The sequence below is a fragment of the Dermochelys coriacea genome, chromosome 11 (assembly GCF_009764565.3).
Source record: "Dermochelys coriacea isolate rDerCor1 chromosome 11, rDerCor1.pri.v4, whole genome shotgun sequence".
Lineage (NCBI taxonomy): Eukaryota > Metazoa > Chordata > Testudines > Dermochelyidae > Dermochelys > Dermochelys coriacea.
The window spans coordinates 48,458,086-48,511,773 of record NC_050078.2 but is presented as its reverse complement, the minus strand read 5'-3'; the positions used below and the strand labels follow the sequence as shown (position 1 = coordinate 48,511,773).

General features: G+C 45.4%; 1 protein-coding gene across 2 annotated transcripts; it reads left to right on the top strand.

Annotated features, from left to right (window-relative positions):
* Positions 1-16,513: 16,513 nt before the first annotated feature.
* On the top strand, positions 16,514-52,631 carry FRZB (frizzled related protein). 2 transcript variants are annotated; one of them, XM_038421762.2, is made up of 6 exons: positions 16,514-17,381; positions 37,537-37,584; positions 45,687-45,752; positions 49,116-49,320; positions 49,610-49,673; positions 52,172-52,631. In XM_038421762.2, the coding sequence occupies exons 1-6, from the start codon at positions 16,922-16,924 to the stop codon at positions 52,280-52,282; spliced, it is 954 nt and encodes a 317-aa protein (XP_038277690.1). In that variant the 5' UTR covers positions 16,514-16,921; the 3' UTR covers positions 52,283-52,631. The 2 variants fall into 2 exon arrangements, with proteins under 2 accessions (XP_038277690.1, XP_038277691.1); XM_038421763.2 differs by lacking the exon at positions 37,537-37,584.
* Positions 52,632-53,688: the final 1,057 nt, after the last annotated feature.

Below are 53,688 nucleotides of genomic sequence, written 5' to 3'. Positions count from 1 at the left end.
CATCCTCCCTGAGTTCTTAAGTACGAGACACTCCGACTGTTCCTCTCTGGTTGACATGAAACCAACCCCCAATTATCAGTTCACTTTGGGGGACACACACCACAGTTTGCACACCAAAGATCTGCTTGGGAAAAATATAGGCAAAACGTTTATTTAATAGAAAAGCCAGAGATTCAAAGATGAAACAGGGAAAGCAAATGTAGAAGTTACAGAGTAAATACACATAAAGATGCAATTTCAGGTGTTACGTTTCTATAATAGATAAAATTCCTTTTCTAATACAAGTTATTGCCTTAAAACAGTTTCTCAGTGCACGCCCTCGCTATTGGAGGGATTCAGGATTCACAGACAGCCTCCTGCCTCAAGACTGTCCGTCAAGTACTGGATAAAAACGTTCATCTCAAGCCTGTTTTTAAAAGACTTTTTTCCTTAAAAGTGGGGGAAATTCCCTCTTGACTAGATAGCTGGAATGTCTCAATGTCTTTCTGTTCACTGTAATGGTCCATCATGGTCTTTTCCTGGGCTGGACAATGAATATTTACTTGAAGCTCCTTTCATTGAACAGCTGACTTGGGAGGTGCCTCTCCCTGCTAAACTGCTCACCATCCTGCTATGAGATGTAGTTGAAGTTGTGGTACCGGTTGAGTCCAGTTTTCTATATACACAAATACATAGATTCATAATCATAGTTTGTATACCAGTGATACTCGGGCTGAAGCTCGGGAGCTGTAAGTGGTTCTTTAATGTATCTGCAGCTCTTTGCAGCACATATTAAAACATTGTGTGATTTAACTATTAACTAATCTTCATTATTATCCAATTAGGATGCTTTTACTATGTTGTTAACCAATTGTTGACTACTTGGTCAGTCATTTTGCGGTGAGAAATTTTATAAATATAAATGAAATAATGAATTCACATTATGGTGGCTCTTTTGGGTAATGTTGATTACTAATTTGTCTCCTGAACCACTGATGTCTGATTATCACTGCTGTATACATAGCTCATAATGACCATCAAGTGGAGAACATTCTAAACCTTCATATAAGAGCTTACTCAATACACTTGTATCAGACAGTATTACAATCAATTAGTTTAACTGCTCATTCTTGAGGTTTGAACGCTTGTCTTTTGGGGTATCTGGACCTGCATTGTCACAGCAGTATACTAGGTTGCCTTCCAGTTCAAAGATTATAGCAGCAGAAGTTTGCATAATAGCCATCTGAAGCTCATCTCATATTTTTTGATTAGTATAACGTTGTCAGAATTCATTTGATGCTGAAAGCCATGTCTTCAGCTGGTGCAAGCGAGTGTATCTCCTTTGACTTCAGTGAAGCATTTGATCCACATGAGCTGAGGATCAGGTCCAGAGTTTGGTAAGATGGTCACCAGATCTCTTTCTAATTGAGTTCCTTGAACACTCCAATTAAGCACCAGGTTAGAATCATCCAAAAATGTAAATTTATGCAGAAGGATTAATCACGACTGGTGTGGAGAAAGTAATAAGGAAGAATTATTTACTACTTCTCATAACATACGAACTAGGGGTCACCACATGAAATTAATAGGCAGCAGGTTTTAAACAAACAAAAGGAAGTATTTCTTCACACAATGCACAGTTAACCTGTGGAACTCTTTGCCAGAGGATGTTGTGAAGGCCAAACCACTAACAGGGTTTAAAAAAGAACTAGATAAATTTATGGAGGATCGGTCCATCAATGGCTATTAGCCGGAATGAGCAGGGATGGTGACCCTAGCCTCTGCCAGAAGCTGGGAATGGGCGACAGAGGATGGATCTCTTGATTACCTGTTCTGTTCATTCCCTGTGGGGAGCCTGGCATTGGCCATTGTTAGAAGACAGGATACTAGGCTAGATGGACCTTTGAGCTGACCCAGTATGGCTGTTCTTATATTATGTTTAAGGAAGAAAAGAGAAATCACCTACCAATATCCTTAAGGTATCATTCTTTAACAATCTATGGCACAAGTTACAAGTTTCTCCATTCTGACCATTTGCTATAAAACTCATCTTGGACAGGTGGGATTGGAACTGAGAATAGTGACTCCAAGCACCAAACCTTTAGATCAGGGGTTCTCCAACTGGGGGTTGGGACCCCTGAAGGGGTTGTGAGGTTATTACGGGGGGTGGGGGGGTCACAAGCTGTGAGCCTCCACCCCAAACCCCACTTTGCCTCCAGTATTTATAATGGTGTTTATAAATTAAAAACACTTTTTATACATATATTTAGGTGGGTCGCATTCAGAGGCTTGCTATGTGAAATGGATCACCAGTAGAAAAGTTTGAGAATTATTGCTTTAGATCATAATTTTATGGTTAGGTGCTTGTACCTCAGTTTTAAACTGAAATGAACTAATCCTGCATCTGTAAGCTGCTGATGTATCAAATCCTAAACTAGGAGGCAAAGTAAAATTAAAAATGACTATCACTGCCAAGTAACTGTTATATTACAGTATAAATTATTTGAAGCAAGTAGAATCAGGGGCATTGAGAGCACTGGCAGTTACCAGAAGCACTGGAGCTGAGGTGGGAAGCAGACAAACCCACAGGGATAAGGCAGTCAAGCAAAAGTAGTAATAAAAAATCCTGTGGTGGAATTTTACAGCTTGAGAAAATATATTTTTATAAAGCTTTATCCTAATGACTCCAGCACAATGATGATTGACAGTATTGAGGACAGAGGCCTGGATTGTTGTATGTTAGGTTAGGTTTTAGCGTGTAGATTAATAATATAGATAAGTAGTTTTAAGTCATGAACCTTGATCAAGTTTATTCCCGTCCATTAGATTTGCAAATATTTGTATGCATGCTTGCTGGCTCTTCTGCTAAGAATGGTTTGTTTCCAATTTTCGTAAACAAGCCTGTGGTTGCAGGGAGCAAAATAAACAAGCAAGCAATGTTCTATATACAGTATAAAACTGTGGAAAAAATTTAGGAAGAGGAGAAAAATTGTCCAGAGGTTAGATTTATAGATCTTGTAACAGAAATGTCAGGAATGATCAGAAAATGATCTACATTTGTAATTATTGGAAATAGATGCTGAAAAACATGCTAACTGAATTTTGCATTTTTTGTTTTTAACTGAACCAAGAAGGTTTGTTTATAAATCAGGGAAGTAAGGTGGCAGCCAAGCACACTATCAGCAAACTCCTCTTCAAATTATGATTGCATTATAGTTTGATATAAAATAATTATTACATGGTGAGAAAATTAGGTAAAAGGTAAACATGATTTTAAATAATTTTCTGGGTCTGATTTTTATTCTGCAAGCTTTTAAGTGTGTGGGGGATTGGGACCCAAGACCTTAAAGTCATTAAGGTCTCAAATTACCCTTAGAAACCCACTGCTGTGGCCCAAAGAGTAACTATAAATCACCAGATATACTGAACATTGTAGACTCATACAATAACCTGGGAGAGCCAATGAACAGGGACAAAACTCTACAGGAATGAGGAATTTAAAGAGACCAGGACCGTGTTTTTAGATTTATGTTAAAAATGTGTTCTGGAATAGTCCCAACTGTGTATAGCTAGTAGTTTTTTAATTGTGTAATAGTATTTATAAGTTGTTACAGTACACAATCACTGTGTGCATCTAAATTTTGTGACCCTGCCTGAATTTACATCCCTCCCCACTATTTTCTCTATCAATAAATAACGTGGAAAAGGAAGGGCTTTGTTAATTCACATGAATGAGTGGAAACGCATCAATAATTTCATATGCAGTGCAGGTTCAGGGAGCAACATCCATCCAGTGCACTGAATGAAACCGGGGCCCTGTGGTATGTGACCATGTAATTCAGGCCTGTGTCATTATGCACAATGGGGACACATTAAGATTGCACAGGCCATCTTAATTCTGGCATTTCCTAACTTTGGAGAGCTTGACTCTCCAAACTTAATGTCCTTTTAATGTAGTTATTTTTATATAATTCTAATTATTTTAACAAACTGTAGTCTAGTGTATAGTTTATAAACTTTGTAAAACTTCCATAAAATGTGATGGAGACTTGGTAATAAGAAACCTTACTAGAGGATTCTGCTACTAAGCATTTACTGATCAAAAGGGAGGGACTGTGTGTGTGTGTGTGTGTGTGTACCCGTGCGTCTCAGAGAGAGAGACAGGGAGAGAGTGAGAAAATTATAAGATTTGTGTAGTGCACTTAAGTGAGGCCCTTTGTAGAGATTGAAAAGAGCAAAGTATATGAACAAATACTTATCGAACATGTGTGAACGTTGCGTGCTCATATTTAGACAGACACAGTGCATCCGATGAAGTGAGCTGTAGCTCACGAAAGCTTATGCTCTAATAAATTTGTTAGTCTCTAAGGTGCCACAAGTACTCCTTTTCTTTTTGCGAATACAGACTAACACGGCTGCTACTCTGAAACCAGTGCTTGAGCCTGTGAGTGCTGAGCTATCAGCTCCTATTGAAGTCGATGGGACCTGAGGGTGCGTAGATCATGCCCCTACAGAAAAACTTAACTGTATCCTGAACTCTGATTTTAGAAATTGGTTTGATCTGGCATAAAATGCTGCTCTGCTCTGATAATGGGGCAGTGCTGGTGCAAATGAGGGCAGAATTTGGCCCTGCCATTGGGTAGAGAATAAGTCTTAATTAGTAATGGCCTGGAGCGTGTTTTGGTTTGGGTTTGGGTTTAATCTGAAATGATTTCTACAGAGGGCACATGTGGAAATGTTGCACAAGACATAACCATACAAGATGGCCATCTTTGCTTTAAAATCCCTGTCCTATTAGCAAGCAGGGGTTGGTAATGCTGACAAAGGGTTAAGTAGGTTCTGCTGGACTCTCTGACCTTACTTACACTTGGGGGAAAGGTGTATTTTTACATGTGCTAGCTAACGTTGAAATCCTAGTGCAGACAAGGCTAGTTAAAGTTTTAATATGTGTTAGCTAGTTGAGGTAAACCTAGTGGGAAGCCTAGAATTTACCTGGACCAGTTCATTCATACTCAAACTAGATCTTGCCTTGTCTACCATAGGATTTTAACCTATGTTAAGGAGTACTTGTGGCACCTTAGAGACTAACATATTTATTAGAGCATAAGCTTTCGTGAGCTACAGCTCACTGCATCCGATGAAGTGAGCTGTAGCTCCCGAAAGCTTATGCTCTAATAAATTTGTTAGTCTCTAAGGTGCCACAAGTACTCCTTTTCTTTTTGCGAATACAGACTAACACGGCTGCTACTCTGAAACCTGTAACCTATGTTAGTTATCATGTGTTTGCTAAAATGCACCTTTTTCCTGCTAAAGATGTGGCTACTGAGGCAGATGGCTCAGTATCCCGCCCAGATGCAAAGGAGATGGGAGTAGCTCTCTGAAGGGAAAGAACCTAGAGTGTGAGCTGAGTAGCAATCCTTTGGTCAGGAACTCCAGAAAAAGGCAAGCACAGGAGAAAGCTTCCGCAGAACTTTGTTGCCTTTTAGGGTGGCATTTTCAAAAGCATGTAAGTAATTTGACTTTCATGGTGATTTCTGGATGTAAATCATGTAGGTGCTTTTGAAAATCCCCTCCTTAGTGTTTAGAGGCTCTACGAGGTGTGAGAACTGTGTTTTAGAACAGTTTGGGAAAGGCACCTGCTCTAGCTCTTGGTAAACATAACTCTCAGTTCCTTAAGAAAGGTCATTTGAGATTACTGAAGTTTGTTTACTTTAAAACATTTAAAGCCAATTTACTGTTGCTCTCAGGAAGACTGCCCTCAGCTAGCCCGTATGGGTCCCAACTCAGAACAATAATAAACATTAGTTATACAGCTGAAAACTTTTCAACTAATTGAATGCCACCTCATTAATGTGACTCTTTGATGTGCCGCAGATCTGTGTGAATTCTAATCTGCTGGTTGGCTTTTATCTGTTTGGGTTTGTTGGAATGACATAAAAGCTGATTTTTTTTAACATTGTTAATTAACTCTGTATTTTAAGCTTTGGTTACATTGTTAAAGGAAATTGTTTCATCATGTGTTAATCACTGAGGCAACTGTCTTCTTCCCTCCCCCGCCCACAAGGAAACCCTGAACTTTGTCCCCCTTTGTCTCTACCCCTTCAATAGAGATGCAGATCCTAAAGTATTTAAATTGTAAATGTGAATCAGATTCCAACAGAGCCCTTAGGGGTTTATGTACCTCAGTCAAGTTATCAGAACAAGAACTGTGTTGATGACACTAATTAGACTGTGGTAAATACAGTTAGGGATTGTGGATTGTCAGTCTCTGACTTTGCACTGAAGAACTGTCGTATTAGAACAGACCAATGATCTATTGGAGAGTAATGGTAGGAACTGAAAAATGGGAAAATTTAGAATATCAGGAAAATCTTCCAGTCACTCAAATCTGTTGGCTTCCCATGGTACCCAATCTTGCAGTCAGAACCCAAAGTTACATGCAAAGCTGTTTTTGGTATGGCACAACAATTTTCCACAAACTGAAGTCCTGATTCAGCAAATGTTTAAACATGTGTTACTTTACTCACCTTAGCATAGAATCATAGAATATCAGGGTTGGAAGGGACCCCAGAAGGTCATCTAGTCCAACCCCCTGCTCAAAGCAGGACCAAGTCCCAGTTAAATCATCCCAGCCAGGGCTTTGTCAAGCCTGACCTTAAAAACCTCTAAGGAAGGAGATTCTACCACCTCCCTAGGTAACGCATTCCAGTGTTTCACCACCCTCTTAGTGAAAAAGTTTTTCCTAATATCCAATCTAAACCTCCCCCATTGCAACTTGAGACCATTACTCCTCGTTCTGTCATCTGCTACCATTGAGAACAGTCTAGAGCCAGAGTAGCAGTCCTACTGAACTAAGTGGTGCTTCTCATATAAATAAAGTTACACACTTGCTTGTGTTTTCAGAATCAGGGTCTAGGCATTCATATAAAGACTTCATTGCAGGTGCTCAACACCTCTGACAATCAGGCTGTTTTTTTAGGCATCTAATTTTAGGCACCAAGACTCAAAAAAATTTCACTCACGTTTCTAGACCTGGTGGTGGCAAAGATAATGATCCAAATGTAAACTGAATATAACTACTGTTCTGTTCGTATTACATTTTCAGCATATAAATAAGTTCTGATACACTTTTAAAGTGTGAAATTAAAAATGTCTGCCCTGAATGTAAATACATCTTTTGGCCAATTAAATTTGCTTAATCCTACCTTCCCCTCCAAATTACCATTTACAATAATATATAGGGAATTATATAACTTTTTAAAAAAAAACCTAAAATAATGCAAAGGTTCTGAGCTATAAACTAGTAGGAGAAAAATAGTAGGTTTGGGGTCATGGCTGAAAATTTGAATGGTGTCAGAATCACAGACAGAGTTTACCAACTTCTCTGTCAATTTATCACAGGTTTCAGAGTAGCAGCCGTGTTAGTCTGTATTCGCAAAAAGAAAAGGAGTACTTGTGGCACCTTAGAGACTAACAAATTTATTAGAGCATAAGCTTTCGTGAGCTACAGCATCCGATGAAGTGAGCTGTAGCTCACGAAAGCTTATGCTCTAATAAATTTGTTAGTCTCTAAGGTGCCACAAGTACTCCTTTTCTTTCTGTCAATTTATGGAATACTCTCCCAGGTGAAATGGTCAAAGTACCACCAGTTGCCACATTGAAAACTGTCTTTAACAAGACACGGACATGGCCTGGGATTTAGCAGAGTTTGGAGTCTAAAACCCAGATTCCATTATCAGTTAATGGGATTTAGGCTCCTAAGTTATTAGGCATTGCAGCACTGAGCACTGTAATGCCTAAATACCTTTAAAAATCTGGGCCTTAATAAATTCCAGTTACACTATAAAATGGAGCAATTCTTTAACAATGTTGAGACACAATAATGAAGTTACTGGGTCTCTGGCAGCTCTGTTTGGGATAAAGGCAAAGGAGTCAAAGGAGTTCTACCATCCATTTGTCAAGCTTTTTATTCTCTGATGGAAGTTTCTTCTGTGTGGCCAAATGCCACAAAAAGCATACATACCACACAAAGACTCTTGCTGTCAATTTATACAGGCGAACCAAAACAGATCCCTGTGCCCATGTTGAAAATCTGCATTACAGCTGGCAAACCCTACCAAGAAGCTAAAAATCCATATGTGGCTGCAAAATCTGGGAGAGTCACAGGCACTTCACAAGCTCATCCTGCCAAATTAGACATCCATGGAATATGTATGTGTGTGTATGTATGCCATGTACCCAGAATAGGCTATAATAGACTCTTTACCAGCATGTTCTACGCTCTTTTGGTGCATAGAACTGTTGTCGATGTCAATGAGCCTTTTCAATGTTTGTTAATTATGTGTAGAGCTAAATGTAACTGGGCATGTTTCCAAACCCATAATATTAATTTCACTAGTAACAAAGGATATGGAGTTGTGGGGCAAATCATGTTCTTCCTGACTTTTCAAGGAGGTAGATGTGAGCAAAAATTAATATGAAAAATCTGAATCTGTGATGCATAAAGACGCAGAAGGCACAGGATGGTTAATAATGAACAGTATGAAAAACTGCAGGTTTGAAAAAGATTGTATGAAAAGAACCTTTTCTTCTTCCTTTTTATTTGTAAGTTGTCCAAGGAGAAGCTTGAAAGATTATTAAAGTAAGTTAATAGTCTCCTGTGCTTTGTCTACCTGAGGGAGCTGTAACAAAACCTTGGCTGGAACAGGAAATGTACAATAAATCCCCTTTTTATGACTCTGTAAGTCAATGATTTTATGGTTTTAGTAACAGCTATATAAAATATTTTGTTTTTTCTGGATACATAAGTAAATTAAATTGTAAGTAACACTAAGATCATTACAGAAAGGCTCAGAAAAGTGAAAACCTGTTCTGAATATGACCTTTTCTTATTAACAGTCTGGGTCTTTGTGTACACATGGATATAGAAAATACTACACAGAGTAAAACAAAAATGGTTGGAATGGATAATTGGTTGTAGCTGACAGATTTCTAAAACCAAAAATATTGTATTGGATGTTTCCTTAGCTAGCTCTTCACACAAAATGTGTTTAGCTCTTTAGAAATAGTAGCCAAGATACCTGGGTCTCGTATTACTAAAATAATCACAAATCAACAAAATATAACAGAAAACCATGATTGCTATCAAAATATCTCCATTAGTTGTTGTTTACAAGATTGATCATAGAATCTGAATCTAAAGGTAGAAAACACCTGGTATTGTCATGTTAGCACCTCGTCATACTACTGTAGGTTGTTCCTACGGAATGTTAAACAGGGTGGGTGTTTTGATCAATTTAAATATAAACGTGCTAAGTAACTGGATCTTCATCCCTTGCCTTGGATAAGTATTCCACTGGCTAAAAGATTTCACTGTTGCACATTTTTTCCCGATATCCAGTCTAAATTTTTCCTTTCTTCATTTCATCCTATTGCTCTTAGTTGTATTCCAGTTAATTATGAAAAAGAACTCCTTTCCCTCTGCAGCATTCACTTTCAGATACTTATAAACTATTATTACATCCAAACCTCAGTCCTAGACAAGCTATAGCTATATAGTAAATTTTTATAGCTATGTCGTATTTTTACAAGGCATTTCTCACTTTCTAATTGTCTCAACTTTTCTACTGTTGAAGAGAAAGTGTAAAGATCTATCAGGTAAACATTAGGCCAAAAGAACGTCGTGCACTGGGCTCTTGGGTTGTGATTGACTACCAGATAGAGCAGGTTTCAGAGACATGCTCCTTTACATCAACTCCAATCATCTGTGCTCCAGTCTCTTCCTAGCCAGACATAATAAGCCCCATATATGAAAAATTTGGTGCCTACACTTTGCCCACTTGATATTATTTAACTGCTTTGTTTTTGGCTGTTTCACATTCTTTGAAAATGTAGAGCCAGATCCTCTGGTCCAGTTGAACAGTGCTCTGCTATCAAGTGGTCACTAACACTTCCGTCCCAACCCCCACTCTGGTGTCAGAGCAGCTATATGGTTGCTCTAATTTATACTTGACTGCCCACAACCTCAAGACAAGTTCTGATTGCCAGGGCCAAGAGAGACGCTGGCTACACTCCTTTTTTCCTTAGCTAGACCCCTAAACTGGGAGGGGAAATCAGAGGTGGTGGTGTAGGGACTGCTATTGTGGATGTATACCACCCAAGGACTCCCATAAGGAAAGGACACCTCACTGGGCCTGAGTCCACCATGTAAAACTCCATCTTGCCTCCGTTGATAAGAGAAGGGAGTAACAAGTCCATATTTATGTGATAAAATTATTATTTTGCATTAGCACTTCAAAACATTTTAGGAGTACTTGTGGCACCTTAGAGACTAACAAATTTATTAGAGCATAAGCTTTCGTGAGCTACAGCTCACTTCATCGGATGCATCCGATGAAGTGAGCTGTAGCTCATGAAAGCTTATGCTCAAATAAATGTGTTAGTCTCTAAGGTGCCACACGTACTCCTTTTCTTTTTGCGAATACAGACTAACACGGCTGCTCCTCTGAAACAAAACATTTTAGTGCATCTGATGCACTATAAACAGTTACTCTACGGCACAAGTAAACACACCAGTAATTCCTACTGTCCCACTAATAGTTTGCATCATAACTTTCTGTGTCTGATCACATATTACTCATCCTCTTACCATTTATTGTACTCAGTGAAGTCTTTATGTGAAAGGGGGATAGTCTAAACTTTTTTAAAAAAAATCTATTTTAAAAGCATGAGATTTTGCTAATTTACAGTTCTAACAACTAAACTAAACCCCATGCCTCTGACCTTGGTTTTTAATCCAGTTACTGACTGATGGACTACTGAGAGAGAGAGAAGTAGAAGAAGGGTCAGGGAGAGAAAGGGGAGAAAGTTAAACACGAGAACAAATTAATTCCAGCCATCTAGAGGCAGCTTCTTTCCTACTCTCACTTTGGTATGGCTATGAGAAGAAGAATGAAGAAATCAATCCCTTTTCACATTCTCGTGAAATCTGCACTATTGCGGTTACATCAGTATGCCCTAATCAATTTATTCAGCATCCACACAGCTCTGAACATAATCAGACAACTTACAGCTGAATTCTGTCCCCCAGTCTGGCCCAGAACAGTCTGGCCCAGTTCGAGCCCACTGATTTCAATGAGGTTTCACTAGTATAACAGTTTGGTCTACAAGATATATTTTGCATCAAAACTGTAGATTATCCAAAGTTTTGCAGGCTATAATAATCCAGCTTTTCCTTTAATTTCTATATAAACCACTTAAAGAACAAACCGTCTACTTTGGCCTCAGCCCCACTAAGGGTTTGTATATTATAGGAAATGACTTTGTTTGATAACAGGTGTTATATTATTCTTTAGATTTATAGGTCCATACCAACTCCATAAACCCCACCTGGAAACTCATAGGCAGCCAATGCAGATCACGGAGCACTAACTGCGCACGCTCATATTGAAGCACTCACCTCAAAATGGGAAATGACTGCCTAGGAAGGAGTACTGCAAAAAGGGATATGGGGTTGGGGGGTCATAGTGGATCATAAGCTAAATAACAGTCAACAATGTAACACAGTTGCAAACAAAGCAAAGATGATTCTAGGATGTATTAGCAGGAGTGTTGTAAGCAAAACACAAGACGTAATTCTTCTTCTCTACTCTGCACTGATTAGGCCTCAACTGGAGTATTGTGTCCATTTCTGGGTGCCACATTTCAGGAAAGATGTAGACAAATTGGAGAAAGCCCAGGGAACAGCAACAAAAATGATTAAAGCTCTGGAAAACGACCTATGAGGGAAGACAAAAAATTGGGGTGGTTTGGTCTGGAGAAGATCAGACTGAGGGGAGATATAACAATTTTCATGTACATAAAAGGTTGTTTGAGGAGGAGGGAGAAAAAATGTTCTTGTTAACCTCTGAGGATAGAACAAGAAGCAATTATCTTAAATTTCAGCAAGGGCAGTTTAGGAAAAAACTTCCTAACTGTCACGGGGGTTAAGCGCTGGAATAAATTGCCTATGGAGATTGTGGAATCTCTATCATTGGAGATTTTTAAGAGTAGGTTAGACAAAAATCTGTCAGGGATGATCTAGATCAGTGGTGGGCAATCTGCGGCCCATCAGGGTAATCTGATTGCAGGCCATGAGACATTTTGCTGACATTGACTGTCCGCAGACACAGCCTCCCCGCAGCTGCCAGTGGCTGGGAACCACTGATCTAGATAGTACTAAGTCCTGCCTTCAATGCAGGAGATTTGACTAGAAGACCTCTTAAGGTTCCTTCCAGACTAGTCCTACGATTCTACGCCAGCTCATCATGTTTAGCCGTATGATCCACCCTAGGGTTAACCAAGATGTTAAACATGGCTACTCGTCTCCTTTCAGTACCAACATGTTTAACACTTTGTTCACTACTATGTGTTGTAACAGGGACAGGAGGGGTGGGCAGAATGTGAAAATAAATGTAACTGCAGATCTTCAGGACCTGACCTGCCTAGTCCCCTGCAACTGTGTAGGGCATCCATATGAAAGTATGCGCTCTGCAGAGAGGATGTGCATCTTCTGTGTGGGCTCCTCGAATCCATGCTGCTGTAAGTGGCGTCCTGCACACTGAGGGAGATGGAGGGGGGATTTGCCCCTGACATAGTTCAGATATTGAATAAAAGACATGGGAAAATACTCATTTTTCTGTTGCTGCTAAAGACAGATTTTCCCCACTATTTTACTACCTGCAAGACATTATTTCATTCAATTAACAGAATTAAATATAGACACTAGAATTCCTCCAAGATTTATCTCTTCTGCAGCAATAGTGCACAATGGTGGGAAATAAATTATTTTTGATTTCCATTTTCTTGCCTTGCTTGTTATTTTCCTGAGAATACAAGAATAAACTTATCCACACAAAGGACAAGCCACCAGCAACCATAACTTTTCTAGCATGAAACCATGGACATGTTTATACAGGCCTAGTACAATGGGGTTCTGATCCACAATTAGGGCATCTAAGTGCTCGGGTACTATGAATAATAATAATACATAGGGCCAGACTGTAGGTGGTAAGTCCCATGGAGTGGCATTAAATTCCCCAAGGTTTTTCAAATTAGTTTTCTCAGCAAGAAGGGGTTTGTAACTTTTTCTCTTGTGGAGCCACAGGAGGGTCTAAGAGTCTTTGATTTTCCTCTTGAGCACATGTAGTCACATCTTCCATGGTTTGTTTGGATGTGGTTCAGTGTGATTCAATGTCTGCATGGCAGGTTGAAACCAGGAGGGCTGCTTGTTGGGTCAGTAATAACGTCCTTGTTTAGAATAGTAGATAAGGTCGACACTTTGCCATTCCCTGGCTGGAACTAGAGATATGAGATGGTCATGTGTGGTCCACTGTGGTTTTTGCAGTTTCAGGTGTTGCTGGGGTATGTTATCCATGAACGGCAGGGTGGGAAGTTCTGGGCAGTCTTCAGAGCAGTCAAGTTCTCATACTGTGGCGATAGCTCAATGGATAGCTGCTAATCCAGAAAACCACAGTAGAGATGTTGATTTTAAAGTCCCCATGATGATTCGCACGGTCTGATTCAGCTGCCTTTTCACAAGTTGGGTATGACAATTTCTTGTCTACACTGATGCACAGTACTCTGCATCATCCATTTCTGTGCTAATGGACTGGGTTATATAGGAACTCAGGATAGATACTATCTCTTCCCACTGCTTTTCCCAGGTTTGTGGCTGTTTCAATCTCCTTACTTGTGAATGGGTCCAGACCATTGGGGCGATGGAGTGCACGTGGACATTGCCTTCCAGAGTTGATGCGGCACTTGTCTGCGATACTGTTGTCACTGGCTGTTGGGATGTCCACAAAGGTTTAGCAGTGATGGCATTGGCTAGTGGCATGTGTGGGATTTGCAGCCCCCCAGGTTCCAGGCATATTTACTCGAGTGTGTGAAGTTTGGATCTTCTAAACAATTAAGCCACCATTTTGGCTTTACTGCATTCAGTGACAGGAGGGCTTTCTACACTCTAGCGTTTGGGTCTCTACACTCTGCATATTTATGGACTCTTGGCTCTCAGCAGCCCAGCAAGGAGCGTACGGTGACCTGTGTGCCTAGGGGATGGTCCTCTTTGAAGCAGAGATTAGAAGAGCAGTAAAATAGTCAAATTTTTTCAGCACTGGGGGAATGCGGGAGATTGTATGGTCCACCCTGTCATGGTAAATGGCCCAGTCTGCTTTTTTGAAGTTCCAGCTCAGCACTGGTTTTGAGTAGAGAACTGGAATTTGAATGCCAATATGAGTCAGGACTGGTCTGTGCTGGCCGTTCGAGAAGTCATCAAAAATGGTCTGTGACGTGGGTATTGGTGTGGCTCCATCATCTTTAGAGACGAACATTGGGTCAGGGCAGTATCATCTGCTCCATCTTGCAGTGCGGACAGTGCTGCACTGTTTTGCATTAGAAAGGAGGAGCATATCATTTGTCAACCCTGACCAAGTCATTTCTTCACCTGCAATGTTGTTTGCTGCATAACCCCACGGTGTGTGGTGACTATTAAAGTTGCCCATAAATACAGCAGGGTTCTGTGCAGTCTGCAGAGCTGGTTGAGGCCACTGTGCACCAGGTGGTTTATATACATTAATGATAGCTTGCTGGCATGCACAGAGATTGTAGTTTGTTTCTGTAGGAGGTAGGACCACATATTGGTTGATCTCCCACTTTATATAAATTGCCAGCCCTTATTTGGGGTGGTAATTGCTGGCTATGAGTTTATAGCCATTGATTTTGTAACAACAGGCTTTTTCTTTATTTGCAATATGGGTTTTTTGAAGGGTGAGGACATTGATGTTGATTATCTGGAGAAAATACTGAAGGCAGTCACTCTTGGACCATGAGTCTTCAACATTCAACTGGCAGATCTTTAACCCCCCAGATTTGATCTGCCAAGTACATTGGCCTTGAAAAGGCAGGCCTATTTTGTTGCTCTTTTGACCAGGAGGTCGACAGTTGCTGGTTTGATGATGATAGTCGTGGTTTCCCACTTAAAAGTGTAGGCTGTGTGAAGGTTGTCATCTTCCATCTCAAAACAGTACTGCTAATAAGAGTCCCAAACGCATTCTAGCTTGAATATAGCTATCTCCAAATTTACTATTCAGAAGAGGGATATTTATCTCAGCATGGCTCTATTTTCTTTTTTCCAAATAATTTAGTGCTAATATTTCTCATGCCTAATTTATTTGTTTTTAAAGATACTAAACAGTTACACCAAAATAAACCACCCTGTTTCAACTAAATTAATCCAAGTTTAGAGTCTGTTGTTCTTTGTTCTCCAATTAACAACCTTTTCCTTGGGGAAAAAATGTTTATGGCACCATTGTCCAGAATTATTTCAGCAATAATGAAGCCATATAAACAGCAAGTGAATGTTACATTTTTAAACCTCTTGCCTTCAAGTCAAATCCAGGGCCAGAAACAGATAGCCCACTGTGTGTGCTGGGGGAGGGGGTGGAAGCCAAGGGGCTAGGTTTGGCTAAAAATGATCAGCTGTGAGAAATGGCTGCGTTGAAACAAAGGCACATTTTAATGGTGCAGAGCAAAGGCGATTTCCTGTTTTGTTTGGGGCTTTGTTGCCCCTCTTAGGGAGTTCTCTCTCTGCCCTCCATACAGAGGGGAAGATGCCTCTGTAGGTCACTTCATTTTAGACTATGCTCTGAACAGGAGGTTACTTTAGCTGGAGGGATGGATCTGCTTTCTATTTTCTCCTCTAGATTAAATGCATCTGGACTGAAGGAGAGAAAGAACCACTTTCTGCCACTGTGGGGAAAGTTTCCCGCAGGACTCTGGCTGTGGAGGGGGTGGGCAGTGGATGCCGCCCTCCTGGCAAGGGCTGCGATTCAAGGGCATCGGATCCCGTGCAGCAAGGCCGATCGGAAACCCTACCCCTTATGTTTGAAAAGAAAGCCCCAGAAGTGATTGTTTATACCAGAAGAGAGAGACTCGGGAAGGAAAAACCCGCCTCCTTGTGTCCTGTGGAGTGTCTGAAAGAGCCTCCCCTTTTCTTTACCTCCGTGCTAGGGTGGGGAGGAGGGCTGTGTTCCTGAAGCGTAGCGCAGGAGCTTGCACCCTTTAACCCACGGTCTGTGGTCTTCAGTGACTCAGCCAGAGACTAGGGGGCAGGGTGTGGGAGGTCTGTGGCCTGCGACGTGCAGGTCAGACGGCCATGCTGCTCCCTCCTGGCTGCAGAGGTGGCGGGTCTCTGAGCTCTCACAGATCTGGTTCAAGAGGCTCTGTCGGGGTTGGCTGGGCGCGTCTGCTGCCCCGCGCTAGCCCGTCGCTTGACAAGGCCGAGCTTGATTTGGCTTCCCCCCTCTCCGCCTTGCTGCAGCTCCCGCGAAAACTGAGAGCTCGCAGCTTTCCCGAGGGATAGGCGGGGGGTGGGGTACGGGACAAGCGGTGTCTTATACTGAGGGAAGTTGATGCAGCCTCAGGTCATCTCGCCCCCCCCCCGCTCCCCGCCGCCGCACAGGGTTAAGGAGGGCTGGGAGGAGGAGCTGGGGCTCTCTGGCCAGGAGGTGGGAAAGGGAAAAGGAGCTGGGCTGCAGACAGAGCCCTCATTGCAAAGCCGGCCCGTCCCTGAGCCTGCGGCGCGGGGCCCGGCGAGTCCCAAGCGCTTCTCCGCGCTGGCCAAACTTTGCCGGGGCGCCCGCGGGCCCGTCCTCGTGCTCGGCGCCGGCCGGAGCGGGGCGCCCCCAGGTGCGGCGCCCCCCGATCGCCCCCCTTCGGGCCGCGCCTTGCTCCGATCCCGCCGCGACCCCTAGCGCCGCAGGGGGCGGGCCCCGCTGCCCGGGGCAGGTGGCGGCCGGAGCCGCTGTGGCGAGGGGCAGGGAGAGAAGAGGCGGGCGGGAGGCGGCCCCGCCAGGTCCGGGGAGCGCGCGTGGGTGAGGTCCCGACCCCAGAGCCCGGCGGGACCATGCTGGGCTGCGGCTCCGCCGCGCTCCTCCTGGCCCTGGCCGGGCTCCTCCTGAGCAGGGGGCCCGGGGCCCGGGGCGCCGCCTGCGAGCCGGTCCGCATCCCGCTGTGCAAGTCCCTGCCCTGGAACATGACCAAGATGCCCAACCACCTGCACCACAGCACCCAGGCCAACGCCATCCTGGCCATCGAGCAGTTCGAGGGGCTGCTGGGCACCCACTGCAGCCCCGACCTGCTCTTCTTCCTCTGCGCCATGTACGCGCCCATCTGCACCATCGACTTCCAGCACGAGCCCATCAAGCCCTGCAAGTCGGTGTGCGAGCGGGCCCGGGCCGGCTGCGAGCCCGTCCTCATCAAGTACCGCCACACCTGGCCCGAGAGCCTGGCCTGCGAGGAGCTGCCCGTCTACGACCGCGGCGTCTGCATCTCCCCGGAGGCCATCGTGACCGCCGAGGGAGCCGGTAAGAGCCGCACCCCCGGGAGCCCAGCCCGCTCCCCCCCTGCCATCGCCCCGGGAGCCCAGCCCGCTCCCCCCCTGCCATCGCCCCGGGAGCCCAGCCCGCTCCCTGCCCGCTCCCCCTCTGCCATCGCCCCCGGAGCCCAGCCCGCTCCCTGCCCGGTCCCCCTCTGCCATCGCCCCCGGAGCCCAGCCCGCTCCCTGCCCGGTCCCCCTCTGCCATCGCCCCAGAGCCCAGCCCGCTCCCCCCCTGCCATTGCCCCGGAGCCCAGCCCACTCCCTGCCCGGTCCCCCTCTGCCATCGCCCCAGAGCCCAGCCCGCTCCCCCCTCTGCCATCGCCCCGGGAGCCCAGCCCGCTCCCTGCCCGCTCCCCCTCTGCCATCGCCCCAGAGCCCAGCCCGCTCCCCCCCTGCCATCGCCCCGGAGCCCAGCCCGCTCCCTGCCCGCTCCCCCCCTGCCATCGCCCCAGAGCCCAGCCCGCTCCCCCCCTGCCATCGCCCCGGGAGCCCAGCCCGCTCCCCCCCTGCCATCGCCCCGGGAGCCCAGCCCGCTCCCTGCCCGCTCCCCCCTCTGCCATCGCCCCAGAGCCCAGCCCGCTCCCTGCCCGCTCCCCCCTCTGCCATCGCCCCCGGAGCCCAGCCCGCTCCCTGCCCGCTCCCCCTCTGCCATCGCCCCGGAGCCCAGCCCACTCCCTGCCCGCTCCCCCTCTGCCATCACCCCGGGAGCCCAGCCCGCTCCCTGCCCGCTCCCCCCCTGCCATCGCCCCGCAGCCCAGCCCACTCCCTGCCCGCTCCCCCCTCTGCCATCGCCCCCAGAGCCCAGCCCACTCCCTGCCCGCTCCCCCTCTGCCATCGCCCCCAGAGCCCAGCCCTCTCCCTGCCCGGTCCCCCTCTGCCATCGCCCCCGGAGCCCAGCCCACTCCCTGCCCACTCCCCCCTCTGCCATCGCCCCGGAGCCCAGCCCGCTCCCTGCCCGCTCCCCCCCTGCCATCGCCCCGGAGCCCAGCCCACTCCCTGCCCGCTCCCCCTCTGCCATCGCCCCCGGAGCCCAGCCCACTCCCTGCCCGCTCCCCCTCTGCCATCGCCCCGGGAGCCCAGCCCGCTCCCTGCCCGCTCCCCCTCTGCCATCGCCCCCGGAGCCCAGCCCACTCCCTGCCCGCTCCCCCTCTGCCATCGCCCCGGGAGCCCAGCCCGCTCCCTGCCCGCTCCCCCTCTGCCATCGCCCCGGAGCCCAGCCCACTCCCTGCCCGCTCCCCCTCTGCCATCGCCCCGGGAGCCCAGCCCGCTCCCTGCCCGCTCCCCCCCTGCCATCGCCCCGGAGCCCAGCCCGCTCCCCCTCTGCCATCGCCCCGGAGCCCAGCCCGCTCCCTGCCCGCTCCCCCTCTGCCATCGCCCCCGGAGCCCAGCCCACTCCCTGCCCGCTCCCCCTCTGCCATCGCCCCGGGAGCCCAGCCCGCTCCCTGCCCGCTCCCCCTCTGCCATCACCCCGGGAGCCCAGCCCGCTCCCTGCCCGCTCCCCCCCTGCCATCGCCCCGCAGCCCAGCCCACTCCCTGCCCGCTCCCCCCTCTGCCATCGCCCCGGAGCCCAGCCCGCTCCCTGCCCGCTCCCCCCCTCTGCCATCGCCCCCAGAGCCCAGCCCGCTCCCCCCTCTGCCATCGCCCCCGGAGCCCAGCCCACTCCCTGCCCGCTCCCCCTCTGCCATCGCCCCCAGAGCCCAGCCCTCTCCCTGCCCGGTCCCCCTCTGCCATCGCCCCCGGAGCCCAGCCCACTCCCTGCCCACTCCCCCCTCTGCCATCGCCCCGGAGCCCAGCCCGCTCCCTGCCCGCTCCCCCCCTGCCATCGCCCCGGAGCCCAGCCCACTCCCTGCCCGCTCCCCCTCTGCCATCGCCCCCGGAGCCCAGCCCACTCCCTGCCCGCTCCCCCTCTGCCATCGCCCCGGGAGCCCAGCCCGCTCCCTGCCCGCTCCCCCTCTGCCATCGCCCCCGGAGCCCAGCCCACTCCCTGCCCGCTCCCCCTCTGCCATCGCCCCGGGAGCCCAGCCCGCTCCCTGCCCGCTCCCCCTCTGCCATCGCCCCGGAGCCCAGCCCACTCCCTGCCCGCTCCCCCTCTGCCATCGCCCCGGGAGCCCAGCCCGCTCCCTGCCCGCTCCCCCCCTGCCATCGCCCCGGAGCCCAGCCCGCTCCCCCTCTGCCATCGCCCCGGAGCCCAGCCCGCTCCCTGCCCGCTCCCCCTCTGCCATCGCCCCCGGAGCCCAGCCCCCTCCCTGCCCGCTCCCCTCTGCCATCGCCCCGGGAGCCCAGCCCGCTCCCTGCCCGCTCCCCCTCTGCCATCGCCCCGGAGCCCAGCCCGCTCCCTGCCCGCTCCCCCTCTGCCATCGCCCCGGAGCCCAGCCCGCTCCCTGCCCGCTCCCCCCCTGCCATCGCCCCGGAGCCCAGCCCGCTCCCCCTCTGCCATCGCCCCGGAGCCCAGCCCGCTCCCTGCCCGCTCCCCCTCTGCCATCGCCCCCGGAGCCCAGCCCGCTCCCTGCCCGCTCCCCCTCTGCCATCGCCCCCGGAGCCCAGCCCGCTCCCTGCCCGCTCCCCCTCTGCCATCGCCCCCGGAGCCCAGCCCGCTCCCTGCCCGGTCCCCCTCTGCCATCGCCCCAGAGCCCAGCCCGCTCCCGCCTCTGCCATCGCCCCCAGAGCCCAGCCCACTCCCTGCCCGCTCCCCCCTCTGCCATCGCCCCAGAGCCCAGCCCGCTCCCCCCCTGCCATCGCCCCGGAGCCCAGCCCACTCCCTGCCCGCTCCCCCTCTGCCATCGCCCCCAGAGCCCAGCCCTCTCCCTGCCCGGTCCCCCTCTGCCATCGCCCCCGGAGCCCAGCCCACTCCCTGCCCACTCCCCCCTCTGCCATCGCCCCAGAGCCCAGCCCGCTCCCTGCCCGCTCCCCCCCTGCCATCGCCCCGGGAGCCCAGCCCGCTCCCTGCCCGCTCCCCCCTCTGCCATCGCCCCGGGAGCCCAGCCCGCTCCCTGCCCGCTCCCCCCTCTGCCATCGCCCCCGGAGCCCAGCCCGCTCCCTGCCCGCTCCCCCCTCTGCCATCGCCCCGGAGCCCAGCCCGCTCCCTGCCCGCTCCCCCCCTGCCATCGCCCCGGAGCCCAGCCCGCTCCCCCTCTGCCATCGCCCCGGAGCCCAGCCCACTCCCTGCCCGCTCCCCCTCTGCCATCGCCCCGGAGCCCAGCCCGCTCCCTGCCCGCTCCCCCCCTGCCATCGCCCCGGAGCCCAGCCCGCTCCCTGCCCGCTCCCCCCTCTGCCATCGCCCCCGGAGCCCAGCCCGCTCCCTGCCCGCTCCCCCCTCTGCCATCGCCCCGGGAGCCCAGCCCGCTCCCCCTCTGCCATCGCCCCGGAGCCCAGCCCACTCCCTGCCCGCTCCCCCTCTGCCATCGCCCCGGGAGCCCAGCCCGCTCCCTGCCCGCTCCCCCCTGCCATCGCCCCGGAGCCCAGCCCGCTCCCCCTCTGCCATCGCCCCGGAGCCCAGCCCGCTCCCTGCCCGCTCCCCCTCTGCCATCGCCCCCGGAGCCCAGCCCGCTCCCTGCCCGCTCCCCCTCTGCCATCGCCCCCGGAGCCCAGCCCGCTCCCTGCCCGCTCCCCCTCTGCCATCGCCCCCGGAGCCCAGCCCGCTCCCTGCCCGGTCCCCCTCTGCCATCGCCCCAGAGCCCAGCCCGCTCCCGCCTCTGCCATCGCCCCCAGAGCCCAGCCCACTCCCTGCCCGCTCCCCCCTCTGCCATCGCCCCAGAGCCCAGCCCGCTCCCCCCCTGCCATCGCCCCGGAGCCCAGCCCACTCCCTGCCCGCTCCCCCTCTGCCATCGCCCCCAGAGCCCAGCCCTCTCCCTGCCCGGTCCCCCTCTGCCATCGCCCCCGGAGCCCAGCCCACTCCCTGCCCACTCCCCCCTCTGCCATCGCCCCAGAGCCCAGCCCGCTCCCTGCCCGCTCCCCCCCTGCCATCGCCCCGGGAGCCCAGCCCGCTCCCTGCCCGCTCCCCCCTCTGCCATCGCCCCGGGAGCCCAGCCCGCTCCCTGCCCGCTCCCCCTCTGCCATCGCCCCCGGAGCCCAGCCCGCTCCCTGCCCGCTCCCCCTCTGCCATCGCCCCAGAGCCCAGCCCGCTCCCGCCTCTGCCATCGCCCCCAGAGCCCAGCCCACTCCCTGCCCGCTCCCCCCTCTGCCATCGCCCCAGAGCCCAGCCCGCTCCCCCCCTGCCATCGCCCCGGAGCCCAGCCCACTCCCTGCCCGCTCCCCCTCTGCCATCGCCCCCGGAGCCCAGCCCGCTCCCTGCCCGCTCCCCCTCTGCCATCGCCCCAGAGCCCAGCCCGCTTCCGCCTCTGCCATCGCCCCCAGAGCCCAGCCCACTCCCTGCCCGCTCCCCCCTCTGCCATCGCCCCGGAGCCCAGCCCGCTCCCTGCCCGCTCCCCCCTCTGCCATCGCCCCCAGAGCCCAGCCCGCTCCCCCCTCTGCCATCGCCCCCAGAGCCCAGCCCACTCCCTGCCCGCTCCCCCTCTGCCATCGCCCCCAGAGCCCAGCCCTCTCCCTGCCCGGTCCCCCTCTGCCATCGCCCCCGGAGCCCAGCCCACTCCCTGCCCACTCCCCCCTCTGCCATCGCCCCGGAGCCCAGCCCGCTCCCTGCCCGCTCCCCCTCTGCCATCGCCCCAGAGCCCAGCCCGCTCCCTGCCCGCTCCCCCCCTGCCATCGCCCCGGAGCCCAGCCCACTCCCTGCCCGCTCCCCCTCTGCCATCGCCCCCGGAGCCCAGCCCACTCCCTGCCCGCTCCCCCTCTGCCATCGCCCCAGAGCCCAGCCCGCTCCCTGCCCGCTCCCCCTCTGCCATCGCCCCCGGAGCCCAGCCCGCTCCCTGCCCGCTCCCCCTCTGCCATCGCCCCCGGAGCCCAGCCCGCTCCCTGCCCGCTCCCCCTCTGCCATCGCCCCCGGAGCCCAGCCCGCTCCCTGCCCGGTCCCCCTCTGCCATCGCCCCGGAGCCCAGCCCACTCCCTGCCCGGTCCCCCTCTGCCATCGCCCCGGGAGCCCAGCCCGCTCCCTGCCCGCTCCCCCTCTGCCATCGCCCCGGAGCCCAGCCCACTCCCTGCCCGCTCCCCCCTCTGCCATCGTCCCCGGAGCCCAGCCCACTCCCTGCCCGCTCCCCCCTCTGCCATCGCCCCCGGAGCCCAGCCCGCTCCCCCTCTGCCATCGCCCCGGAGCCCAGCCCACTCCCTGCCCGGTCCCCCTCTGCCATCGCCCCAGAGCCCAGCCCGCTCCCCCCTCTGCCATCGCCCCCAGAGCCCAGCCCGCTCCCTGCCCGCTCCCCCCTCTGCCATCGCCCCGGAGCCCAGCCTGCTCCCTGCCCGCTCCCCCTCTGCCATCGCCCCCGGAGCCCAGCCCACTCCCTGCCCGCTCCCCCCTCTGCCATCGCCCCCGGAGCCCAGCCCGCTCCCCCTCTGCCATCGCAGTGAAGCCAAGCCTGCTCCCTGCCCGCTCCCCCCTCTGCCATCGCCCCCAGAGCCCAGCCCGCTCCCCCCTCTGCCATCGCCCCCAGAGCCCAGCCCACTCCCTGCCTGCTCCCCCTCTGCCATCGCCCCCAGAGCCCAGCCCTCTCCCTGCCCGGTCCCCCTCTGCCATCGCCCCCGGAGCCCAGCCCACTCCCTGCCCGCTCCCCCCTCTGCCATCGCCCCGGAGCCCAGCCCGCTCCCTGCCCGGTCCCCCTCTGCCATTGCCCCCAGAGCCCAGCCCGCTCCCCCCTCTGCCATTGCCCCCGGAGCCCAGCCCACTCCCTGCCCGCTCCCCCTCTGCCATCGCCCCTGGAGCCCAGCCCGCTCCCCCTCTGCCATCGCAGCGAAGCCAAGCCTGCTCCCTGCCCGCTCCCCCCTCTGCCATCGCCCCCAGAGCCCAGCCCGCACCCCCCTCTGCCATCGCCCCTGGAGCCCAGCCCGCTCCCTGCCCGCACCCCCCTCTGCCATCGCCCCTGGAGCCCAGCCCGCTCCCTGCCCGCACCCCCCTCTGCCATCGCCCCTGGAGCCCAGCCCACTCCCCCCTCTGCCATCGCCCCCAGAGCCCAGCCCACTCCCTACCCGGTCCCCCTCTGCCATCGCCCCCGGAGCCCAGCCCACTCCCTGCCCGCTCCCCCCTCTGCCATCGCCCCGGAGCCCAGCCCGCTCCCTGCCCGGTCCCCCTCTGCCATCGCCCTCGGAGCCCAGCCCGCTCCCCCCTCTGCCATCGCCCTCGGAGCCCAGCTCGCTCCCCCTCTGCCATCGCCTCCGGAGCCCAGCCCGCTCCCCCTCTGCCATCGCCCCCAGAGCCCAGCCCGCTCCCCCTCTGCCATCGCCCCTGGGAGCCCAGCCCGCGTCCCCTCCCTGCCATCGCCCCCGGGAGCCCAGCCCGCTCCCCCCTCTGCCATCCCCCCGGGAGCCCAGCCCGCTCCCCCCTCTGCCATCGCCCCGGGAGCCCAGCCCGCTCCCCCCTCTGCCATCGCCCCGGGAGCCCAGGCCGCTCCCCCCTCTGCCATCGCCCCCGGAGCCCAGCCCGCTCCCTGCCCGCTCCCCTCCCTGCCATCGCCCCAGAGCCCAGCCTGCTCCCCTCCCTGCCATCGCCCCTGGAGCCCAGCCCGCGTCCCCTCCCTGCCATCGCCCCTGGAGCCCAGCCCGCGTCCCCTCCCTGCCATCGCCCCCGGAGCCCAGCCCGCGTCCCCTCCCTGCCATCGCCCCTGGGAGCCCAGCCCACGTCCCTCCCTGCCATCGTCCCTGGGAGCCCAGCCTGCTCCCCTCCCATCCATTGCCCCCGGGAGCCCACACCCCACCCCTCCTGGCTCCCTCTCTGCCATCACCCTGGGAGTCCAGCCCACTCCCCTCCCTGCCATCAGCCCCGGGAGCCCAGCCCACTCCCCTCCCCAGGTTCATGGGCCTCCAGCCAGCTCCATCTGCCATTCCTCTTCTTCTCCCCTCTGACCTTCTTTCTACCTCTGAATCTCACTCTCATCCCTTTCTCCTCTTCCCTTTGTAGCATCTTGCTGTCTCTTCCAGAACCTCTCTCTATCCCTCCTTCCCCTATCTAGCGCCCACTCTCCTCTCCTTGCCTTCCCATCTCACTCCATGGATGCTGGTGACATCTGAGAGTGAATAGGTGATCTTGCATATAAAGGTGCAGAGTGGACAAAATGGACAAACTGCCCTGCAGTAATGTCATTCCAAACAGGGTGGACACTGCATCCATGTGTGGTTGAACATAACCCTCCCCTGCCACCCCTTCCTCCAATTCTAAACTTGTCCCTCTCATCCTGTCTCCCATTTCCAAACCCTGCTCTTGCCCTCACTCCTGTTGCCTCCTATCATAGGCGAAACGTAGCGCTCATCTAACCCTCAGCCCCAATCCAACCCTACACCCTTCTAATAGTATCTTTATGCTCTTTGGTGTGAATAAGTTTCTGTGACCTATAACTTTTTACTCTTGTTTAGCATTTGTGTGCAGCTGATTGAGATTTTTGAGTGAAATTTGTTGTTGTTGAAAATGGCCTTTTTCCAAAACTGAAAAATTCCATAAGAAATTCTTTCTTTTTTGAAATTTTTAACTTCTTGTAATTTTTTTTAATCGACATTTTTCAGTCAAAATTTTTATCAACGCCATTACTGGGTAATCAACATTTCTAGTTTATTGAAAAAATGGGTCTTTGGTATATGAAAGCTTTCAACAACAGATTCAACAATAGATTTGGCTCTATTCAAAAAGTAGCTTACATTTTTTGTAAAGTCCGTTTTGTTGAAAAAATTAAAATGGGTCTCTTTCAAATCCTGTGAAATGGAAACCATGTCACATTCTTTTTAGCTCAGCTTTAGTATTTTGTAAATATAACTGTACTATTGTCGGGCAGTAGTCACACTATTAATGTACCCAATACTATGTATACAATTCGCCATGCCCTCCACTCCCCTTTACGATGTCACTCAGACCCATTAAAACCAGGCTTCCTTCCGGAATTGGCTGCACTCGCTTTATTTTGCATAGAGAAGAGCCGCTGCACATTTGTGCTTCTTGAACTTCATGCTGCAAGCTAGTTTGTGCTGATGGGAGCAAGGGGGTGGTACTCCTATTTCCATGGCGATGACAACATGAGAGAGATTGTGGTGGCCAGAGGAGGAGTGAGACTCGAATTAGGAGAAGCAATTGCCCCTACCTGTTCCCATGCCAGCAATAGCTCAAAGACATGCGAAATGGCAGCTGGGGAAAGAACGGCAAAAAGTAATTGTTGCATATATATTTTAAGATAAACTTATAACACATATTACTAGTTTTACGGCATGCATAGATACTGGGCCAGATCCTCAGCTGTATTCGGATTGGAGGCAGAGTGTAGCTGAAGGATGAGTGTGGTAAAGATGGCTACATGGTAATGTGTACGTCTCCTGGTCCTGGGTTTAGATGAGGGTCAGTTTGGCCCCCAGTTCAAATTAGAGTAGCTTCAGAGTTGCTCTAAGTTGTATCTGGCTGCAGTGGCCTCCAGGAGGCCTTTCTGGAGATCATTAGAGAATTCTAGAGCACATCAGCTCTCTGCCCACATTCTCTTTCATTGGCCGTGCTCCCTATGCTTGGAGCTGTAAAGGTGATGGTGGTGGTTGTCTCAGTGCCATCTAGCTGTTCCTCTTACCATAGGAGAATCCCCACATAGCTGGTTAAGATGGCTTTCCAACTGCTTTGTGCTGCCAGAACACTGCAAAGCTGTCATTGGCTGGGGGCTGGCTTTTTTAATCCAAAAAGGTATAACTTTGCCCATCCCTGAGCAGCTACCTCTGGGATGGAACATAGAACCTGTTTAACAGTGCACAGCAACACAATGTAATAGGACAAGCAATGGAAAAATAAACCTATTTATTTCCAATTGAAAGAGCTGAGATAAGCTAAATTAGGCAATATGTAATTTGGGAATTTGGCTAGGACTGGAATATGGTCAAGGTTCTGGCTCTAGAACCCTGGATGTTTACAAAATGATCAATATCTCAGTGTTTATCTCATCAGAGAGAAATACATATCTCTGGTCACACTGGGAGATACCATAGGTGATACCATTGTGTAAGTTAACTATTGCTAAGTGGTTTGACTTGCATGCCAAAGTTGGCAGAAGAGGATGGTGTAGTGAGAAAAGGAAGTTATAAGATAGAGCAGGTTTGCACCTGTGCTTTATCTTACACCTACTTACACTCTTCTGTTAGTTGTACATTCTGTGGCAGCCCCATCTTTCAGCCCCTTTGATATGTAAGTTACACCAGCTTGCATCAATTTGTTGATTCATTTATATCACCGTTGATGTCACCTCTGATTCTGACCCATAGCAAAATGTTTTGTTTGAAAGGTGCTGTATGTAACTAATTACTGTTGCCATCATTCTGTTGACCCTTACCTTTCATTCCACTCCATATAAACCAAACCCCATCATTCCTCATCCAACGCTTTCTCCACTTCCAATCACATCTTATACCCTATTCCATTGCGCTCTTCTCTTCATGTGCCCATTTAACCTTTCCCATCCATCACTTCTTTCCCCATCCGTATCTTTTTTTTATTTCTATACCAATGTAACTCTACTCCTACCTTTCAAACTACCATTTCCACCCTTTCTAACTCTCAGATCTCCCTCTACAACCCACAACTCAAGCTAACTCTGTTCCTTATACTTCCATAACTAACCCTTCCCCTCATTCTTCCCTAACCTTTCCTTCCTCTGTAATTGTACCCCACATCTAACGCTGTGTGTCTGTCTATAGATCTGTTGTTGCTTCTTTTGGGCTGCAGACCTGCTGGGAGGATTTCAGTGAGGCTGGTTTTGAATTCCAAAATTAGGACTAGTTTGTGAATGTCTCATTTTGAAACACATTTACAGACTCTTTCCTGAGCAGCACTGAGATACTTTCAAAACTGCCTTAAAAATGGATCCAAACTGAGTGAGGCTTGGCAAGTCAACAGATATTTGAAAGCAGTGGCATTCAAAACTGAAGAGAGGAAGTTTCTCTAAAATTGCCCCTGAGTTACCTATTGCTGAGGACCACAGCAGCACAATAACCTCTTTGAATGATTCCAGTGTAAAATCCATGAATACTTCACTGACTGGAAACCTGATGACATTCTGATTTCTGGGATTTAAAAATTAAACCAGCATACTATCCCATGGACTGAAGGCATTGTTCTGGGGAGGGGGAATAAATTCTCCCCTTTAAAATATAATGAAATATTCCTAATCTAGGAAAAGATCCGAAGAAAACTAGTATCATCCTATTAGAAGAGGATTGTACCCTAGTAGAAAACGTACCTAATACAAATAACAGACTAGTTAATGATTCGTATACAAGGCATTTCTCCTAAGTTTTTTCCTCTTAAGAATGCACTTTCTGCACCTAATATTGTTGGTGAAATGCACAGTCAATGGAAATGTAAATTCACATTTATTACTGAAAAGGTTTTCATCATTCAATATGAAAATATTACCCACAAAGTAATAGATCTTTGCACTTCTATCACTCCTTTTGTCCAGGAGTTAGTATGCTGATTTCTTTCTAAACTTTGACTGGTTAAGGTAAGTATTATTCAATTCATTGTGTAAAAGGGCAAATTAAGGATGGGATGGTTAAATGATGTAACCAAGCTCATTGTCAGTGGCAGAGTCAGGAATAGAGCCCCGGAGCCCTGAGTCCAATTCCTTTTCTCTGCTCACCAGACCATACCTCAGGGGTAGGCAAACTTTTAGGCCCGAGGGCTGCATCTGGGTGGGAGAAATTGCATGCAGGGCCGGGGCAGGGGGTTGGGGTGCGGGAGGGAGGAAATGTGGGCTGTGGGAGGCAGTGTAGTGTGCAGGAAGGGGCTCAGGGCAAAGGGTTGGGGCAGAGGAGCGTGAGGGGTGTTTGAGGGGGCTCAGGGCAGGGGTGCAGAGTGAGGGAGGGGTCTCAGGTCAGGTAATTGGGGGGCAGGAGGAGTGTGAGTTGCAGCAGGGGGTTGGGGTTCAGGAGGGGTGTGGCATGGGGTTGGGGGGCAGGGTGCAGGAGGGGTTCGGGCTCCCGCCTGGCGCCACTTACCTGGAGCGGCTCCCGGGTGACAGCAGCGTGCACCGGGGCCAGAGCAGGCTCCCTGCCTGCCTGTCCTGGCTCCTCGCTGTGCCGCTCCCTGTGTGGCCAGCACCACGTCCCTGTGCCCCCTGGGGGCGGGGGCAAAGGGTTCCGTGCACTGCTCTTGTCTGTGGGTACCTCCCCGAAGCTCCCATTGGCAACAGTTCCCCATTCCCGCCAATGGGAGCTGCGGGGTGTGGTGCCTGGAGGTGAGGGCAGTGCATGGAACCCTCTGGCCCCCCTCCCCCACCAGTGGCCTCAGGGATGTGGTGCTGGCTGCTTCTGGGAGTGGCACGGGGCCCGTGGCGACACATGGGTGGCAATCCCACGGGCCGGATCCAAAGCCCTGAGGGGCCGGATCCGGCCTGTGGGCAGCAGTTTGCCCACCCCTACCATACCTCCTCCCAAGTGAACAATTTACAGCATACAGAGTCACAGTATGAAATAATTTTATATTCTATCGCATTGTAGAAAATCTCAGTTTGCAGAGTTTCTTCCAGTTAATCCACAACATAGCAAATAGTATTTTTAATTAAAATAAAATTTTGTTTCTTTACTCATTTTTGTGCATGTGGATTGGCAGTCAGATCAAGTTGTTAGACTGCGAGGGTGAGATCTTCATCCTCTGCTCTGGCTGGGTAAAAGGACTGGACTGGTTTTCTGTTTAACTTCAGAAAAGATTTCTTTTTGTTCGCTTTTATGAGACTGATGTTCATGCATCAGTTTTATAATTATAATATGACAAAGGGATGAAAAAGTGCATAAAACAAAGCAGTTTACATATAGGGAAATTGTGCACACTAATTAGCATTCAACATTCTCACCAGAAGAGTGTTAACTTTGGGCTTCATTCTCCCAGACCTGCACTTTTGCATAATTTGAACTACAATTGATGAAGTGCAGCATCTTGAAGCAAATTCTGAAAAATGCACATTCTTCCTCACAGAGTTTACTTTGCACATGATGTCAGTTGTCAGGTATGTAAAACAGTGAGTGTATGGGTCCTAAAAGATCAGGGGAGTGGCCCTAATTAACAAATTAGATAAATCATCTCTAATTGACCACTACATTAATGGGCACAGCAGCTTTGGCTTGTGCCAGTATTATTTACGTAGTATATCACTGGGGACCTTTCTAAGCTTGTCACCCTAATAGAGCCCAAATATTTCCATGTGTGAACTGTCATTTGATCATTTCTCCACTCTGTGAAGAACAGAGAGGTTTTTCTTTAACACTGGTCTGTCAGGTCTGTCTTTCCCACCTATTTTTTCATTCCAGTAAACACATTTCTAGCAGCCATTTTAAGGAGAACTGTACACTCGTTAAAAGTAAAGACTGAAAGAGCCCCATTAAATCATCTTTTCTAGCTCCCTGCTCAGTACAGGGTTCTCCAATAAGGCAGAGTCCAACTCCTTTTGTCTATTTGAGTTCCCATAAGCCTGTGTTACCAGAGCTTGAAATAGTACAAAACTCCCAACTACTAAATCTACTGGACGGTGACTGGTACAAAAGATGATGAGTCCGTCTTGGGTGAGGGCGGGGCAACACCCTAGCCAAAAGCCGATCCTCAGTTGTTGCAATGGGAGAAGCTATTGTGATCCCTACCATGGCCCTGCTTAGGGCTTCTGTCTTTCATATCTAGGCTATGATGTAAGACAGATTTAAAGGCCACTTCCCTGGAAGGAGCTGTCTGTGTCTTTTCACTACTGTTACTCCAGAGCCCCCTACTTGTGGAAGGGATGATATGGCCATTCACTCAGCCTCATGACTGCTGTGAAAGGGCATTTCAGTTACTCTGTGCCCCTCCCGTCCTCTGCCATTAACAACTATTGTCTCCTTTTCTGAAGGGAGAGAGGGGAGTCAAGGGTTCGACAGACCAGTCAGAGCAGAGCACCCCTGTACAAATGGAGTTAGGAGGCTGAAAGGGGATCACTCAGCCCCTCACTGTTTCCTCAGCAGTCACCCATCTGAGGAGATCTCACCCTTAAATGGGGGGTATTGGGGGGCAGCACCACCTCCTCTGACATTACTCCCTGAAAACCTCATGAGTTGTGCAGGGATGGTGTCCCTAGCCTTTGTTTGCCAGAAGCTAGGATTAGGACACAGGGGATGGATCACTTGATAATTACCTGTTCCATTCATTCCATCTGAAGCACGTGGCATTGGAAAACAGGATACTGGGCTAGATGGACCTTTGGTCTGACCCAGTAGGGCTGTTTTTATGAGTCAGTGGAATCCAATCTCCATACAGAAGGAGCTAGTTAGTCAACCACAGAGCAGAGGGTCTCTGGGTAAGCTCTGTGCTCACTGAGCAGATGAGCCAAGATTTGGCCCTTAGATTTGTGCTGTTCCTTTATACTGTTGTAAAAGAGAGAATCTCCAGGTCTGTATTTAGAAGATACTTTAACTTTAAACACACCAATGGTTATAGCTGACTCTGGAGGCCAGTGTGAAATTGTATATCTTTGATTAGTCTTCAGGATCAACCTAATTAAGACAATCCTTGAAGGAGAAGAAAACGATATTTACAACATGTTTACATTCCAGTTGTCAGAGAAGAGAGTGCTAAGGTCCAAATTTACATCTCTGGCCTTTGATTTTTGTCACCAGCTTTTGCACATGTAAGCGATTCTACCTACAGATGTGGGGGTACACCATTTTGTATGTGCTAAATTGCTATTGTGTGCACAAGTGGCTCTGCCATTCATGCCAGTCTTGTTACCCCATTTGCTTCTTCCACCCACTGTTGTCTCTGTGTTGTTCCATGTTGACTTCCTGCTAGCTGAATGCTCTTCTCACCTGAGTTTACCAACCAGTCAACCTCTCTTCATTTAGGCCCTCTTAAAACTCACTTATTCTGCAAAGCCTGCAAGAAGTGAGTTTACAATTTAAAAACTAAAAAACAAACGACCAGATCCTCCCATTCACTGGATTACTCAGTATGACCTGCCACCTGCCAGCTTTTAGATTCCAAGGGCTTGAGGGCAGGAATTGTTTTTATTTTTGTATACAGTGCAGTATCAAATATGTTGTCAATGCTAAAGACTTGACTAAGGAAAACACCTAAGCATGTGCTTGTGTCTATCCCTATTTATGACAGTGCTGAAGTCCTGAATAGGGATGTTTTCCTGAACAAAGAGTAACAATAAAACAAGAACAGATAGAAAGGGGCACTTGCAAAATAAGAGAGATGGATTAGGCTACCTGAACATTTATCTCTGGAAATGTCTAACTTATAAAATTGGAGAAGTTTATGTGAAATGGCAGGAACATAGTTGTTAAAAAAGAAAACTTCGGTGTCATATTGCACTTTCAGAATATGGAAGTGTAACTTCACAGATCTGGATATTTTCTTTGCCGAGTCTTGAATTATGCTTCAATCAAAACAGTTGCCTTGATTATATGTGATTAGAGTAGGTTGATTGCTGTGCTGTTTTTGAATATTTCAGAGAAATAATATATTTAATTCTTGGCTTTACTTGCATCCATCATGAAGGGTTCAGGTCCTTAAATTATTTTGGTGCATGCTTGTAGCATTCATAACATATTCTCCAGTGATATTCTACTTCGTTTCCATACGGAAGCTGAAACCATGTGGTGGTCCATATATTGCCTATCACATCAGTGGACTCTTGAGCAGTGTCAAGGTACGTGTGAATTTTTGCATTTGGAGACTAGCATAGAGCAGAGAGTAGATCAAAGGAAGGGCTTCCCCAGGCTGATTATACTTTGTCCGTTTAGCCCGGAAGAGGAGCATTGTAGAATGAACATCCAATATTACAAGAAAATAAAAACATGGCTTGAAGGTGTGTGGTGCCCTTGAAGGTGTGAGATTGGGTGCGGGGGAGGAGGGAAGGAAACACCACCCAGCATGTAAAGCAAGTAAAACAAATGCTAGGATCACTTTACGGAGGGGCACCTAATTGGAAGTCTGAGACACTTAGCTGTATTGCACCCCCCTCCTTCTTTTTTAAAAAGCGATTCTGTGGCCAGAGTAAAACATATTTTGGGGATCATTGGCTAGGTGGAGAAACACTAGCTTAAGTTAAGTCTTCCTTCTCTGCCTCCTTATGTCCCTCTAGGGGTGTAAACACACACAAAGATGCGCATCTAGTATCAGTGGTGCTATCACACCCCTCTTGCTTGAAATGGTAATAACAAACACCAAATCCATCCATCAGCAGCACCCCCACTACAAAAATTGTTCCATCATCCTGGTACTAGCAGTACTTAAAACATAGGTAAAAGCATTAACTGTTCATTCTCATTATAACTATTAGCAAATGCTATTAGCTCTGTTATTTCCAATCCAATTGTTTCCAGACTTAAGGTCAAATTCAGCTCAGAACATACTTTGCAGACCTCCATGGACTTCAATGAAATTGTACAAGTTTATAAGTTAGTATTTTGCATGTAACGAACCACACATTCCTCAGGGAAGACTGAGTACATGAGTACATGAGTACAAAATGACAGATTTGTCATTTTTAAGTTGTCATTTTTTAGTCCTCTACATAAAAAATGCAAGTACACCATTTTCTTAGTTTCAGAAAAAATAAACACTTATAAGCTGAAAATGTATATTTCCAGCCTTACAAGAGACATTTTGAGAAAGTTATGAGCTAAAGAAGAGAGAATTGTAAACCTTACTAACAGTGTTGCTGCTGGTGACCGTACACTGCCTCTCTCTAATATATCTATAGCTTGAACTGTAGGAAAAAATGGTTTTTGTGGTATATGTATTGATAATCTATGTAAAACATAGTCAAGATTTGTGGAGTTAAGTGCCTCCTAAGGCTGTGATCATTTTAAGTGAATAAAGATAGAATTTTTTAATTTTCATATGAATATTTATAAATTTTCATATTTCATATGAATCTAAGGACAGATCTTCTTACCTTGAAAGTTGTTCTGTCATTTTTAGTTCAGAGATGACATAATGCCTTATCCTCAAATACTTATACAATGCAAATATTTTGCAGTTAAAGAAGAAATACATTAAAGAACAAATAAATATCTGAAGTAGATAATTAAAACTAAATTAATTCACATTGAGGGATTTCTTAGTCAGCAGTGCTGAGGAATGTTCCCATCTCATCAAAAGAACTGAAGAAAGTCCCCAGACAACAACCCCTCAGTTTGACTTTGCTGTTTCCAGCAGAGTTCCTGAAATGGCTTCTGTAATGCTGCGCAATGTCGTTTTAATTGCAATAATAATCAGGATCACATTATGCTTGGATTTTCTCTAGCCATAACAGGTTGTTTATTCACAACAAAGTTTTCTACCAAATCACTTCGGTCTGTCTCTCCTTTTCAAACCTTTCCTCCCACTCTGGCCCTTGAATTGTTGTCTTTTGTTATACTCTTTTTCAGTGATTTTTTCAGTTTTCCACTGAAAATGGATTAGGTAGAATGGGCTGTAGGAAAGATCAGGGATCCTTATAACAAGGCCATTGTTTTTTAAAAGCATAGAGTTGTCGGTTTCTGGCAGTGATAAGGGTCTGCATTTATTCAGAGGAGATTTGTGCTTCGCATACTCTCGAACATAAATGAGAGTACGCTTTTCCTTTGGAACTCATATAGTCTTCATTTACTATCAGATGTTGTTTCAAGACATGATTCTGTTTATTGATATATTGTCTTACGGAGGTGCCTACTGGCTTGTGTTCTAAAATGGCCTTAAAATGGGGCATAAATTCCTGTTTTTCTCTAAAAGTTGTTAGCCGATTGGTGTGAAATTTCACATGGTTAATTTTTAGGCCTTTTGAATTTTTGATGCAGTTTTTGTTTGGTGTTTTTTAATAAATTTGTAATAGAAAGCCTTTGAATTTGAGCTTGTGCTGAATTTTTCCCTTTGCAGGCCTGCTGTTTATCGTTGTCAGAAAGTTCTGTACACAATTGTCTAGACAAAACTTAGTAGAGAGGTAGATCTGGGGGCCACAGAGAGAGTGTTTTTATTTGTTTTGGTTCTTTTTAACAAATGTGTTTAGCCATTATTTGCATTATGAATAAAAGTTTGTGCATGGTGCACGTAAACTTGATGGATGGAGGCTAGGTGCAAACTAAATAGATTGGGTCAGGATACCCAGAAACCTGATTACTGGTTTAGTACTGGTCTACTAAAGCTTGATTGACGGGGAATGCTGAGTTCAGAGAAGCTGGATTGATGGGGCATGGGGAAGAGCGGGGCATCTCCTAGTGTGACTGATTGAGGGAGAGATGGGAGAGCTGCATGCAAACCTATTAGATGAGGACCGGGAGCGCACAAAGCCTTTTTTATGAGAAGCTAGACTGTTGTGTCAGAATGTATTCTACAACAGAGAAGGGATCAAATTCTCTCCCACTATACTTTAAGCCACACATGTCGTGCCCCCCCACTTATCCAATGGCTACCCCTAAATAAGTAGTAAATAAATTAAGAGATGAATACACAAAAATCTTCCTTGTGAAGCAGTCAGGGTTGCTACACACAGGACATGCCTCTCACAAACTCATCAAAACAAAGAAATGAAAAGCTAAGCCACCTAATAATATATATCCTCTTCTCCTCCTCCCATAGACACACATCTTACTATTGCCACAACTACCACACACCATACACTACAACCTTAACTCTGCCCATTAGGGTTGCCAGACTTTTACATCACCCCCTATAATTGCCCTTCTACACATAACTCTTTCCCAAATTAACCTCTGCCAGCACAACAAACTACTGCATCAAACATCCATAACTAGTAGCGCCAGGAGAGGAGGAAAATAAAATGGTAAACGAGAGCATGCCAAAGGTTGAAAGTGGAGCTGAGTTAAGATGGTAGTGTATGTATGATAGGTGGGGTCATACTAAGGTATACTGTGGGTAAAGGTGTTAGGTGGCTTAATTTTTCATTTCCATGTGTTTGTGGAGTTGTGTTAGGGTTGCTATACATAACATGCATAACTATTTCTCAACTCCAAAGATAACAGAGCCGGATCCTCAGCTTATGTAAACTGGTGTACAGATTCTCTTTTTCCTTCCCTCTGTCCCTCTTCTTGATTCTGTTTCTATTCCCTTGTTAACCATTATGAAACAGATAAGACTGCAGGACAGGGAAAGCGAACAGAGGTTACAGGGGTAAGCTATATAGTTCAGGCTGCTGTGAATGTGTAAGGAAGATCCAGTTTATGGGCGTTTTGTAGATTTTTTTAAGAGGTCACAAGACTTCTAGTAATAGGAATTGTTGAGGGGGTAGTATCAGACTGGTAGTAACATTGGGAGAGTCAGAAACAACTGCCACAGGAGTTGCCAAGGAGAGGCTACGATTTAGAGTACTGAATAAGGAAACACAGCTAGGTTCCAGACTATGTATTGGAGTTTGGAAAGGTGAAAAATAAGAGGCGATATGTAAGAAAATAATAGGCTTGAAGAAGGCCATATGGATTATACCTTTTATCCTGTCCTATAATAAAAGGTTAAGAAAATACTTGATAAAATTAAAAGGACACATTTAAATTGGATAATAGGAAACACTTTTTAAAAAGCCATGTATAATTGATCTGTAGAGTTCACAACCTCTCGATGCTATTTGAAGTGAACAGCTTAGCAAGTTTCAAGAAAAGTCTCAGATAACACATGAATAAGAATAGTAGTGAAAAACTGGTTAGGATAAAAATGACAACAAGTATTATGCTTCTCAGCATAAGCTATAGTTGAAGAATAAGCTAATGTCAGGAAGAAATTTCTTCCATACTGCAATATTGTAAAGTTAAATGCATTATGGGGGTTCATTACTTCTGTATGTGGCAAACCATTTTTGGCCATTGTCAAGGAGAGGATTCTGGGCTAAATAGACAACTGCCCTGGAATGCTAGGACATTTCCTGTACCCTTATGCTTACTACATTGATACAGATTTTAATGATGAAGTCTCAGGTTTGCCAAGTTTATTTACTATTTTAGTGAAATAAACTAGATATATTTCAAAATCTACATTAATTCTGCATATCTTTTAGCCACCTATGTAAAGTATGTTGCATGCTGTACAAGGTATAAATATGCATTAAGGAAATAAGAGATATATACAGCCCAGACTTTTTTTTAAATGGGTGCCTAAAGTTAGGCTCCTCAATCCATATTTAGGCACATGTGCGTGTGCACACACACACTCACATATGTCATTTGTAAATAAAACTTATGGCCCTGACATTGCAGTTGAATTCATGTAATGGGACCCTTGCACTCATACTGATCCTCATCAAATTCCATGGGGCTGCGTGCAAGCAAAACCACATTGATCCAATTGCAAGGTTGGGTGACTATCTATATTGCTATGTATATATTTATTCCTTCAGTTTTTCTTCTTTCTAGAGAATAATATGCAACAGCTAATATATTTTTATTAACAAGACATGCATATAAATCATGTAAACTTTGGTGTTATTTAAAAATAATAGATTTGAAAAAAAGAATATGAATTTGGCACATATTCTCAAGTTAGAATTTCCCCAAATGCAGTTCTTTGGAAATTGGGCATTATGCCCTTCTTCCTCCCCCTATTCTTTATCTCTCTCACAAAATAATCAGAAAATTTTTAAGGGGGAAAAACTGAAACGCTTATTTCGGCTTTCCCTTCAGTGACATGATTGTGGTTGGTTTGTTTTTTATTATGGAGGAAATCAAAGCTGAATTGTCCTCCAGCATCCAAATGAGTAGAAAAGCAGGATATGTACATTTCAGAGTTGCCCCAAACTCATGTCTGAATTGATATGTATTTCCATTCTTGTATAGATCCTGCTACTCTGTGCACATCACCAATGGAAATGCAACAGTTTCCATTGTGAACTATAAATAATCTAGAATCCGCTTCAGCATGTAACATTAGGTGCTTGCTAAAAGACAGAATTCAGACTGACTTCAGTAGGAACAGAAGAGGACTCTAAAACATTGCAACCTCTTTTTCATTAAGAGGGTCTTACATTTTAATACACTAAATATTAGAGAAAAATTAAGCAATTTTAATGTGGCTGTATTGAAATAATCCAATATTAAAAATACTAACATATTTTACGAATCCATACCAGATTTCCCTATGGATTCTAATAATGGCAACTGTAGAGGCTCCGGCAATGGTGAGTACATTTTTATATATAACTGTTTAATAAGTTATCTTCAGATTCTTTTAACATTTAAATAAGACCAGTACTTAATGATGCATAGACTCCACTGTTGTCTCAATTTTTTGTACACTGTGTGAGAGTTACATGTTCAATAAGACATTCAGGGAGATTGAAAGTTGGATTTAGGTGGTGGGTAAGCCTCTCTGCACAGATGTGAATTTCACTTTTAGTACTTTTCTAGGGTCTGATTCTGCTGTTTTTATCCAGGCAAAACTTCCTTCAAGTCAAAAGGACTTTACTGATTTCAGGGGAGCTCTTGTCTGTTAGGATTCATCCCCTATTGTGCTTTCCACTTTCATTTTGTCATTCCATACTATAGAAATATGATTTGATTTGCTGGTCAGATCCTCCAACTCTGGAAGTCATCTTCCTTCTTATTATTTTTTCACACAAGCTGGAAATTCAGTGTGCAGAATGTCGTTTCTTCAGCCCAGTAATTCAAAGTAACAGGTGAATCACATATTACATTACAGCATGCTAATGCAATGGACAACACTTCTCTTTACATTTTAGCATTGGAAAAAAAATCATCAGTGCCACATATGTTAGTGTGCATTGTTCAGCATGCAAATCCCTTGTGAATCAGATTCCTTACAAATTACTCTGATGCTTCTTTGTATGATGTAGGGTCCATTTACTACTGTGTCCAGTTTTATGTTGGCGGACCTCTATTAATTTACTGGAGTGAAACAGTAGTGAATCAGGCCCAGTGTATATAGCACTCTCTTGAAATGGCAGCAGTCTCTCTTTTCAGACCTTTAAACTGTAAAACAAAATGATAGAATTTTCTGGTACAGTATATAAAGCATATACCTGAGTAAATTGTTATTTGCATTAGTCATGCGTACATGGAGGTCAGACTAGATGATCATGATGGTCCCTTCTGACATTAGAATCCATGAGTCTATGTTAGTTGTAAGGAAAACAGGAAATGAAGCTGTAAAAATACTGTAGCCTTTCATTTTTTCCTTTGCTTCAGAAATTTCTAGAGTTGTAGCAAAGATCTAAAAATAAGTTGTTCTTGTTGTTTTAATGTATCTTATATTATTAAGTGATTTATTTGTTTCAGTCAAATGGAGTTAATATTAATTAGCCTGTTTGGGCTTGTTAAGAAAGGAAAGGAAAATTTGTTTTGTTTTACTTTACAGCAAAATACATTACAAATTGCTGCAAATAATATTCCTGTGTAATTTTCTTCTATTAAGTTTAATTAAATCTACCAGCAACCACCATTTCTGACATCACTCTGCAGGTCAAATGAGCTGATCATAATGGTCCCTTCTGGCCTTAAAACCTATTGGTGAAATATTGACACCACTGAAGTCAAAAGAAAACCTCCCATTGACTTTAATAAGATTAGGATTTCACACTTATGAATCCATGAATTTTCACTCCGCTGAGCCTCTCATTCTCTTGTTTGTGTGTCAGAACTGATCCCTTTGAGTTGACTGCAATTCTTAGGTAATAAAAGGAAAAAGAAAATTGAATTGCCCCATATGGATAGATATGATACCGAAATATTGTCCGAGAAATAGAGCTGGGAAATGGCAATCAGAGCTCCTGGATTCTATTACCATTAGTGCCAATAACTTGTTATTGGCTGCTAGTCAGATCACATGGGTCAAAAGGTTCAGACTTGGGCACCTAAAGTTAGGCATCTAAGTCCACATTTAAGTTACTAACTGCGTTTTTGTAAGAGGTGCTAAATAACTACAACTCTCAGTGATGATCAGGCTGCTTAAGCACCTAAATCTGGATTTAAGTGAATAACCTGTAGGTGCTCAAATGTAAATTTTTTTTCACTTAACTCTAAACCAAGCAAAAATGATCTTTGCATAGTCTAAATGAAGTTCTATACTTAACAGTTACTGTTAAAAGAACATAATAGGATGCATGTTTGTTGTCTCTCACTGATTTTCATGCCAGATATGCTCAGTTTATAAGTAAAAAGATTTTTTTAAAATAATGAATCTTGCAAACTTGTGGGATCTGAAGGTTCAAGCTGTCTACTTTCCTTGTCATGTTGCACCATCAGTAATGAAATATTTTGCTGGCCAGAAATTGCTTCAGTGCCAATCCTATTGTCTTCATTGTGGTCACCCAGACTTACCTGCTTGGAATTTAAACAGTTTATTTTTTCTTGCCACATCACAACAAGAGTCCAGCTTAAATTATTTTAGCTGTGTTGGCTCTGTTAGACTAATAGGAGTGAAAAGCAGTAAATATATATATTACTAAAGAAAGCAGATATGATTGTGAAAACACCCAGGGAGCAGCTCTGAAGAATAAGCTGAATATTTTTACAGACACTTTTTTTAGTGTAGAATCACATTTTGAGTCTCAATATAGCACATTTTTTTCAACTGACAAACACAATTTAATCCCACCAGAAAGGAGCATTATTTTTTAATATTTCTTTTTTTTATATGTTCAGTAAAACAGCCTTTGTCCTTTCACCATTGTAAATAGACCCTTTGTATGTAGTATTACAATGAAGTGTGTTAAAAAATTCAGGACTGGACATTCTGTATGATTTTTAAAGGATATTGCAAATAGTTGTCTGTATTGTTGCCTGTAAGTAATGGCAGTGTGTTAACTCTACTTCAAGCAGCTCTTATCCCTGGCAAAGTCAATTGCCAAATCTTGCCTCCAACTCTGCATATAAATAATTTTTTTCCTTCCTTGGCTAGAAACTACATTCTTGTCTATTTCATAAGATGCTCTTAAAGTTGCTTAGAAGTTTCTCCAGATTTTATTATTATTTCAGTGAAACATTTGCCAGCTTTGAATACTTATATTGATCAGTAACACAACCAGGTTTTATGAGAGCAACATATTTTATATATTTTTAAGAGCTCCTATATATTTGTAGGGGAACATTTTCAAAGGCACACATGGCACATAGGCCCCTAACTCCCACTGACTTTTTTCTTAAAAATTGAATGTTTCATTGCATTCCCAGTGGAGTTAGGGGTCTAGCTGCCATTTGGTTCCCAGTGTTCTAGGTGTTAGAAGGAAGGTAGGCAGGGGCACTGTCAGTAGCTCTAGCAGCTCCAGAGGAGAATGGCTAGGTAGTGTGTGGGCTGGGTCACGTCCCATATTCCTGCACAACAAGATGGCTGTGCCAGGGGGATAATTATCTACATTGACCAAACTGGACAGTCTCTACGTAAAAGAATAAATGGACACAAATCAGATGTCAAGAATTATAACATTCAAAAACCAGTCGGAGAACAATTCAGTCTCTCTGGTCACTCGATTACAGACCTAAAAGTGGCAATTCTTCAGCAAAAAAACTTCAGAAACAGACTCCAAGGAGAGACTGCTGAATTGGAATTAATTTGCAAACTGGTCACCATTAACTTAGGCTTGAATAAAGACTGAGAGTGGATGTGTCATTACACAAAGTAAAGCTGTTTCCCCCATGTTTATTTCCCCCCCTACTGTTCCTCAGACGTTCTTGTCAACTGCTGGAAATGGCCCACCTTGATTATCACTACAAAAGGTTTTTTTTCCCCCCTCCCCCCTCCTGCTGGTAATAGCTCACCTTACTTGATCCCTCTCATTACAGTGTGTATGGTAACACCCATTGTTTCATGTTCTCTGTGTATATAAAATCTCCCCAGTGTATTTTCCACTGCATGCATCCGATGAAGTGAGCTACAACTCACGAAAGCTTATGCTCAAATAAATTTGTTAGTCTCTAAGGTGCCACAAGTACTCCTTTTCTTTTTGCAAATACATACTAACATGGCTGCTACTCTGAAACCTATCTTTTCCAGGTTTCAGAGTAGCAGCCATGTTAGTCTGTATTCGCAAAAAGAAAAGGAGTACTTGTGGCACCTTAGAGACTAACAAATTTATTAGAGCATAAGCTTTCGTGAGCTACAGCTCACTTCATCGGATGCATTTGGTGGGAAAAAAAACTTTTTTTTTCTCTATCTTTTCCAGTTACACATGTGTAGAAAGGGGCGTTTCCCTCCTTGCTCTCCTAGAATCTAAGAGACATTATGCCTTTCAATAGCATCATTCTACTAAGTTCTCCTCCGGGGTTTGTGCGTGTATGTATATGCATGCCTTTGACTGTTCCTCACATAGGTTCAACCCTGCAAGAGTCAGCCAATCAATCAAGCAAGCAAGCAATCAAGTCTTTTTGTACACACACACACGCCATTTTCCCACTGAATGTAACATGATCCAGGGGATAGGGCACCATAATAGGAGTCAGGAGACCTGGGTTCTCATTCGAACTCAACTGATGACTTAATAACTGGCCTAGCAAGTCACTTAACTTCTCTGTGCCTCAGCATCTCAATTTCTAAAGAGAATACTAATGGATCCCCTTTTGTAAAGCTCTCTGAAATCTACAAATTGGAAGTGCTGATAAGTATTATTAGATAGTATCATTCAGTGGGATCAGGGAGAAGCCCATTGATTATATTCTAGGACAATTACAGTAAAATATTTTCCTTGGATTAAAGCAGTTTCTGAGATTTATTGTTTTAGGAGTGTTAACCTATAGGTAACATTGCTGTCAATTTCAATCATTTTGTGTTTTGCTAGTATGGTGGAATAAAGTTCTGCGGAGAAGGGGAATTTTAAGGGATTGACATTGTGTGTTGTTAAGGTAACTCTCCTGGATACAGGTCTGACTCTGTTTGGATTTGAAATGTGAAACTAGCATGAGTAAGGGTTACAGAACTGGCCCCTTTATGAGCACCTGTTTTGAGGCAGTTTACAAAATGAGCTGTAATTTGGCTTAAATTTATATGAATTCACATAGGCTTATTGAAAGACAAAAATTACTTCCCTTTTCTGCCTTATTATTTTAAAACAGTCATATAGAAAAGCTCATCTCTGTAGCATATTCTCTCTCTCTCTCTACGTATATATAGATAGATAGATAGATTTCTGAGAATGTATTTTCAAATTCAAGAGAAACATTATTCTCTTGCTTTGAAATGTACTTTTTTCCTGTATACACTGTTTTCTATTTTTAACTATAAGGATACATTGAAGCCAAAGTAAATGATAAACTGAGAACCCCAATAAATAACACAATAACTTCCTAATTTTTTCAAAGCACAAAAATACAAGTTTATATTTTTGAATTGTTCTTTTCAGATTATACTGAAATATCTGAAATGGGCACTGTTTTAGATCTTCAGTGTATATAAATCAGCTGTGTTGGGTTTTACTGTTTTTAATATTCAAGCATGCATACCTGACTTGGGAGGCAGTGCCAGATGTTTAAAGCATGAGTGTGAGAGTCAAGGCACCTGGGTTCTGTTCCTAATTTGACTACTAATCTGCTCTGAATTATGTGCTGCTTCAGCTAGGACAGCAAAACAGATCACTAACAGGATATGCCTATTTCTGGAACATGATGTTTCTAGTAAGAGTACTGATGCAATTGTTACTTTATAAGATGTTCTTTATGTATTTCTGAATAGAAGTAGAATGTCGTGTGCATAGCAAACATAATGGGGGAAATGCTCTATTGGGCACAGCAGAGAAGAGGCTGGATGGGAGGTCCCAGCAGGGAGCTGGCTCTGAGTATGGCTCTAGACAGTACTGTAATTTGTGGGGAAGGGTTAAATTTCTCTTGCTTACCCCAGCAAATGCCAACCGCAATCCACTGCTCCACTCTACCAAGTCTCAATAACTTCCATTACATCCAAAATAATGAAGTAGCATGATTTTTTTCTGTTAAAATGATCAATAGTTAACTCTTCAGTAGCAACATTATGAGTAAAGGCTCCAGACTGAGTTAGCAACCTATTTGAAATGAATGAAGTGTACCCACTTGTATTATTGTTTCCAGCTGTCTGCAACCTCATGCAGACACCGCTGCATGGATTTATATTTTGAATTATCTTTGCAACTGGAAGGGCTAGTAACCTCACTGTGTTAATGAAAGCTTAGATTCTAGAGCACAGTTGTGTAGAAAATTCAGATAGAAGGGCAATTATGTGGCCACATATTCATTATTGTACACAGGGTTCTGCATATTCTCTATGAGCTGAATTATACCATCTTCTGTGCTGGTTATCTAGAGAGGGGAGTGATTACAAAGAGCCCTTCCCCGGGTTCTGGCCAAAAAAAATTTCTCCTCACATCTTCCATCCCAAGCCAATAGTGCATAGGGCAGTTATTTGTTATAGTTAGTACTCCACAATTATTTATTATAATTCATGCAATTTTCAAGTGTTAATTTACTTACAAAAGCCTTCCTTTATTCTTTCCTTGAATGAAGTAGAAACATAGGAACTGCTCTCACAAAAGTCAGTGTCAAAAACTCACATTAGGTATCATGATCATATTGAGACAATTAAAACACAGATTATAAATGGAAGAGTATCCAAACAAAGCTGATTATCTTGTTCATATCAATATTTATAGTATATACATACAAAATGTCATGTCTGTCTGATCCATATGAGTAAGATTTGCCGGATCAGCACCTTAATTTACTCTTTGTTTTGCCTTTCTGGCGTGGGATGGGCAGGAAGATTGATTATATTTTAGCCATGTATTTCTTTAGGGCACCTATTGAGAGGATTTTTTTTAGTACATGTTAGAATAAAAAGATCAAATGCAAAAATTTCAGTGATTAGAATTGTCTGAGCACTAGTCAAAATCTCCGGCTGGATCCTAGTTCAATCCTTTGTAGAGTGTGTAGGCCAGTGAATGGGCAGATGTGTCAACTAAGGAAGGTAAAATAAAGACCAATTGATAGTTCAGTCCAAGGTCATTTCTTCAGTGCTGGCTTTATTAACTTAAAGGAGATTCCAAACCAGGATCAACATAATACAAGACACTTGCAACATCCAGACAAGACCTTTCAGCAAGATGGTAGGTGAGAAGACTGACTATTCCCCGGGTAGCCTTCCTGGATATCTTCTAGGCCTCATCTCATATGGCCACAGAACCAACCTTCACAAGACTGTGCCAGAAGCAATTCCTTTACACAGTAGCCACTAGGAATGACACTAAGTCACCTGACATTTGTTAATGATGTGCCTGGTCTGGAGACTACAAATCCCATCAGGCCCTGGGTTTAAAGGTATTATGTCCCTGTAACAAATGTGCTTGCTGTGCTTGTGTTTTCACACTCATACTCTTCTATAGAAAGCTGCCATAGGGAGTCTACAGCCTGCCCTCCGTTTTGCTGGTGCAGTTATTCTGGGTTTGATGTAGTACAACTGAAAGCAGAATTTAGTCTGTGATTGATAGCTGGTTGGGAATTTTCCGTCAAAATTATTTCTTGATGGGAAATGCAGTTTCTGCAAAAGTTTTCTGTTGGGAAAATCAAAACGAAATATCTTATTTGAGTTGGTTTGTTGAACTGGCTGAAATGTAGAGTTTCAAGTCAGTTCGACATTAAATTGCATTTCCTTAGTGTGGTGCATTGCCTCATGGGAGCTGTAGTTCCAGCCCCCGTTCTCGCCTATGGGCTAGGCTCCCTCACTAGAAATCATCTCCCATGATACAATACAGTCTTCCTTCTGACTGGCGCATCATGGAAATCCCATGACTGCAGATGCATCATGGGAGATGTAGTTTGGCCAGGGAGTCTGGTCCATAGGGGAGAATGTGGCCATCTGACTCCTGAACTACAGTTTCCATGAGGCAATGTGCCACAATAGGAAAATACTGTTTAACATTGAACAGGCTCAAAACAAAACATTTTGCCATTTCCAATTTTTTTAATATTTTCTTTCCTAAGAATGTTGCTATTTCAACTACTTGTTCAGATTTGGGATGAAAACAAACATTAAAACATCAGAATTTCCTGCAGGACACTCTGATCTTTTTATAAATATCCTTAAATCAGCAATGGGATGCTCAATTTCACTGTGTTTTTGTGCAGAGGAGTTTAATAATACCCTATGTTTTTAACAGAACCTGAATATATAAATAAATTAATTTTTGCCATCTGATTGCTATCAATCTCTGTTTCAGTGTTTTTAAAGGCAATTTTGGGGGGATGGGAGAGTTTGTCTTTGAGTCAGTGCCTTGTTCTTCTAAAGCAAAGGTTTTCTGTTTTGCAGAGCGTTGCAAATGCAAACCTATTAAAGCTACCCAGAAGACCTATCTTCGGAACAATTATAACTATGGTAAGGACAGCTGCATGGCTAGATATCAAACCTTTAAAGGAATACATTAAGTTTTTCCAGGAACTCTAAATTTAGTAATGCGACAGGAAAAAATTCCACAACAAGGGGCTATGGCCTAAGCGTGTCATCAGTTCACACTCATTTGCACTAGGAAAGCTGGTCAGATTGATTGTATTGAGTTAATTCGTTAGCAGTAACTACAAAAAGACAACTTGAAGTAAAAAAAATTTCTAAGTTCAAAACTTGATTCACTCATGGAAGGATGAGGCAAGGGTGGGTTAGTATTTTAATAGGACATCATTATATTTGTAGCTTTTGAGATTAAAATGTTCTGTGAACAGTTTTTTTTTTAAACAATATTTAAACATTAACATACAAGCCCAGTGTGCTTCATTGTATAATGTTGCTGTGTTTCACCCTAAATCCCAGTCGGTATGAGATCTGCCACTTCATTGGCTCCAGGACAATACTAGGTGTTTATGCATTGAAAAGTTTTTCTAGTCTTAAAAGTGACGGGATAAAAATGACATTGTGGGATTCTATCTTTGATCTATCTCTGATTTCTAGCTCAGATTTGCTCAGTTTACAAACGAAAAGATGTTTTTACTATCATCCCCGCAAACTCATCCTAGGATCTGACACTGAAGTTAGATTCTTTCCTTCTCCTGCATCATTGCCAGTAATGAGGCTCCGTCCTGCCAAGTTATGCTGTCAGTAACACCTGTGTGACTATGTCCTGAGCTGTCCAGATTTCCCTATTCTTTGGACATCCCCTGGGCCAATTCTGCAGCCTTTATTCAGACAAGTCTTTCTTACACAAGTAAACCTGATGAAAGAAAAGGAGTACTTGTGGCACCTTAGAGACTAACAAATTTATTTGATGCATCCGATGAAGTGAGCTGTAGCTCACGAAAGCTTATGCTCAAATAAATTTGTTAGTCTCTAAGATGCCACAAGTACTCCTTTTCTTTTTGCAAATACAGACTAACACGGCTGCTACTCTGAAATCTGATGAAGTCAACAAGATTTCTTGCATAGATAAGGATTACATATAGGAGTCAGAAATGCAGAATTGGGCCCTTGAGGTCTTAACATGTTGACCTGCAACCTCTTACTCAGGGGAGTAGCTACTATTAGTTTCACTGAAGTCATGAAAAAGGGTTTACGTGACCAGGACATAGTGAAGACAATTTTATTATTAAACCAAGGTTTTTAAGTACATATGTATACAAATGGTATCCACTAAGTCTGTAATAAAATACATCCTACTAAATGATATTAATGAACTCTCATATTCAGTGAAAAGCAGCAAGGTTATGATTTTCTGCCTCAGTTAGCTGTTTTATATGTAGGGGTGGTTGGTGTGTGTGGGCAGTGTTCGTGGTGTGAGTATTCTCCAGTGGATACTGCACCTGCCTATGGCAGAGATTCACTGAGCGTGCTACAGCTATAGACTCATAGATATTAAGGTCAGAAGGGACCATTATGGTCATCTAGTCTGACCTCCAGCACAATGCAGGCCACAGAATCTCACCCACCCACTCCTGCAATAAACTTCTCACCTATGTCTGAGCTATTGAAGTCCCCAAATCATGGTTTAAAGACTTCAAGGAGCAGAGAATCCTCCAGCAAGTGACCCGGGCCCCATGCTGCAGAGGAAGGCGAAAACCCCCCCAGGGCCTCTTCCAATCTGCCCTTCAGGAAAATTACTTCCCGACCCCAAATATGGCAACCAGCTGAACCCTGTGCATGTGGGCAAGATCAAGATTCATCAGCCAGATACCCAGGAAAGAATTCTCTGTAGTAACTCAGATCCCACCCCATGTAACATCCCATCACAGGCCATTGGGCCTATTTACCATGAATAGTTAAAGATCAATTAATTGCCAAAATCATGTTATCCCATCATACCATCTCCTCCATAAACTTATCAAGTTTAATCTTGAAGCCAAATAGGTCTTTTGCCCCCACTGCTTCCCTTGGAAGGCTATTCCAAAACTTCACTCCTCTGATGGATAGAAACGTTTGTCTAATTTCAAGTCTAAACTTCCTGATGGCCAGTTTATATCCATTTGTTCTTGTGTCCACATTGGTGCTGAGCTTAAATAATTCCTCTCCCTCCCTGGTATTTATCCCTCTGATATATTTAGAGAGAGCAATCATATCTCCCCTCAGCCTTCTTTTGGTTAGGCTAAACAAATTTGGGGACTGTTTTGGAGAGAATTAAGGTGACTTACCACAGACTCTCTTTATATTCTGTTATACCATTCCTCTCTTTCTTTAAAATGTAAAGACCTCTGGAAACACATTAGAAAGAGTGCTAAAGCAAAGTAGGCTTTTGTGGTAAAGTCTCAAGTTTTTAAGAAAGTGGATTAGTTTGGGTAAAATTTTTCTTCTGTATAACACCTGTGAGCTGTTGAACAGTTGTGTTTAACTTAGCTGAGACAATGCTGAGCACGACTGTGTGTGTGGGGGGGGGAAGGGAGTGAGGATGGGTTAATGGATTTTCTCTTTTTCATTACATCTCTTCCATTTTGCCTTTTTTTTTTGCACTAGTTATAAGAGATTAAGAATCTGAGGAATTTGGATGTAAAATGGAGGAAGATCCTATGATTTGAAAACAGTGCAAGATGTAGTACTCCCTTGAATATGACCTCTGGATTTGCATGTGGTGTCAGCTCATTGGTCACTATGAGAGACCTGAAAAAATTGCTGCCCTGGGAAGGCAACTTTCCCTAGTATGCAGTTCATGGGAGAGTAATAGGATCAGAGAAGAAACAATTAGACAGGTCATCAGGTCAAGATCAGGAGCATTGGAGTTCATGGAAAACAGAGCAGATTGGTGCTGGGTCACTGGAGGAAGAAGAGAAAAGGGAAGGCCCTGTCATCCAATAGGGATAATGATACAATAAAGCTTTCAAGTATATTTTCCATTTTGTGAAAGGCTGTGGATGACAAATTAAGAGTCTGTACTGGACCTAAATAAGATGAATGAACAAGGAAGAAATAATATGAAATATGAACTACACATTTAAAACACAGAGGGGAATAAAATTAAAAAAACAAAAAAAATATATCCCAGAGAAAGTAAGGTGAAAGACCTATTGCTAAATTATTCCCTGCACAGAGCACCTACATTGCTATTATATATCTTGCCTACTTGAAATGTACATTACTCTTGGTAGAAGAGGAAGTGAAGAAATAGGGGGAAGAAGGCAATCTCTGGGCAAAATCTAGGTGGAGTTCAGTTGAGCTTTTGATAAAGGAGCACACAAAAGACTAATCCCCCAGCTCACAAAGGATGGCATGGGCGTGACCTACATTATTTGCTGCTGTTAACTATACTCTGTATTTTTCCCCCAGTCATTCGGGCTAAAGTGAAGGAGGTGAAGACTAAATGTCATGATGTCACCGCAGTAGTTGAAGTAAAGGAGATACTAAAATCTTCCTTGGTGAATATTCCTAAGGACACTGTTAACCTTTACACAAACTCTGGCTGTCTATGCCCACCGCTCAGTGCCAATGAAGAATACATAATAATGGGCTACGAAGATGAGGAACGCTCCAGGTAATTTATTCTTTAGTGTTCTTTAGAGAATTACTTTCCCTGCTCTATTTGTCCACCCATGAGACCTCATTTTGAAGCCACCATTGTTCCCCCTGAAGAAAATCGGGCAGAATTTTCTTCAGAACTCATGAGCAATGCTTTTGACTTTTGGACTTGTCACTGCTGAATGCCATGAGGTTCTCTCTCTCTCTTTTCTCCTTTAGCAGATCCCGTTAGCTTTGTGTATATTGCTATGTACAGCATACACATTCCTTGATAATAAAATAATTGGCTTATCTGAAATGTGTAGGTTACTCTTGGTAGAAGGCTCCATAGCTGAGAAATGGAAGGATCGTCTTGGTAAAAAAGTAAAGGTAAGACAATGTTTCATGATCTTAGTAACAATTAACATTGAAAACTGTGTTTGTATCTCACCTTTAAGAAAAAAAGAGAGGAAATACATGAGGCCCAATTCTACACCCATGAAAGTTAACGTGTCAGATTCTGATTCCATTACACAAGGGTAAATCTGGAGTAATTGAAATCAATGTAGTTAATCCAGATTTATACAAGTTCAGCAGCGATTAAAACCATTTATTTCAATCAGCAGGAGCTGGATTAAGCTCTACAGCCAAATTCTGCATTTAGGTGCATACATGCAGCTTTTATTCAGTTCAGTGGGAATCGTCTACACACAGTCAAGGGCAGACCGTAGTTTCACAAGCCTTATTACCTCATTTACAAACTTGTGCATCTCAAATGTTTAAATACAGTTCTAAGTAGTGCAGAATTGGTCTCGCTCCGAGAGTTCGCTCTTCATCTAAGGAAGCATTCGACATATGCGAGGGAGGAAAAGAACATGGGAGGAATACAAGTGCAGGAGTTCCTATCTGAAAGAAAATAGAGAAGTAGGGAGGAAGTGGAGCAGACACAAAAAGGATATATGTTCCACCCTAATATCTTGTAATTCCTGGAATGATTGATTGGGTAAGCTAGACATCCACACAGCCTTTGGCCCCTAAGCTTTATTTTACGTATCTGACACCTATCAGACCTCAAATGGTTTTAGTGGCCTTGGCAGCATTTCAAAGAACATCACTTTACATGAAAAGCATTTATTTTAAAAACATTTCTCCAACGTGTTGATTTGTCATAAATAAGGTTCCCCTCATCTTTTTGCATGTGTGTGTCTGTCTCTTTCCCCTCATTTTCTTCAAGTTTTAGTGATCATTGCAGAGAAAATCTTTTTTTTTTTTAATACAAATTGAAATTCTTCTATGTCTAGCTGTCATCCATGTTCTTCTATTAGACTGGGTGACCTATCTTATGTGGTAGATCCTCCTCAACGCCAGTGCCACGGAATGTGATAATTCATGTTGTTCTCTGGTACCTCTTTAGTTCTGGTTTCCCGATACTAGTGTAACTTCAGTTACCGGCGACTGTTACAGCCCTGGTATTTCATTACCGTCTATTACACCACACACAGTTCCCTTGTGCCAGCTCTGCTCTATGGATCACTTGACTGTTTTTCTATCCTGGTTTTCTAAAAAGGACCACAGTTGGCTTTACTTACATTTAAAATAAATTAAATAAAGCGTAAGCCACATTTCTGCTTGTCATTGTAGCATGGTGTCTGATCATTCATTTTCATGATGTTAATATGATCTCTTAGGCAGCCAACAGTTCTTGCTTAAAAGGGCACTGTCAAGTTTTTAAAAACAAAACAACCAAAAACACATACTAGTTTAATAAACCCCTAAGAACTGAAAAAGTTCCTTACCTCATGTTTCTAGTAAGACTAGAGGACAATAACCACGCAAATAAATTACATGCATACTTTTGTTCTTGGCTTGGCTTTGAGTTTGATGAAGCTGGTTGCATAAGTAAAGTTAAAGATAGGCTATTAAAATCTAATGTGCTTTTCATAGTGGTGTTTGATTGCTACTTGTATTTCTTTCAGCTTTGACATTGACACAGTTTTAGTACTGTTTATAGTCACTTTCTGATTCCCAGCACTGCAATGGTTGGGTTGCAAGCATGTGGAGGGGAATGTTTAGTTCCAATCTTGGGGCGGGGGTGGGGGGCAACAACCAAGCCTGTTTTAATTGAAAGAAAAATGCATTAACATTTTAAATCATTCATTTTGGTAAAAACTTTTTTCAGTCTGTGTTTTGACCATCATCTACCCTGGCATTCAAAACTTAGGTCTATGTGTGTGTAATGTCACTCATCCCCTGACTGTGTAAACATGCTATGCATTTGAAGGCATGATCCTGTGAGGTGCTGAGTGCCCTCAACTTCCAGCTATTTCACTGAGAGTTGAGAGGGCTCAACACCTCTTAGGATTGGATCCTCATCCTCCAGGCTGAGTCGTGTAGGTTGACTGCTGCCCCCACACAGAACCCTGTTGAAGCAAACAGATTTGTGCAAATCTTGCAGAATCATGGCCTTAGTAAGTAGCTAGTGTTTGAGCCTGATCCCTACCAAAAAACAGTTAAAGAAATTTAAGAAATATGGTCACTAGATCATGAGAACAAGGACCTGCTTTACCCTGTAATTTGTTACTATAATATTTAGTTACACATTTAGATAGCCACATTCCTGTCACTATGCTCTGCACTCTGGGGCAGAACTCTTACTTCTGCTCAATCTGTAAGTCATACATTCACGATTATTTTATAAAGTCTCTGGCATTTTCTCTTCTGGTGGGAGTAACAGCAACTTTTAGAAATATTGCTTTGCACATTTGAGTGTAATTTGTGAACTAGTTTTGTAAAAATATCTGAGTTTAAGGTATTTTGAAACACATGCAGTTGTAGCTTTAATAAATGGAAGAAAAAATTTAACAGTTTTGTTTGCTTACATTGTACAGCGTTGGGATCAGAAACTCCGTCACCCTGGAAAGGGCAAAAATGAGCCTGGACAAAGTGATTCTGCTCAAAAGTCTGGCAAGAACAGTAATCCACGACAAACACGCAACTAAATGTGAAAAGCTATGTATAAATCAATGGACTATATATTAAGACTTGCATTGTTGAAGCAGCAAGGGAGAAATTGCACTATTGCACGTTATATTATATTGTTTACTAAAAAAAACATGTTGTAGCTAATTAGTTATTTTCCCTCATTTTATGCCTTTTTAGGGGGGGGTGTAAACCCTGACAAAATATATTTTATCTCAGTAATAACTGCAGAAAACTGCCCTTATGAGATAAAAATAGGAGGACACATTTACTGAAGTTAAGAGATATTGGTGGTTTTTATCAGTGGGGCCATGTTGCTTAGAGAAAGACTTCAACATAGGAATGGGATCTGGCCAGACCAGGACCTTTCAAAAAAAAAAAAAAAAAAAAAAAGGGGGGGGGGGTGGGACTTTAACCTAGCTTTTCTGCTCCTGTCCCTTTTTCTCACATGCTTGATCATGGCTGCAGCAACTGGGTTATTTTAATGTAGAAGTTTTAGTCAAATATAATGGCCATATTTATACACAAGTTAAGAATTATATGGCACTTCTGGAAAGACACTGAAGAGCAAAATAAATTGTTCTCAGTGTTAGCGGCAGCAAAATGATAAGGGAAAATTTTGACTGATTGAAAACCAGTTTAAATATTTAGCTCTGCAGTTATCTAACAAAAAATATCTAATCAGCATTAAGGAAGAGACTCATGTTAAAAGTTGTGTTCTAATCAGCACAATCCTTCAATTTGCTTACTCTTAAATAAGCCACTGTATAAGTCTAAGTCTAACTTATATCTATCACAACAAAAACACATGGGATTTAAATGCTTTAATCCTTGTGGGAAACATTGTATAGTTCTATTAACTCACAACATAATTTACGGTATACTTGCTCTCGTAATGGCAGTTCCTTCCCACCCTCCCCCACGTCGTAGGAGTAGACTGACTTACCAGGCCTGCTTCTCAGTATAGGTCTGCACTTTATCATTTTGATTTTGTGGTGTTATTCTTATTTCTGTGCCTACATAAACAGCAGTGTTTAATGCTCAGTAAAATATGTTTAATAAAAGAATGATAGTTGTCAGAGACCTTATCCTGACTTTTGCATCAAATGAAAGTTTAAAATCCGTGATTTATTATTGTCCACAGTGTATGCCAGCGCAAAAAACAACCACCCTTCATTTTCTTCCTTTAATAGAATTTTTCAGTCAGTGCCAACAATTTGAAATTATCATTTTTTAAAAGTTATAATGATGTAAGTAGAATACCAAGCTTCTGAGCTCTGGTGTACAGAAAATAAAACACTTATGATGCAAACTGTTACTGTATTTTTAGTTGGAAGTACTGAATTTCTTTTCCCAGGACACCCATATACAGTATCTCGTGGTTGCTGTTCATCCACAGGAAACACCACCAGAGTTTAGGTAGTTA

Excerpts from the sequence above, each read along its gene's own strand:
- FRZB (XM_038421762.2), top strand. The coding sequence starts at position 16,922 with ATGCTGGGCTGCGGCTCCGCCGCGCTCCTCCTGGCCCTGGCCGGGCTC. Across the intron at positions 45,753-49,115 it reads TCGGAACAATTATAACTATG|TCATTCGGGCTAAAGTGAAG; the intron begins GTAAGGACAGCT and ends TTTTTCCCCCAG. Across the intron at positions 49,321-49,609 it reads GAAGATGAGGAACGCTCCAG|GTTACTCTTGGTAGAAGGCT; the intron begins GTAATTTATTCT and ends TGAAATGTGTAG.